Source organism: Lolium rigidum, chromosome 7 (genome assembly GCF_022539505.1).
Source record: "Lolium rigidum isolate FL_2022 chromosome 7, APGP_CSIRO_Lrig_0.1, whole genome shotgun sequence".
NCBI lineage: Eukaryota > Viridiplantae > Streptophyta > Magnoliopsida > Poales > Poaceae > Lolium > Lolium rigidum.
The window spans coordinates 116735870-116806785 of NC_061514.1; the positions used below are offsets into that span (position 1 = coordinate 116735870).

General features: G+C 45.5%; 4 protein-coding genes across 7 annotated transcripts; 2 read left to right on the forward strand and 2 right to left on the reverse strand.

Moving 5' to 3' along the window:
- The first annotated feature begins 15785 nt into the window (after positions 1–15785).
- On the forward strand, positions 15786–20154 carry LOC124671880 (probable leucine-rich repeat receptor-like protein kinase At5g49770). The gene is made up of 12 exons (XM_047208201.1): positions 15786–15845; positions 15933–15986; positions 16213–16292; positions 16374–16510; positions 17161–17422; positions 17528–17756; positions 17857–18007; positions 18143–18310; positions 18748–19293; positions 19403–19464; positions 19551–19746; positions 20125–20154. The coding sequence occupies exons 4-12, from the start codon at positions 16409–16411 to the stop codon at positions 20152–20154; spliced, it is 1746 nt and encodes a 581-aa protein (XP_047064157.1). The 5' UTR covers positions 15786–15845; positions 15933–15986; positions 16213–16292; positions 16374–16408.
- Positions 20155–22375: 2221 nt separating this feature from the next.
- Positions 22376–34320, forward strand: LOC124669455 (coatomer subunit beta'-3-like). Its single transcript, XM_047206069.1, has 5 exons — positions 22376–22811; positions 22912–23055; positions 23150–23298; positions 23603–23671; positions 34016–34320. Exons 1-5 carry the CDS (start codon positions 22533–22535, stop codon positions 34095–34097), a joined length of 723 nt encoding a protein of 240 aa, XP_047062025.1. The 5' UTR covers positions 22376–22532; the 3' UTR covers positions 34098–34320.
- Positions 34321–36382: 2062 nt separating this feature from the next.
- On the reverse strand, positions 36383–43789 carry LOC124678212. 4 transcript variants are annotated; one of them, XR_006994373.1, is made up of 5 exons: positions 43436–43789; positions 43286–43348; positions 42150–42203; positions 39507–39586; positions 36383–36595 (listed from the first exon to the last, which is right to left on the reverse strand). XR_006994373.1 is itself a non-coding variant. In XM_047214131.1 (5 exons), the coding sequence occupies exons 1-4, from the start codon at positions 43776–43778 to the stop codon at positions 39524–39526; spliced, it is 324 nt and encodes a 107-aa protein (XP_047070087.1). In that variant the 5' UTR covers positions 43779–43789; the 3' UTR covers positions 36383–36595; positions 39507–39523. The 4 variants fall into 4 exon arrangements, 2 of the variants coding, with proteins under 2 accessions (XP_047070087.1, XP_047070086.1); XM_047214131.1 differs by having other exon boundaries at positions 43635–43789; XM_047214130.1 differs by having other exon boundaries at positions 42123–42203; positions 43635–43789.
- An 8799-nt stretch (positions 43790–52588) lies between these two features.
- Positions 52589–58350, reverse strand: LOC124674638 (kinesin-like protein KIN-14F). Its single transcript, XM_047210680.1, has 16 exons — positions 58198–58350; positions 57940–58083; positions 57075–57410; positions 56869–56937; positions 56502–56693; positions 56150–56231; positions 55989–56078; positions 55732–55911; positions 55137–55243; positions 54743–54921; positions 54443–54607; positions 54033–54286; positions 53784–53947; positions 53512–53691; positions 52812–53386; positions 52589–52736 (listed from the first exon to the last, which is right to left on the reverse strand). Exons 1-16 carry the CDS (start codon positions 58321–58323, stop codon positions 52589–52591), a joined length of 2991 nt encoding a protein of 996 aa, XP_047066636.1. The 5' UTR covers positions 58324–58350.
- Positions 58351–70916: the final 12566 nt, after the last annotated feature.

Below are 70916 nucleotides of genomic sequence, written 5' to 3' on the forward strand. Positions count from 1 at the left end.
TCATGGAGAGGCCTCGTATTTACAAGAAAGTGAGTGGGAGCTCCGTAGCATTCCCGATATTATATGTAGATGACATATTATTGATTGGGAATGATATAGAACTTTTAAGCAAGTGTAAAAGGTTATTTGAATAACAGTTTTTCAATGAAAGACCTTGGTGAAGCATCATATATATTAGGCATCAAGATTTATAGAGATAGATCAAGACGCCTAATAGGGCTATCACAGAGTACATACTCGGACAAGATTCTAAAGAAGTTTAGAATGGACGAAAGTAAGAAAGGGTTTTTACCTATGTTACTAGGCAAGGTCTTGAGTAAGACTCAAGGACCGACTACGTGCAGAAGAAAGAGAAAGGATGAATCAGATCCCCTATGCTTCGGCGATAGGCTCTATTATGTATGCCATGCTATGTACAAGACCGGATATAGCGCATGCTGTTAGTTTGACTAGCATATATCAAAGTGATCCAGGAATGGAACACTGGACAGCGGTCAAGAATATCCTGAAGTACTTGAAAAGAACTAAGGATATGTTTCTTTGTTATGCGAGGTGACCAAGAGCTCGTTGTAACAAGTTACACCGATGCAAGTTGGAACACCGATCCCGATGACTCTAAGTCACAATCCGGGTACGTGTTTATATTGAATGGTGCTGCAAGTAAGCCGGGCAAGCTCAAAGCGAAGGCACGGTGGCGAAGTCTTCAACGGAATCGAGTACATAGCGGCTTCGTAGGCTTCATCGGAAGCGGTATGGATGAAGAGGTTCATTGTAGAGCTCGGTGTGGTTCCTAGTGCATTGGACCCATTAATCATTTACTCGTGATAACATGGGTGCCATCGCCAATGCACAAGAGCCAAGGTCACACAAGAGGCTGAAGCATATCAAGCTGCGTTACCACTCGATTCGCGAGTACATCGAAGATGGAGAAGTAAAGATTTGCAAAGTACACACTGATCTGAATGTAGTAGATCCGTTGACTAAAGCTCTCCCTAGGGAAAAGCATGACCAACACCAGAATGCCATGGGTGTTAGGTACATTACAATGTAATCTAGATTATTGACTCTAGTGCAAGTGGGAGACTGAAGGAGATATGCCCTAGAGGCAATAATAAAATGGTTATTATTTATATCTTTATGTTTATGATAAATGTTTATATGTCATGCTATAATTGTATTAACCGAAACATTAGTACATGTGTGATATGTAGACAAACAAGAAGTCCCTAGTATGCCTCTTAAACTAGCTTGTTGATTAATGGATGATTAGTTTCATAATCATGAACATTGGATGTTATTAATAACAAGGTTATGTCATTGTATGAATGATATAATGGACACACCCAATTAAGCGTAGCATAAGATCTCGTCATTAAGTCATTTGCTATAAGCTTTCGATACATAGTTACCTAGTCCTTATGACCATGAGATCATGTAAATCACTAATACCGAAAAGGTACTTTGATTACACCAAACACCACTGCGTAAATGGGTGGCTATAAAGGTGGGATTAAGTATCCGGAAAGTATGAGTTGAGGCATATGGATCAACAGTGGGATTTGTCCATCCCGATGACGGATAGATATACTCGGGCCCTCTCGGTGGAATGTCGTCTAATGTCTTGCAAGCATATGAATAAGTTCATAAGAGACCACATACCACGGTACGAGTAAAGAGTACTTGTCGGAGACGAGGTTGAACAAGGTATAGAGTGATACCGAAGATCAAACCTCGGACAAGTAAAATATCGCGAGACAAAGGGACTTGGTATCGTATGTGAATGGTTCATTCGATCACTAAAGTCATCGTTGAATATGTGGGAGCCATTATGGATCTCCAGATCCCGCTATTGGTTATTGGTCGGAGTAAGTACTCAACCATGTCCGCATAGTTCACGAACCGTAGGGTGACACACTTAAAGTTGGATGTTGAAATGGTAGTTCTTGAATATGGAATGGAGTTGGAATATTTGTTCGAAGTCCCGGATGTGATCCCGGACATCACGAGGAGTTCCGGAATGGTCCGGAGAATAAGATTCATATATAGGATGTCATTTTATGTGAATAAAATGTCGCGGAAGGTTCTATGGAAGGTTCTAGAAGGTTCTAGAAAAGTCCGGAAGAAACCACCAAGGAAGGTGGAGTCCACATGGGACTCCACCTCCATGGCCGGCCAACCCTAGTGGGGGAGGAGTCCCAAGTGGACTCCCCTTAGGGGGCCGGCCACCCCCCACATGGGAGGTGGAACTCCCACCTTGGTGGGAGTCCTAGCTTGGCTAGGTTTCCCCCCTCCTATGGAAGGTTTTTGGTTCGGGTCTTATTCGAAGACTTGGACACCATCTCTTGGGGTTCCACCTATATAATGAGGGCCAAGGGGAGGGGGCCGGCCACCTCAAACACCACCAAGGTGGCCGCACCCCTATAGTGGCCGGCGCCCCTCTCCCCAAACCCTAGCCGCCCCGCTCCTCCACTTCCCGCACGCTTAGCGAAGCTCCGCCGGACTTCTCCACCACCACCGACACCACGCCGTCGTGCTGTCGGATTCAAGAGGAGCTACTACTTCCGCTGCCCGCCGGAACGGGGAGGTGGACGTCGTCTTCATCAACAACCGAACGTGTGACCGAGTACGGAGGTGCCGCCCGTTCGTGGCGCCGGAACCGATCGTGATCAAGATCTTCTACGCGCTTTTGCAAGCGGCAAGTGAACGTCTACCGCAGCAACAAGAGCCTCATCTTGTAGGCTTTGGAATCTCTTCAAGGGTGAGACTCGATACCCCCTCGTTGCTACCGTCTTCTAGATTGCATCTTGGCTTGGATTGCGTGTTCGCGGTAGGAAATTTTTTGTTTTCTATGCAACGTTATCCTACAGAAACTGGCGCCGCGCACTATAAAAGGATACAACACGCTGCAAAGTGATTTTAGCGCGCCGTTAATATGGGCCCTCTATGGAAGATGCTCTAAGTTGTCTGGAAAGGCTGGTGAGCATCGTGGTTAATGGAATCCCACCTACTTATAGAATTTGCAAGCTTCTTTTGTTACGGAGAGAGGATTTGGTGACTAGGTGTATACGTGAGCACCCTCTAGATGCCGCACGATCTGCATTGAGATCCGGGTCTCATCAATTCGGTCTGTTGCCTTGACGTTGTCTTATGCATCGCTAATCGTACTTGGCGTGGGCTGCGGGTCCCGCGTTTCAATGATTGGTAACATGGGATTGCTAAAAATGTGATTTAGGTGTGTTGTTAGTGCTGATGTGGTTTGCTAACCCAACAATAATGGTAACAGGGCATTGCTAAATGTGACACGTGTCAGCCAATGGATGCGTGCTCACGTATACACCCGGTCACCAGGCTTCTTTTGTTACGTATAGTTCGCTTCTTAATCTTCAAAATTCCTTATGTTGGATAATTAAACATAATTTTTATGATTAATTTTAGAATATTGAACATGACGATAACAACTAATAACATGTGAAACTCGAATATATTAGATGCATTAAATAACAGAAACAATATGAATGCATGTGGTATAACAACTATCGATCGCTAAACAGATCGGGATATGTCTCACGTACCGATCTGGTGGAGGTGTAGCAGTCGTCGTCGTAGTGGTAACGTTGTTGATGATAATGTTGGTGAAGACGGGTCAAAGTAGACAGCATTGAAAACAATGATAGGCCGGAAGCACCGCTCGATTTGAACGGAAGACGACCCATGGTGAATAGTTTGAGTGGTCGTGCAAAGCACTTCCCCAAAACCTAATTCGCCCGCGCCGCGGCGCGTCATGACGTGTCGAGACGGGCGAGGAGGAACGTACGTGTACCACTCTTCTTTTTTACTTACTTACCAGTGATAGAACAACCCATCTTATAAGGTGGTCTAGCTTTCTTCCAATTTTGAGACTAAACTTAGCTCTCACTTCTCTTACCTTGTGAGCTGCCATCAACTTAGGCTCAAACTCATATGGACTGTCACGTGGGTTTTGAGATTTTAGAAAAACCTAAAATACTACATGGACCAAACATTTAGCCCATTATTTTAACAATTTGTATGCACCAAGTTCATGTAATGCAGCTTTCCTAGGCAGTAGAAGAGCGTTTCCAGCGTGCAATCACCAGAGGTAGGCCGCAACTCCAGTTCACCACAATTTGATCATAACGTATGCATTCATTTAGGTACATTTCATTGAACAGGTTGTATCTAAACATCTGTTTAATGCTCAAGATACAATCTTAAGGTACATGCACTGGGAGTGCCCTTGAATCAAGTTAGCGTATCCAGCAATTTCTTGTGACCTATAATTCTCTAAATTCAGAAGTCTGGCTTTTCGTGCTATGGTAAGCCGTCGTCACCAAACCACTCTAAGGTACAACGTCCAGCTCACAGATGTTTTATTCTTTTTTTGGCTTAGAGCTTATTAATTGCAGATCTATGGAACAATTAACTATTAGGCCTAGAAAGAGTAGACTAACAACAAGTGGACAGGCAGGCTGCATTTACTTTGCTAATTAAAGGGACTAAAGACCATGCAAAGTCTTGAAAGATGGGAATGCTTAGCTCTTCACAAAATTTTAGACGTGATTTCTCATGGGACAGCACGATGACCAATTTATAATAACACTTGATTCTCTGCAGCTCTATTCAGAGCAATTTTAATAGTGTAGCCAGTTGCTGGCTATAGGCCAAGTGCCATGTCATCTGTAGCCAACTTAGAGACAACATATACAATAGTGAGCTATAAAAATGTACTACTACTTTATCAATGTATGGCCACCTTTCACTCTCATAAAATGCCTAGAAGCACGTGCTAGAGCTGACTGTTGAATAAGAGCTCACTCTCCTTCTCTCTCCTCCTCTCTCTCCTCCAACTAAGCAATAGTAATATACTATTTTAATCCTTATAGCCAGCTGATTAGGACTTATTGTACTTGCTCTCAGTCGGGATGAACGCCTTCCTTCACATGCATATATGCATCTGCCAATCGACTCAAAGTCTTTCTAAGAGCATGTACAATAAGTCCTAGTCAGCTGACTATAAGCATTAAAATAATATATTGTTGCTTAGTTGGAGGAGAGAGATGAGGAGAGAGAAGAGGAGTGGGCTCTTATGCAAGAGCCAGCTCTAGCACGTGCTCCTAGGCACTATGTGAGAGTGAATGGTGGGCCATACACATATAAAGTAGTACAATTTTATAGCTCACTATTGTACATATTGACTCTACAATGACTATAGATGACATGACACTTGACTTATAGCCAACAGTTGGCTCTACTCCCTGGCAGTTGACGAACAAGCTGCTTCCATCTGTAGGCTTAACTGGATGTACATGCTTGGGCTCCGGTATACAGATCCATGTGACTGCGAGGCCAGCATCTGTCCAAGTGTGCTCCATCTGTTTCTCTCCCTTCCCAAGTTCCGATCATGATTCAAGCCATATTCTCTTGAGCACCAGCACCGGCACGGCAAAGACTTCACCTCTCCAGGTTCGTACCACTACTTCTGCAACATTTTGCTTCCTAATTGTGAGTTCTTGCTATGATCCTGCTGCTTATAACATCCAATTCGATTCCATTATACTGTGCCATCATCTCACGCTGTTGCTGATCTGCAAGCACTAATTACTCCTTCACCCTGTTATACAATTTAGATCACTGTTTCATGATAAGCTAATTAATTCTTGTGTTTGGTGGTTGCTGCTCCTCTGGCTTTAGCCTTGCTTTGTAGGAGCTTTGCTGGTGGTAGAGGACAAGTCAACGAAGACAACAAGTTGCTGGTAACGTAAATAGAATGCACTCGATTCCTATAAGAAGATTAGCATATGAGAACGCTTTAATTTGCTTTTGCAGCAGATTTGTTTGTGTACCAGAGGGCCGGTAGCAAGAATAGCAGGTTACAGAACACAAAAATGGAACCAGCAGACATAACGTTTCAGCAATTGCAAGCAATTACAGCTGGTTTCTCAGAGGCGCGGAAACTCGGTGAGGGCGCATATGGAAAGGTTTATAAGGTAAGGATTCACATTCTTTTCGCATACCAGCAACCTTGACGTTGTGAGTTGTGATGCACCATATTCCGTTGTAGTAAAAATACGGGATATCAAATCAAATATACTTAGTACTTGCGTTTTTTTCTAGTTGCTAGCTATTATCTGTGGCGATACGACTAATAGTACTGATAATATTGGGCATCTTAAACAGGGAGAAGATAAAAATGGAAATGAGTTTGCGGTCAAGTTGCTTAATTTTGTCGGGTCAGGACTTGACGATAAGCAATTCCAGAATGAATTTGATAACCTCAGGAGACTCAATCATCCAAATGTAGTTAAGTTACATAGCTATTGCTATGAAACACAACATCAGCATATGCAGTACAATGGAAAAACAATTTTTGTTGAAGTGATAAGCAGAGCACTGTGCTTGGAGTATGTACAATGCGGGACTCTCCAGAAGCATCTTTCTGGTATTAAAGTTCTCCACTTTGACTATTTGAGTATGAAATTTACCCATGAAAAGACTATTTACTGTTGATAATAATTTCATCTTCGAACACTCGGTTTGTTTTTTCTGCAGATGAATCTGATGGACTGGACTGGCACAAACGTTACGATATTATAAAAGGCACCTGCGAGGGTCTAAAATACCTTCACGAGGGATTCAAAGAACCTATTTATCATCTGGATCTAAAGCCTGACAACATATTACTAGATAACAAAATGATCCCAAAGCTTGCAGATTTTGGATTGTCCAAAGTCTTCGGTGAAACCAAAACCCTGGTGACACAACGTCCTGTAGGAACACCGTAAGTTATCTACTTCATAAACATCCTTCTGTAACTAACGGAAGTACTAATTATTTATTATTTTGTCATTTGTTGATCCTTTGCAGCGGTTATCTGCCACCGGAATATATCGACAAAAATATTATCTCAAAAATGTTTGACATATTCAGCTTGGGAGTTGTAATGATCAAGATAATCGCAGGACCTAGTGGCCGCATGAACAGTGCTGAAATGCCACACGAAGATTTTATTGATCTTGTAAGAAATGATATTTCGATCTCTTTATCAAGATAAATGCTCTATTTTTGGGCATTTACTATGCTATATGCTAAACTTGAATAGCATGATTTGACCTTATACATTCTGATCTGCAGGTACAGAAAAACTGGAGGAAGAGGTTGCAGGGAACATGGAGCGGTTCAGCACTAGAAGCATACTGCCAACAAGTAAAGAGATGCACTGAAATAGCATTGAACTGCCTGGAGTTTGACAGGCAGAGAAGGCCGAATATAATTGCTATCACCCATGAGCTAAGTGAGATGGAAAGTGATACTAAGGAGGTAACTAAAATCATCATTGTCATACATGTTTTTCCGGTTGCTTGTCAAATAAGTGCAAGTTTATTTTCCAGTGACATACTGTATATATACACATAAAGGGTCAAATTTCCTATTAGTAAAACAGTTAGACAAATAATGAAGTCCCTTTATAGTCCCTCCGTTCCTTCTTATAAGGTGTTTGAAAAGTCATTAACTATTACCAAGTTTCTAGAAAAAACTATCAACTTTGCAGAGGCAGCGTGTAATTATTATCTTCTTGATATTAATATATACTCTTTATCGAAAAAAGAAAAAACTATCAACTTTCAAACACTAAATCTTAACTGTTACTCCCACGAGCGCCCGTAGCAGGAAAAACTGAGAAAAACCTGAAAAAACGGCAACCAGCGAACGAAACTTCACACGATCCCGCGAGCGTTGCCTCTTGGTGTTAGCGAGGTGGTAATATTCCAATCGATCAGCGTCTGTGGGCTGACACACATCACGCAACAAAAATTGGCCCAAATCTCAATCGGAAGGTCCACGTATACTACATAGCTGACCGTGTCCGATGCCAAAGAGACCACACGTTCCGGTCTGTATAAAGGTTGGCCCATGCCATTGCTCGTAATACTCTCCCGATCAGAAAAAGATCAACAAGCTTCTCTCAAAAAAAAAAAAAAAAGATCAACAAGCACGTGGTTTGACAATAAGACGAGATGTAGACGTCGCTCTCCAAGCACGACAGGTCGGGGGTCGTTCGGTCAGCGGCATTCAAAATTTGTTTGAAAACTATTTATAATTGAAATTTATTTAGATTTGAAGTTTGTTCAATTTTGAAATTTGAACAAACGGTGCCCGAACCGGTCGAGCAAAGCCCAGGAGGACACGAATCGTAAGTCTAGTTCGCCAGGGCCATCGTGCCTTTCAATGGAGACCGGTGGGAGCTCGGCGCCAGCGTTGCACATCGAGGGAGCTCGGCGGGACGGACGCGAGTGAACTAGGTGGATTTGAAAATTGTTCGAATTCAATTCTCTTAAATTTGTTGACCTTCAAAATTTGTTCGGATTTTAAAAATATTTATAATTGCAATTTGTTTAGATTTCAAGTTTGCTCACTTTTGAAATTTGAACAAACGATGCCCGAGCTGGTCAAGCAGAGCCCCGGAGGACATGAATTATTGGTCTGGTTCGCCAGGGTCGTCGGGCGTGTGGACGAAGATCGTGGGGACCTCGGGGCCAGTGTTGCCACGTCGACGGAGCTCAGCGGGATGGACGCGAGTGAACTGGGAGGATTTGAAAATCATTCAAATTTGATTCTTTTTAAGTTTGTTAGCATTCAAAATTTGTTCTGATATGAAAACTATTCGTAATTAAAATTTGTTCAGATTTGAAGTTTGTTCAATTTTAAAATTTAAACAAATATACAAACTGAAAATAAGAAACAAAAAATGCAACATCAGGTGAGCTCGAGGTTTGCCCAGCCAGGTGAGCTCGAGGTGTGCCCATAAAGTATAAACTTATAGTCAATATTTTGATATACCCATAGCAACGCACGGATTTTGTGCTAGTATATAAAATATGAGAATATATTTCATATGAATCTAATGATATCTACTTAGCATAGTTTGCCTTTTCAAAAATCCAACTGAAGCTCTTTTCTCAGTATATTGCAGGGCAGATCAGCAATGGTCTAGGGACATGGACCGGGTCACTGACTGTCCGCCCGCTCCAGCTTCGGTTTCCATTGCAGACAAAAGCTAGCGAGAAGTGGTTTCGGAGCGAAGGGTTGGCGGAGGACCTCCTGCCATACAAGCCTAGGAGCTCGTGCCCTCTGCACCTAACCAACGATACCAATCACCATGTTGCCTTTAGGATCCACACGAAGAGCCCGGCGGATTGCTTCATGGGGCCGCTCTGGGGCGTCGTGCCTCCAGGATCCAAGTACACTCGTGCTCTGACAATTACCAAGCCACCGGCGAGCATGTACCAGTACTTGACACTTGAGAGCATCACAATGGATGGTGAGGACCTCAAAAGGTTGTTCGACCGGGCTTCTGAAAATTACACAGCTGGGGACTGTGGTTCGGTCTTCCAGAGAGCCAAAGAGAAGGGCCGCGAGGTGCATCAGGTCAAATTGTTGGCTCTTCACGAACAACCAGGAGCAGGGGAGGTTAGTGCTCATGTACCAATTCAAAACATTAATATTTTCCAATCTGCAGTGGGGTGCAGCACGTTGCTTATCATAGTTACTCACAATATGTGAAATGACTGATCAATTTGCTCTTGTCGATTTTTCGCTTCCTTACTATCTATGGTGGTCGGAATTGGACATGGAAACGACACATGATGCAGGCCACAAAAACGTGTTCTGTGGTATGCAACTGAGCTTTGTCTTGATTTTACTTTTATGGTCTATATCATGCTTTTATGAGATTATCTTTTCCCTTATTTACACTAACTTCGTTTGTTGCCTTGTGACAGCTCGAGCCAATAATGTCGGTGCGCTCTTTCGATTTGCATCCAACTGAGCCTTGGTGAGCAGTTTATTTTTCTTCCGCGAAGAGTTTTGCCAAGGAGTTCGTTTTATAATACATTTATTCTTCAATGGAGCAGGATTTTGGCAACTAGAGGAAAACAATTGTCTGAGATGTTTTACCTTTGGAACTACGAGAAGCAGGCAAGTGATTGCTTGGTTTTATTAATTAGTACTCCTTCCAATTTAAGATTCATTATACATATTCATAGCAGCGATCATGTTTTTTTTAAATAGACATAGACGTCAGAAAATGGATTATTTTTTCTGTAAAGAAGGATAAACCTCGATCTCTGCATCAGTTTATCATACTACCATATGTTTATTACTATTAAACTATGTCAAGAATTGATGCTGAAAAAATATCAGCTTACATAAAGAAAAAGAAAAATGACCTGTTGCTATAAAGTCTTCTTTTCCGGAATCTACCAAGACCTATCGCAGATGACAGACCACCGATAAAAGTAGTAGCAAGAGGCCTAAGTATGCTACTCTAAGACAAAGCCGTCAAGAAGGGATAATCATGTCAGTCGGTGATGACACGTCCAACACAAAGGCAAACCTAGGATCATAATCCCAAAAGCAGCAGCTTCGAGCCAACACCTTCAACAAACCCACACATATGCATGTCGACAATGCCTGTTCTTGTTGGAGGCAAGATAACGGGTTTGCATACTTGTTGTCAAAATTCTCACTTACAACAACCTCTACCGGCTTACTGCGTCTCGCTAACCGGATCTCGGCGTTGAGGGATTCCAAGGCCCGCTCATGCCGCTGGCGTAAGCACCGAAAACAGGTTGAGAACCTCACCACATCCGGCCACTGCCACTCACCTCCAATCTCTGTTTCCAGGAGAGGGGGGGGGGGGTCAGTGGACGAAGGATCGACGCCAGAACCTCGTATGTATGTGAGATCAAATGTCCATGATCATACAAAAATATACAGGTTACTTCAGCAGCATGTTTTTCATTTGGCGTACTAGACCTGCCTCATGTGTGTGAGATCAAATGTCCAAGCGATTCTAGAGCCTCCTCCCCAAGGAGGGCCTGTACCTTGCCGCTGCCGGAAAGGCTACCAGATAGTAGATGGCAGCGGTGGGGCACTTTACCCCACCAATGTTCACCCATCTCCTACATTGTGACCCACACCTCACTCCATAGACCCTCTCCACCGCCTCTAGCCTCCTCTCACACGATCACCCGTAGGCGAGTTGTCGCAAATGATGTTACCTGGTTCCAGCCTCTCTAGTACACGCCCAACCACACCATAGTCCCCTGTGGCTCGCGCCCTGGTGGTGGCTTGACCCATGATTTTTTTAAGAAACAAGGATATTAAATCCTGATAGATACTGTTGGCATCATATGGAAATATGGAATCTAGTACTCCAGTAATAGCCCCATGATTGTTTGTGTTAAGTCGTAAGAAAAAATCTTGTGAATGAGCATCACATATCATTTCTGCACTTCATCGAGAGCAGAGAGATAATGTGTGTATAAATGAGGAAAAACTTGGGTGATTTTGCAGGGATGTAAAGGAGCTCCGATTGGAGAACCAAAAGAAATAACGACACCTGGGCCACAATACCTCGCAAAAGCTACCGTGGCTAAATTTGTAGCCCCCAAGGGTTGGTTTGTGGTGGGTGATACTCTTGGGAGGATCTTCGTTTACACTTACGATCCAATGAAGGAAGTTCGTCGTTTGCATACCCCAGAAACATGTGACATAACATGTTTCGCTATTCATGCAACCAAGCCCTACGTCCTAGCAGGGTCCTCCAGTGGCAGAATTTTTCTATGGGACTATGAAAACGACTTGATGTCATTGAGTGTATATCCTCCTTATCACAGTGGGCATTCCAAGATCAGTGCAATGAGAGAGTTTCTTCCTGACGATTTAAGCAAATTGAGAGAGCTTTCGTCGACGGAAAGAATGTTTGCTCGTAGTGCTGCGGTGTTAAAGCAGGAAGGACATTCGGCGGCTGTAATTGCTGCTTCTGCTAAGAGATTAAGGGAACAGGATGCTCTTTATGAGTTATCACAAAGAAGACCTTCGATGGACTCTAAAGATGGACATGTCGTGTTTCATTCGAACGACACCAATACTTTTGCTAGTGTTACCTCGGAGGGTGCAGTACAGGTTGGTGTTTCTGTTTCCAAACATGGCATTCTGCTAAACAAAGTTGCACCCGATCATATATGAGTACCTTTCTCCTAAAATATGTATGCGATTGGGTGGTTGCAGACTTGGAATCTCCATACAGCTGAATGCAATACCAAATTACTTGGGGACTCAAAGAAGCTCACATGCATTGACTATTTTACCCATGGTGATGAGCAGTACTTGATCACTTGTTCTGGTCGCCATGGCGGCAGAGTTGCCGAGGTATGGCTTCTTCATTAAAGAATAGGCAAGCACTGGATTATAGTAGGTGCATAATATGATGCAATTTATTCTCCTTGTTGATTCAGATCTGGGATTTCCGAAGCGAGAGTTTTTTCCTCACACTTGAAGGTCATACATCGTATGTTGATGTAGTAAGCATGCATCCCAGTCTTCCAATACTAATTACAGGCTCGTCAGACGGGACAGTTCGTCTGTGGAACTCCACTACCTTCCGGTAAGTACCCACGCCCTTTTGGGCTTATGCACTCTCGGAAATGAAAATAACTTGTTCAAGGTCAAGTCAGTAGCCGTTGGCTTTAGCTAGATTTTTTTTTTTTTTTTTTTTTTTTTTTTTTTGCGAAAGACTTTAGCTAGATTATTGGACACAACAGGGTGGATGGACAAGAGGAATTGATTTCAATTGAATTGGCGGGTTTAGGCTATAAGATAAGAGACTTGGTATTTTTGGAATTTGCTTTGAGTCAGCCGGCTAGTTTCTGTAGACATCCTCGGTCGGATTTTGGTTCAACATGTATGCTTGTGTATCTTTCCTTTTAGCTTTTCCGTTGTAATGCTCTTGCCTACCTGGCTGTCCCAAGGACTTGCTTGTGTAATCTAGAGCCTGCCCCCTTAAATTGGAGAGAAAACTGATAAGCATGACATGCTGAGATGCGGTCCTCCAGTTTATTACGCATAAAAGTCGTGTGTTCAATAATTAATAGATATAATTTAGTACACTATGTCCTACTACCTCCATTCCAAAGCTTAAGGATTATATTATTTAAAAAAAAGTTAAATTATATTAAGTTTGACTAAGTTTTTACCAAAAAACATTAACATGCAAAATACAAATTCAATATCATTAGATAGATAATCAAATATATTTTCATATGGTATCTACAAAATATCATATTTGTTGATAGATTCTTCTAAAAGTTTGATCAAACTTTACATGGTTTGACTTTAAAAAAAAAAGCCTTAACCTTCGGGATGGAGGTAGTATGAGGTAAAGCATATCCCAGATTTCAAGGTGTTAACAATGTGCTTGATATTCTTCCAGGCTTGAGAACACACTTAACTTTGGTCTTGGAAGAATTCATGATGTAGCATGTTTGAAGGGCTCAAGAAGGTATCGATGAAAAACACCCCCCTTTCCTTATCACATTTCGAGTACAAATGAACATAGACAAGACTGTTATCATATATCAGTTGCAGTAAATGTTTAATTCCTCAAGTTTTCCATTTACTTCAGCTAGTTGTTTCCAACAGTAGGCTCAGATATTTTTTGGAATTAGTTTACAAAAGGCATGGTCATCGAATCTGACAAGGTCACAATTGTTGGCCTATTGCTCTCCATTGCCAAATGTGTAATGCACGATGTGTTAATCTTCTTGTAGGATTGCGATCGGATGTGACAATGGAATAGCGCTGACGGAAATTGAAGAAGACGAGCCTGTTGCTAGCATGGGAAAGCAGTGAAAAGGAATTGTGAGGGACTGAATAAAATTCGAACCTTTCATGTCAATCCAACTAGAGACTGAACAATATGACGGTTTTTGAAATGTAAGACAGCAGCTAATTGGGCCATTTGTTTTTTAAGACTTGTGATACACTATACTTACAGCACTTGCCCTGTCTTTTTTAAGATCTTTTAGGCCTCTCGCATTGCTAGTATAATAGCTGGTATCATGCAGTGCCATACAAGCAAAATGATGGTAATTTTTTTCGACAAAGAGCAAAATGATGGTATGGCATTGCAATTTAAGGAGGATAAAGAGTGAATAGTAGTATCATATTATGGTATCATTGCGTCTGCTACCTGTAAATTCAATGAAAATCATATTACACAAGTGGATCACCATATATACGTGTTACCAAAAGACAATCTTATGGTACTATACATTGTGAATGTATTATCGCATAATAGTATCATAAAGCATTATACTTGCTCTATGATTTTTGCATCGCTACTGACCTAGGTGTGTGGTAGTTACTTCCTTAAAGCTTGTGAATCCTCATAGTGCAAGGCAGGAGTTCTACTGAAGAAATGTTATGTGACTCGAAGTCATACTGCAACGACAACGGGACAGTCTCCCTCTCGGCAGCCATATATCTCCTCTTGTGGTGACCTTCAACCCTGTAATCGTGTTGCCCTTCTCTTCCTTCCCCTCTTCGTCTATAATCAAAGTTCTCAAATAGTGCCATCAATTCATATTAACTATACCTGGTAAACATGATAAAACTGGGCAGGGAAGCTATCAAGACCCTATGAATTTCTGTGTTCAGTTTGAATAAATGGCCCTCAACACTTTCCTCTTGGTCAAAGGAGAAGTGAAGAGGATATACCATCTTAAAACAATAAAGATTATTATTCCCGTGTGGCCCAAATCCTTGTAATATTTTGTGTTTTATACTCTTAATTGAGGTGGAACTTCTTCCCTGATGATACTCCATCGTGGTCAAGTTGGTAAATTTGCTAAACAGAATACCATTATATCCTTTTCCCACCTAAATTCTTTTTAAGTCTCGGTTCAGAGACATTGCTAAATTTTGTGATCCTTAGGATCATGAACAAAATAGTTTCAGGAAAACACTCATTCATGCACGGCAAAAGGTGAAGATAAGTTTAATTTCCTAGTGGAGAGGGAGTTGGACCTTCTTTATAAATTATAAGGGTTATTTTTCTACCATTTATTAAGAGCTTGAAAAGAATAGTGGTTCACACACGCTCCTCCCCCACTATGCACCCCATGTCATGTACGAATCTTAATGAACATGTTAATTATAACAGTTGTTGCTGATTCCTTCGGGTTGTGGGGCTTAAGGAGGTGAAGGTTTTATTTATTCTCTTACACGCCCAACACATACACTACATAGTTTTGCGCCACCTTAACTTCTTCTCCATCTCGCTTCTTAGTGTGCATCATGAATTGAAATCGTAGGCTTCTTGAACCACGCCTCTTGAGATCTTGTAGGTGAGAGGCAATAAGGTTTTTGTGGAACGCGCTTGTGTAACTGCTCGCAACTCCATCGACCACTTCATCGGTGTTACCGTGATTGACGACATGACTACTCGGACCGACCACAACAACCAAGACCACTGCAAAGTCTGTTCTGTATAATCTTATCCCTATTGTTAGGGACAATTCTTTTTTTGTACTAGCAATTGAGATAGATAGTGCGTGTTTAGTGATTCTTCTAAGTTGCATATCTACTTTTCTTAGTACTGCTCATGTGTTTAATTAATCTGGCTTGATTGTTTGTCATATATACCTAGTTTATTTCCAAATTAAATATATATAAAAAAAATGCTCATATATACCTACGATTTTAGTTTTCTTGGCCTAATGGAAAGGATAGAACAACAGTTAAACAAAGGGACGGGAGTCGGGAGCGTTGTCTTAGAAAAATGGACTGCTCAAGTCTTCTGAAAAGAGAAAAATTAATGGAAAGGACAGGCTGGGACTGAGCCATCACTCATAATATAATGCTGGATTCCACTTCGATCAACTCTGCATTCAATCAAGGGACACCTTAAGACTCACACACGGCAGCTAGCATTGACCAAGTTGCTTGTCATCTCTCTATCCTCAACTGGATCGTCTCTGGCTCAGGTAAGTAGTTTGATGTTGCTGCGTGATCTAGATCTATCCACTATTGTTTGCATTGATCTCGGTGAATCTCTCTCATGTCTCTTCAAGGACTTGCTACAGCTCTTCAGTGTGTACAAGCACGGCAGGCCTTGAGCCCTTCAGGTTGGTATTTCCCGCTCCTACGACATCTATTTACTTTAAGATCCCGCCCTTCAGGTTGGCATTTCGCACTCCTACGACATCTATTTAATTTAAGATCCCGCCGGGAGCTTATTGCATTCATCCTCCAATAATGACTGCCATCCCATCATCCCTCCAAATTCTAACAAGATAATGTAGCTGTGTTAATATCTTCTTGTGTGGTTGCTGCTCTGTTCTACTCTGGCAGCATATGGTTCTAGTCTCTAGGCGCTTTAGAAGGTCAACGAGTGGCCAAGGACTGTAAAGAGCAGAACAAGCAGCTACTAGGTAATGTACAACTCTACAGTTAGTATTCTCCTGTAAAAATAATTTAGAATGATAATATTCATTAATTTTCTTATGCATCAGGTTCTTACACTTAGCAAGGATAACAAGTTACAATAATGGAACCAGAACATGTAACGTTTCAGCAATTAGAAGAAATTACAGATGGTTTCTCCGAGGCACGGAAACTTGGTCAAGGCTCGTATGGAAAGGTTTACAGGGTAAGATTAAAATGTGTCATGCAATACAACCATAGTTTGTTGTGAATAAATGTGACTGATGCACTACGCTGTTTGTCAAACAAATGGACAATATGCCTGCATTACATTATTTTCCCATGCATGAAACCTTGCGGATGCAACAACTGGGAGTGATGTTTTAGCACATGGGAGCATATGCTCCCTTTATTTTTAAATGCATGTTACATATATTTTGAAATTTTAAAAAATTGAACCGACAAATTCGCACGTACATCTTCACATGCTACGCGCTTACAAAATCGTTTCATGAAAAACCAACTCCGTCTGCGGTTTGTATAAAAAGGACAAAATTCAATGCTTAAAATAAGTCTTTTTAGATGATAAAATTTCTCTTTTTTACACAGACCACAAAACATACTGGTTCCTCGCGAAACTTGACGAACTCACATATATTATGGAGATGTACATGAAGAATTTTTCGTCAAATTTTTTTGAAATTTAGAAATATAATTTTTGGGTAGATGGAGCATATGCACCCGGGAGCCGAATTGAATTTGTTTTAGTTTTGCATGATATTTCGTAGTAATATACATGGATGCTCCCTTTTTCCTACTTGTCAAATGTTCTTGGTAATAATGACACAACATGAACTAACAATGGATCTTGAACAGGGAGATTATAAAAATGGAGGACAGGTTGCTGTAAAGTTGCTTACTAATATGGGGCCGAAATTTGACAATATGCAATTCCAGGATGAGTTTGATAATCTTAGAAGGCTCAATCACCCCAATATTGTGAAGCTATATAGCTACTGCTTTGAAACGCAACATAAGCATATCCAGTATAACGGAGAAAGTATTTTTGCTGAAACAATTAACACAGCGTTATGCATGGAGTATATGCAGCACGGGAGCCTTGAGAAGTACATTTCTGGTATTACAGTGCTTCTCTTCTGATCTTCCATAATATGATTTACTTATGTGAAGATGAGCAGCTGTTGATATCTGCATTTCATGCATACTACGTTAAATTCTGCAGGTGAATCTGATGGACTTGACTGGCGTACACGTTATAGTATTATTGTGGGTGCCTCTGAGGGTTTAAAATATCTTCACGAGGGATTGGACAAACCCATATATCATTTGGACATAAAACCTGACAACATATTGCTAGACAAGAACATGTTACCCAAACTTGCAGATTTTGGTTTATCCAAGGTCTTCAATGAAGAACAAACCCTGGTCTCAGAGTGCCCTATTGGAACGCCGTAAGATAAAAGCCTCTCGCAAAACAAAAAAAACTCTAATCAATAAAATGTGCTTATACTGAATACCTTCTGTATTTATTGCATCACTTATGCTATGCAGTGGGTACCTGCCACCGGAATTCATAGAGCACAATGTTATCTCAAAAATGTTTGACATATTTAGCCTGGGTGTTGTAATGATCAAGATAATCGCGGGGCCCAGTGGACGCACCAAGAGTGCAGAAATGCCTCGCGACAATTTTATTGATCAAGTAAGAAATGTCCCATCTTATTTCTCTCTATCAAGATCAATGGTTAATGATCTAAAAGAAAATGATCGATGGTCAATTGTTATGCCTCATCTTCCGTCTGTATAGTATTCCCGCTTTACACTTTCGGATCCCCAGGTTCATAGGAACTGGAAAAGGAGGTTGCTTACAACTTGGAGCGGTTCTACACTAGAAACATGTTGCCAGCAAGTAAAGAGATGCACTGAGATAGCATTGGACTGCATGAAGACTGATAGGCACAGCAGGCCTACTATCGGGACTATCACCGACGAGCTGATCAAGATGGTAAGTGAGACAAAGGTGTAATTTTTTATTTCTGCATCGTCTTTTGTGCAACTAAAGAGGTCCTACTTGTATTTGCATGTACATGTCAACAAGTCTATCTCTTTCATTTTATATTTTCTAATTTAATCATAATGGCATAGAATTGAATTTTCAATTGCACACATAACCTGATAACCATGTGCATGATCCGGTGCCTGCAGTCCAAATGTCCAACACTAGTACAGAGTAACTCATACTTCGCTGCCCTTTCCACTCCGGACTCCCTTCTTACATTACCCGTGTTAAGGAGTATTAGTATTGGTTCTCTATAGTGCATCTGACTTGAGGTACAAGAATAGTAAATCAACACAAATACGGAGACCAATACTAATACTCAACAAACCGTAGCTGATCTGGAACCAACATGAGTTTTCTGGTTATGATTTCATTGCTTGCAGATGAGCTACGGCCCAGGGAGCGGGTTCCTGAGCATCTACAAGCACCTACTTCGGTTTCCCAAGCAGATAAGCTGTGACCCAGGGGCACAGAGCGGGTTCCTAAGCGTCGACCCACTCCCACTCGAGTCTCCATTGCAGGGCTTAATGCCATGCAATTCTAGGATCGCATGCCCTCTGCACCTAACCAATAGCACCAACGACCACGTGGCCTTTATCATCCACACGGCAGATTGCTTCATGGGACCGCTCTGGGGTGTTGTGCCCCCAAATTCTAAGTACACTCGTGTTCTGACAATGAGCAAGCCGCTGGCGAGCATGTACGAACTTCTCTTGACACTCGAGAGCAGCAAAATGGATGGTGAGGACATCAGAAGCCTCGTCGGTCGAGTCTCCGCTGGATACCGTGAACCGGACTGCTGTTCTGTCTTTGAGAGAGCCAGAGAGAAGGGCCGTGAGGTGCATCAGGTGAAGGTGACAGCTCGTTATGAACAACCAGGAGCAGGGGAGGTGACGACGCAGCAGCTAACACTGGAACCCAGAGTCATGGTATTGGATAGGAAAATTTTCTTGCCTATATTATTCTCATCTATAGTGCCTTTCATAGGTGGCTTTTGTCCCTTGTGTTTGCACCAACTCTGTCCCGTGTTTGTGATAGGTTCAACCGGAAAAAACTAAAATGCCAGCGCATTCTTTCGATTTTCATCCAACAGAACCTTGGTGAGTTTGTTTGTACTGTGGGATACAGGTGATAAATTGAGTGTGCTCAGCTATTTCTATAATATATTCCTTCTTGCATGCAACAGGATTTTGGCGGTGGGAATATCTCCCCAGTTGTCGTACGAAACACCAAAGGATTTGCCGCAATCATCCTCCAAAACAAAACGAGGAGTACCATTAAAGCAGTTTGTTCACGTCTGGAACTACGAGACGCAGGCAAGCAGTCTCTTTCATAATCTCACTAGTGGCTTGATTACTCTTCCTAAGATCTTGCAAGAATATGTTATTCATCTACCCCTTTTGTCTACTTTTGTGGCTAATTTTGAACAGCAGATTATAAAATAAGCACAACCCATCACAGTTCAGCAACAATAAACAGCACACGCATGAGTGTTTGGGCAACGGGTGTCTTAGACCAGCCACACTGTGGTATCGATTGATTCAATGGGAAAAGTTGATTTGTTCAAATCGATGTTAAAATCCTGCAGTGTACTGAACCGGCCCATACAGAAAGATGAGCCCAACTTTTACTCTTCCCTTTGTGTTCAAACGGTTGAGCTTCTGCTTGCTGAAAAGAAAAACTTTAGTTTAACGGCTATAAGTCGAACCACTATCGTGAATCGCTTCTCTGCTCTGATGCAAGTATTTGATGCTCTGCAGTGTAGTGAATCAGTTCAGAAGGGCCTTTGAACCGTTTTTTGGCAACGGCGCTGGTATTATATGGCATTAAAAAGAAGTCAGAGGTTAAAACCCGTATTTAAAAAAAATCATAGAATAGTTATCAGAGTTGGTCGAAGCATACCATGCAATGGCAGAGCTTGAGGAAGATTGCTGAGGGGGGCAATCACAGTTGAGGGGACAAAGAACACAAATTATACAAAAAAAAACTCTGAGTAATATGTGAAATCTAAGTCTATATATTAAAGATATTATACACGACTTTTCTAGAGTAGGGGGTCCATAGCTCACTTGGCCCTAAGGAAGCTTCGCCACTGCTATCATAGTCGGTTATCCCGACACACTAAAGGAGAAGTGATAACTCATGGTTCTCACAAATAACTTTTCATGATACGGATAATAACTTGCTCTATAAAGAAATTAACGGTGATATGGGCATGGCTATACCTTTCTGGAGGACAACATGATATGGAGTGGCTCCATTCTTTTCAGGCCCGAACATGGTTTTCCCCATGAGCTATCTTTTTAAATGAAACTAGCCCAATTAGATGCAGAGATCAGGATATATTCCCTTTTTCTGAAAAAAATGAGAGGGTCATTTAGCCCAAGTTTCTGGATCGTGCTCATATGTACCATATTTTCAATATCTTCTTTCAACTAGTTTTTTTTAGCACAACCAGGGGGGTACCTAGCCGGCGATAGGAAGTTGTGCCAGGTCGGTCGGCATGGCGGGGAACACAGTGGAGTGAGGTGATGTGGTGGGTTGTCGACAGCGGTGGTGGACACATCGCCGACGATGGGAAGTTGTGCCAGGTCAGTCGGCGTGGCGGGGAACACCCTGGAGTGAGGTGATGTGGTGGGTTGTCCCCAGCGGTAGTGGTGGCAGTGGCGGCAAGTTGCAAGGCATGCATGGGTACTGTGACTTGGACAGACAGACTACAACCACTACGGGTTTAGTGAGCTCCGAAAGTCTTGCACCCACTTCGGTCGATGCCAGCTCTGGCATTCTCGGACATCGCCCCCCTCCTTGGAGGCGTTGCCCCTTCACCTGCGTCGTCGTTGGCTGGAGCGGGTGTCAGCGGCCATCGACGATTTCCCCCTTGGGGACGTCGTCCTTCGTCAGTTGGTGTTGGCTTGTGTTACTTTGTAGCTTCTTTGCGGGCTAGGTGTGTGAGCGGCCATGGGGCCAGTGTGGAAGTCAGAGCAGCAGCTCAGTAATTCACCTGCGTGACGTAGGTGTCGCTCGCTTGGGTGGCAGAGTCAGCGGCTTGGCTGGTGCACGGCCTTGGGACGGGTGGAGAAGTCGGAGTTGCGGTGGATATACTCATTGGGTCGCCCAGCATGGAGAGATGTATTTTTTCCTTGAGTGGTTACTCGGGGTTTATATCGAACACGACATGAATATAGTGAACTATCTATTTTGTAAAAAAACCAAATAAATCTAAAATGCCACTTGTTGTCCCCAACAATACCGAATAAGGGCTAATATGGGCTCCCTTGTCACCGCCTCACTGGTGTAGAGATGCCAGGGGCAAGCAGAACCTTGTTCCAAGTCCAACAAAAACATGAGAGCCCACCAGAGGCCTTTTCGTCTTTTCAGAACCGAGCAAAAAAGACCTTGCCTTGCTCCCGATGAGCAAGGTAGTTATCCTCCACCCCTCTTCTTAGATCAACAATAAAAGCTCAAGCGAATACGCGGACTCTACATCATTCATACTCCATTTGAGCATGGAGGTGAGTGACATTGGGGCCCTCACCATCCCCAAGCAGTTGACATGACGTTAGTAAACCTCCATAAAGCCAAGCCCAAAACCCTTTGCTGCATGTGAGACCAGTGATGACCGCAAGTACAGGGATCACCGTAGTACTTTTCGTGGAAGAACTTCTAGGTATTTTATCAAACCTAAGGTGTTAAGGTTTGTCGTTCTCTCTTACCAGGACTAGAGGTGTTGCGGTCTCTTTACGCGTTTGCATCCAAATAATAGTTTCAAAATTAGTCTACCTTTTTTTTTCCCTTTTGAAGGCCTTACACGACCAATATATGCTGTTTATTTGTTTATAACATATCACTCATATATTAAGTGCTAAAGCTGTAATAACTCTAATTAGAACTTGAAAATTGATTTTGTACTTATTTTTCTTTGTTCTTATTACATGAGTAACCCGAAGTATTTTTTTTGTATGTATGGACTAATTAACATGCAACCTTAATATATCCACAGGGAGTTGCATCCATTGAGATTGAAAAACCATCAAAGTATTTTTATTATGGATTTCAACCAGAGCACAACTATAAAAGGAATACAAAAGGATGGCGAGTCACTGCGGCAAAATTTGTACTAGCACCAGAAAAATGTTTTCTGGTGGGTGATAGTTTGGGGAAAATTCACATGTACAAGTATGAACCTAGTTTGGGGAAAGTCTCGTATAGTTGTGAGCTTTCTTCTCCTTACGGAACCCATGAAAATACTAAGGTCACATGTTTCGCTATTCATGCAACTAAACCATACGTGCTGTCAGCATTCTCTAGAGGCGATATTTTTCTGTGGCACTATGGAAACAGTTGGGAGCAGAAGAAAAGGTTTTACATGGGCGGGGGAGCTGAGCACATCATGTTTCACCCAAATAACACCATCGCTTTCGCTGCTACATCGGGAGACGAACTAGAGGTTCGTGTTTTTTTGGCCATGCATTTTGACAAACAATATTGTAGACGATCGTGTTAATATGTTCATTCCGCTAAACCATGTAAATGCTTGGAGATTGCAGATTTTTGACCTGAATTATCGTCAATCAGTAGGCCCATTGAAATGGCGTTCTCCATACAGTGTGATTTGTATGGACTACTTCAGTCATGGTGATGAGCAATACTTGATCACTTGTGCTGCTCGCCGTGGAGATAAAACTGCCGAGGTAAGGGCATCTTCATTCGTTCATTCAAGCTCTTGACCCTCGGGAGCTATACCAAATACAAATTCATGCAATGCGTTTCTCCTTGTTGAGCCAGATTTGGGATTTCAAGAGCAAGACCTTTTTTCTAACACTTGAAGGACATACATCAGATGTTGACACAGTATGTGCCCATCCCAGTCTTCCATTACTAATTACAGGCTCGTCAGATGGAACAGTCCGTATTTGGGACTCCACTACCTTCAGGTATGTCCGAATATGTTTGGATCTATCACTAGACTAAATATGCATAGCACGCTCTGAAGTACAGAAAAAATATGTACAATACTCTTTGGACCACACAGACAGTTTATAACATGGAATTAATTTGCTTGTCACTAGGCTTAATTAACATCAACTAATCATATTATAGGGTAGATAAGCAAAACAGCATGAAAGCTATATATGGTTCTTTTCTCACAGTTTTCAGCCACAACCTTCTAGGTGCTCTGGCATTTAAGGTAAACTATCCTGTGAAGAAGTGTTAATAGTGGGCTTCACATTCTTCCAGGCTGGTGAGCACATTGAATTTTGGGCTCGGAAAAGTTCTGGCTGTACGATGTGTGCGGGATTCAAGAAGGTATAGATGAAAATGTTTCCTGTTTTGTTTAATACGAATATTACTTACATTGGCATTTGTACAGAGCTGGGTAGTGTTGCTTTATCGAGAAACCTAGAGAGAATAGCTAAAATAACACTAGTAAAAAAACCCGAAGTGCCAAAATACCACTAGTTAAAACCAAAGAGCCAAAATACCACTCAATTTCAGTTTTTTCATGCCAAAATACCACTAGTGACTAACTAAGAATAATATTCTCAAAGAAAGACGCAAATGCCCTTACCTCTTCACATGTCAATACTCTTCACTCAGCACCATTTGAGCATCATTTAGCAGCATTTGGGAGCATTCCAGCACTTACCTATTGAACAACAAATGAGCAACATTTCAGCAGCATTTTGGCAGCAATTCAGAAACATTTTGACAGCATTTTGGCAATATTTCAGCAGCATTTCAGCACAAAAATACAAACAACATAAGAGATGACAGTGTTGCAATATATCACCACAACAGATAGATGTTCAGCAGCAATACATAATGGTTTTAGATCACCAAAATACCAACATAGTAGTTCATACCACAACACTGGAAGACGTAGGCAAAACATCATGGTTCTCACACCTACATGCACTAAAATGGTCGAAGATGGCCAGCGGCAGCAATTTTGCTCCTTGTGGATGCACTGGGAGGTGTTGAAGCATGTGCAATAGTTACAGCCCCCTGACTTGTCATTGGACTTGTAGTACGAGCAGACATATGAGTATGCTGTTTAGTTGGTATCCTAGGAGAAGTGGCTGCCATGCTTGCTTCAACCTTACATTTTTTTCCTAGAAGGCAATGCACAAAGTTAGTATGCAAGGGATATAGTAGCAAGTGAAAGGAAACTGAGACCCACAAAATAATTACCACAGAGGAGTTACATCTCGAGCAACATCACTTTCAATCTCAGGCTCCTTGCATGTCTTCAGAAGATGGCCTAATTGTCCACATCTTTTGCATTTATGTTTTCTGTCGGTTCCACTATCACTGTAATTCTTTATCCTCCTAGTTCTTGTACGTCCAGCTCTCCTCCTGAGTTTGGGAGGAATCATATCAGTGCCAGGCTCCTTCTGGAGGAGTAATTCTTTATCCTCCTACTTCTGCCATTAGAGCCTCGTGCGTCTCTTCTTCATATGTCCATGCTAGTATGTCACTTTTGAACTCTTTCTTAAAGTTAAGCATAGATGCCTATGCATCATGCATTCTCTATGTTCACAATTCGGGTACACTTCAGAAATGGCGTTCTGCAATCCCTTGCATGAATTGGTATGGATTGCAAGCCCCGGTGGGTCTCCAATGGCCAATTTCAGTTGATGCATGAACCACACCCAGTTATCTGTATTTTGCTTCTAAAGAATGCCGAATGCCAGAGGAAACATCCAACTATGTCCATCAACACCAATTGCAGCAGCCCATTGTCCCATGTATTTCCAACCAAGAAAAGTTGCATCAACAGTGAAACAGAACACACAACACATTCTAGCATCCATACTTTGCACACAACATTCAAATGTTATAAAAAACAGGGGGAAAATTCATTACTGTGGTGGGAAATTCCCTCATGCTTGGCATGTCGATGGAGGCAGAGTCGGAGCACCAGAGGGCGTGGCCTTCGTCTTGCTTTCTTTGCAGCACAGGGAGGCTGCAGAGGGAGGCTGAGTTGCGGGCAGAGGCGAGCAGGAGGAATGGATAAGAATGAGGGGCCGGCGAGCAGGGAGAGGCGGATGCTCGGTCCTAGCGGCAGCGGGGCACGGCGGAGTGGCGCCGGGGCATGGGGGAGGGCGGCGAGGCTGAGGGGCTAGGCGGCTTGCAACGGCGGATAGGGGAGTGGGGCGCCGGTGCGGCCATTGTTCCTCTTCGTAGAAGGAGAATGAGATGGGTTAGAGCATCTTAGCCGCGTCCCGCAAAGATTTTTGGGCGCCGAACATTTTTTTTCGTTTTCAGTCGTCGCCGTGTCTCCATTTGTTCACAGCCTGTTTGGTTCGGAGGATTTAATATTAGGGAATGGGAATTAGACTAGCCACAATGAGAGTATCATAGGTAGTATCATACATGTTATGTAGGAAAAAAATCTGATGTGGCACATCAATTAATGAGGAGAGAGGTGGGAGTAGTATCATAGGTAGATACGGTATCATAGCACGTAAAACTAGAAATTTAAGTGATAAACACATCATGTACACATATTTGCATTGAGATTCTACAAAACATTAAATATGATAGAACTATGATACTAATTCATGATACTATGTATTGTAGGTGTTGTATCATAAACTAGTATCATATGCATGATACTAGTCTATGATACTTCCCATTGTGACTAGTCTTAGATCGATAGGGACTAAAACTCTCTTGTATGGTTGAGGGGAATGGGAGTTAATTGGGGAAGGGGCAAGGGAATTAAGGGACCCAACTCCCACGTTTCTCATCCCTGGGAAGAGCAGGTAATTAGTCGAGGGAATGGGATTGGCAAAAGGAAAACGCTCTATCTGTTCGTTCTTCACATCCTATGATCGGCAGCTTTTTATTTGTGGGCTTAAACAGACAAAGCGCTATCTAATTCCCACTACAATTCTCGTCCCGGACCAAACAAAGGAATGAGAATACAAATCCAATTCCCTTGTCTAAACTCCGGGCAACTTCGGTCCATTTAATTCCTATTCCCTTTTCCTAGTATTACCAAACAGGCTGCGGGTGTCCTGGGCTCGTCCTGTTCCATAGGGGACGCTTCGAAGGCGTCGAATAGAGCGAGAAGCGAGGCAGGAAGTGGCAGGCTCATTGACACACGAACGAAATCCAACCGTGGCCTACCTAGCGACGATGCAGTTGCCGGGAAGGGGAACCGTTGCAGTGGCAACCACGTCGATCTACACGCGAACCACGTGAACTCCACGGAAGAGAAACCACAACCCTCTTCGATATTTGCGCCGCCATTCATCCCCGCTCAATAAGACTTCTATGTCTGTGCATTCTTATCTCCAACCGGCCGGCGCCCTTCATCCGTCCTCTCCCTCTCTGAACATGAGCACTTCATGAGACACCGATAGTGAGGGGAAGCCGCCGGGATGGCGTCATTGGTGGGATAGAGCCGCGATGCCTAGCAATTGTAGTTCCCCGCCGACAGACGGCCACAAGGAGGAGTGGGAGGCCGACGATGGCCATGAGGAGGAGGTGGAGGCCGTGCCGACGACGGACATGAGGAGGAGGAGGAAGAGGATGGAGATGGCAGGTGAAAACGGCGGCAAACGGAGGAGACGGCTGAGGTAAAGAAGGAGGCAATGGCCCGAGCGAAGGCAAAGGTATCGGCGGAGTCGCAGCCGGCGAGCACCGACGACAACGAATACACCAAGGACTACTCGTCGGAGGGGGACACAAGCTCGTCGGACGCGTCGATTGCCACTACCTCATCGGAAAAGGTGACGAGCAGGAAGCACTTCCCGTGAGAACGACGAGGCATTGCCATCAAAGAAGAAGTATTTAAAAATTAGTTCATATTTTTTCGAAGTTTTTATGTGTTAATTTGTTACAATATGTTGCACTACTTTGAAAATCTCGATTGTACCTACAAATTCCTTCTCTCTATTGAAGTAAAAATGCAAAAAAATAATAAGCTATTTTAATGTATTGGGGCGCGTTTCCGGGACGCGGTTGGGGAGCAACGTCCACCAAACGCGGCATGAAGAATATGCGTCCCCCAAACGCTCGATCCGGCGCCGTTTGGGGACACATTGGGAACGCGACTGGAGATGCTCTTAGCCCATCTCCACTCGGCTACCCCATATGTCCTTCCGACGTAAGCGTTTTTTTTCTCATGTGGAAAGCCGCCGGCGCGGTCACGGAAATGGGGCCGGTTGGCTCTCGGCCGTAGCCTCATACAATCGAAAAAATAAATAATATTTTATTTCATGTCACACTTTTAAAACTAGTAGTACTCCTATCTAGCCCTATACTACATGTCTTCGAAGTCGTCGTACTCACCGCCGCCGCCATCGTCCTCGTCATCATCGTCGCTTGGCCGAAACCTACGGCGGCGGTTGTAGTTGTGCGAGCTTGCGGCGACCGGTGGCCGCAGCCAGCTGTAGCCTTGGCCGTGATCGCCACGGCACACATGGTAGGCCTGCTCCTCCTTCTCCCACCAGGACCAGGCATAGTCCACCGGCGCCGACGGATTGGGTTTGAGGGAGGCACATATGGTGGTACGCTGGCCGGGATACTCCTCCAGGTCACCGCGCGTCTGTAATGTTGCTCAGCCATGGCCTACTCCGAAGGCACCTACCACTCCGGCCGCGGCCGCACAAGCCGAAGATGCCCATGTGGGGGCGAATGCTCCCGTATGGCAGCGCCACCGCGCCCGTTGCCGCCATTCGGCTGGAAGTGGGGGTATCACACGCGGGGTTAATCACCCGCCATAATGTGGTCCATCATGCTCTCCAAAGTCTGGCAACACCACCATAGCAGCCGATCGGCCTCGTTGTTGTTCACAGGAGGTGGCCCATCCCCCTCTTACCTGGCGAGCTCGCTCTCGCGCTGGTTGGCGAAGAAGGCGTCCCAAGTTGTGTTGTTGTGGGGATCCTAGTGGGGATCCATCCGTTGCACGGGCGTGAGCTCGCCGTAGTAGCGGTGGGTGATGCCCGGACGCCAAGCCGCACCTTGTAGGCCGGGAGAGACCGGCACGCCTCCGGCGCTCATCCTACATCGGGGGGTACCGGTAGTCCGGTGGGAGGGGTAGTTGGGGACGCGCCTACATATAGCGACAAAAGGCGGAAAGCGATGGAAATGGCGGGAAGGAAATGCGTGAACGGGGTGGTGGCGTGCATTTTCGCCGGTGCATGGCCGTCGACGGTACGCGTGCATTTTCAGGAGACGAGGCGGTCCATCTCGCTGCTAGGGCTAGCCTGCCTCATTTTCCAAACCGTTCGGTGTCCGGCGCCCACGATATCCCACAGTGGGTTGGGTTCAGTTAGGGACGCCCGATTACTAATCGTGCCCGGCCAAACGAAATGCTGGTACAGGAGCTAATAGAATCACAAACTGCGGCACTAACGAAATGCATCTCACGATTTTTCAAAATGCAGGCACTAACTAAAGGAGCGTGCTGATAATACTTCGGAGGCTAGGAGCTCTCTAGCCTCCGGCTTCTCTGGCTGACACGTGTCTACTTTTTAGCTAAAATTTAGATTTTGCTTCATCGCAACAAAAAACTCCCCGCTTTTGCTTCATTGAAGTAAAAAACGATTCACTTAGAAATAGAAAGGGAAAGACCTATCCTCCGAGTTTGCTTCGTTGCAGCAAAAAAACCTTCCGCTTTGCTTCGTTGAAGCAAAAAACGATTCATTTAGAAATAGAAAAGAAAAGACCTGTCCTCCTACTTTGCTTCATCGCAGCAAAACAAAAGCCCTGCTTTTACTTCATTACAACCACCTAGCATATGCAGCATCCCGACCTCCTCGTCGTTGGAGAAGCTAGTTCCCTCTTGAAGCAGCCATGACCGCACTTTGTAGCAGCCACAGTCGGCCTTTGCAGCTCCGTTGAGCAGCATTTGCAACAGCGCCGCCCTTCGCTTGCAGCTCCGTCGAGCAGCCTTTGCAGCACCGCTGCCCTCCGATCGTAGCTCCAGCGAGCAGCCTTTGCAGCAGCGCCACCCTCTCGCAGCTCCGACGAGCAGCCTTTGCAGCTTCGGCAGAGGCCTTCGCAGCACCGGCACCCTTCGCTCGCAGCTTCGGCGCCCTTTGCAGCTTCGGCAGAGGCCTTCGCAGCATCGGTGCCCTTCGCTCGCAACTCCGGCGAGTAGCCTTTGCAGCACCACCGCCCTTCGATCGCAGCTCCGGCGAGCAGCGTTTGCAGCAGCGCCGCCCTCTCGCAGCTCCGGCGAGCAGCCTTTGCAGCTCCGGCAGAGGCCTTGGCATCACCGCCGCCCTTCGCTCGCAGCTCCGGCGCCCTTCGCTTGCAGCTCCGGCGAGCAGACTTTGCAGCTTCGGCGAGAGGTCTTCGCAGCCAGGGCTAGCCTGCCTCATTTTCCAAACCGTCCGGCGCCTACGATATCCCACAGTGGGTTGGGTTCAGTCAGGGACGCCGGATTACTAATCGTGCCCGGCCAAACGAAATGCTGGTACAGGAGCTAATAGAATCACAAACTGCGGCACTAACGAAATGCATCTCACGATTTTTTCAAAATGCAGGCACTAACTAAAGGAGCATGCTGATAATCCTTCGGAGGCTAGGAGCTCTCTAGCCTCTGGCTTCCCTGGCTGACACGTGTCTACTTTTTAGTTAAAATTTAGATTTTGCTTCATCGCAACAAAAAACTCCCCGCTTTTGCTTCATTGAAGTAAAAAAATGATTCACTTAGAAATAGAAAGGGAAAGGAGGTGGCGTTTTGGCTCATAGGAGCAAATGCTCCTATTATACAAAATAATTAAAAAATAATTTTAAAAATGTCAAAAAATTCTGACATAAATTTTTTGTTGTACATCGTGACATTCTATGTTAGTGCACAAGCTTTCATGGAGAAACAACATTTTATGTGCCGTGTACAAAAAAGACAAAAAAATGTCTTGTACGTAGTTGTATTATAGCATCAAAATTTGTCTTTTTTACTGGAGCCACAAATTTTTATAGTTCTTTTTGAAAACTTGTGTACGAACATAAAATGTGTAGATGTACATGAAATTTTTTAGTTTAGAATTTTTTGACACTTCAAAATGTTGATTCACACAATGGGAGCAAATGCTCCTATGAGCCAAAGTGAATATCCCAAAGGGAAAGACCTGTGCTCCGAGTTTGCTTCGTCGCATAAAAAAACCTTCTGCTTTACTTCGTTGAAGCAAAAAACGATTCATTTAGAAATAGAAAAGAAAAGACCTGTCCTCCTACTTTGCTTCATCGCAGCAAAACAAAAGCCCCGCTTTTTCTTCATTACAACCACCTAGCATATGCAGCATCCCGACCTCCTCGTCGTTGGAGAAGCTAGTTCCCTCTTGAAGCAGCCATGACTGCACTTTGTAGCAGCCACAGTCAGCCTTTGCAGCTCCGTTGAGCAGCGTTTGCAACAGCGCCGCCCTTCGCTTGCAGCTCCGTCGAGCAGCCTTTGCAGCACCGCTGCCCTCCGATCGTAGCTCCAGCGAGCAGCGTTTGCAGCAGCGCCACCCTCTCGCAGCTCCGGCGAGCAGCCTTTGCAGCTTCGGCAGAGGCCTTCGCAGCACCGGCACCCTTCGCTCGCAGCTTCGGCGCCCTTTGCAGCTTCGGCAGAGGCCTTCGCAGCATCGGTGCCCTTCGCTCGCAACTCCGGCGAGCAGCCTTTGCAGCACCACCGCCCTTCGATCGCAGCTCCGACGAGCAGCGTTTGCAGCAGCGCCACCCTCTCGCAGCTCCGGCGAGCAGCCTTTGCAGCTCCGGCAGAGGCCTTGGCATCACCGCCGCCCTTCTTTCGTAGCTCCGGTGCCCTTCGCTTGCAGCTCCGGCGAGCAGACTTTGCAGCTTCGGCGAGAGGTCTTCGCAGCACCGCTGCCGTTCGTTCGCAGCTCCAGCGAGCAGCGTTTGCAGCTCCGTCGAGCAGCATTTGCAGCACCGCCTCCCTTCGCTCGTAGCTCCGACGAGCAGCCTTTGTAGCAACGCGACAACCACTGCATGTACTTGCAGCGACGCCGGGCCCGGATGGGAAGCGAGCAACGCTCGAGGGCAGTGCAGGTCGAGGAGAGCATAACCGCGTCGGGGGAGAGCACCGGTGGGCAGCGACCGATGCTGTTCCGGCAGCAGACCTTGCGTAGGTCACGGAAACGGCCATGGCGGCGCGGAAAAACAGGCGAGGGCGGCGCGCAGGACCCAACCATAGCGGCTCCCAAGACCGACGTTGGGGAGAACACCGGCGATTCTCCTTGCAGCAGCTACGCTTAAGGGCGCCATCGGCGTTGCCTAGAAGCACCAGCCGTTGCGCGTGGCAGCACCCACCATCAGCAGTCGCAGCACCCAGAGCCTCGATCTCCAGGGACGGCGGGGCGTGGAGGGAGCTGGGCTTACGGGCCTCCGCAGCGGCATCCATCTCCTACACCGGCGGGCGTCCGGCGTTGCGCCGCGGCCTCCATCTGCACCGACCCGGAACTGCCGCTGCAGTCACCAGAAAAAACACCGCCCCCACTCCTCGAGCAAGCAGCCCAGGTCGCGTCCTCACCGGCCAGGCCGCGCCGTGGCTCCTCCTCCCGCTCCCAGCGTCCCAAGCACCAGCCTCGGGGCTGTTGATTTGGAGGCAATCATGGCGCTATGGCAATGGAGAAACCAATGCGAGAGGATAAGGCACTGAAGTTGGTGGGGCCCAGAAAAAAAGCATCTGGCCTCGTGGGAACGTGAGATGGAGGCGGACGCATGCTACGAACCCGGAGGCCGGAGGAAATACAGCATTTTCCCTAACTAAATGTATCTAACAAAACACCACCAACCAAATGCATCTAAAATGTGCAGTCAACTGAATACAAGTCCAACAGAATCTTAGGAAAATCATAAGAAAAATGACAACCCACAGGGACAAAGGAGAAACGGTGACGATGGGTAGTAGGTAGCCATAATTAATGGAGAGATGGTGGTCTTGTGTGGTGGGCTCTACCAAGAAATAAATATAACCAATATACAATAAGAATATAAATATTATAGAATTTCCGCTCTGTTTCGATGAATAAAGTGCACATGCTTTCAAGATAAACTTTGACTAAAAAAACTGAGTAAGAAAATTTTGATTATATTATGCATAATTAGTATCGTTGGATTCGTATTGAAAGATACTTCCAAATAAAGATAATTTTATAACAACAATTTTTATATATTTATAGTAATTTTTTATCAAAGAAAAAATACACAACATAACACCTTATACATTGAAACAGAGGGAGTATACAACTATATGCAGTGATCCTGGGACATATGCTAGCTACACCATGGGTGAGGGTAGCACCCGGGAGGTGTAGTGCATTTTTTTCCCCAAAAGTGAGTGCTATTTTGCCTCTTTAGCTCACTTGTGGTATTTGGCACTTTCAGTTTTAATTAGTGGTATTTTGGCTATTTCTTAAAAACATAACCTCAAAGATGAAAAGAAACTAGTCCGGAAAATGAATTACTCCTATATCAACTTCAGAAAATGTTTGGTGGTAAATTTTCTAGAGTATTTTTCTATTTGGGAAAATAACTTTCCTAAACCTTATTGCAAAATTTAAATGCAAAACAAAAGAAAAAAGAGAGAGAAAGAAAAGCTCGGAACGAGGAGTTTGGAACAAACAACACGCTAGTAGTGCCTCAAAAGGACTAAAAGTAGCATCAAATTTTCTTTGCTGGAAGTCTGGTTGTATGCACTGATAGATGCACAATTTTTTTTTTTTGACAATCAGTACCTTATATATTCATAATAGCAAATAGTACACGCTAGATATACATGTGCTGTCTTCAGTGGTATAAAATAATGTCTAAAAGAAACGAGTAAATTTTGGAGGTCTTCAAACTATTTCTTCTTCCATTACATGATCTTGTGCTTTCCTGAAGGCGGTCGAAGAAAAATACCAAACCACTAACATGCACATACCAACGGAGGTTCTCTCATAAATTTATTTTAAGCCGCAATACCAAGACCACGTGCAAGTGCAGCCATTAAAGAAGTCATCAGTCAACATCGGCAAGAGTATCAACACCAGTATACTAGAGAAAAGTAACCGAATAGGCTGGTCGACGTCGCCGGGGAGCTGTCGCCGGGGAGCTGAGAGTGCGAATTGCTATTGTCGAGTATGTAGCAGACAAGACAAAAATTGTGAGGATAATGCTAGTGGTTTCAGCAACCATATGAAAAGATCTAAAACCGATATGGTGAAGAAAGCTCTAAAGGTCCATACCTAGAGAATTTCAATCTTCTAACACCGCCGTTAATGTCGGGAAAGAGATCTACTCGTTGAACAAAGAGCCGAAGATCACTTATTATGGACGATGCCATCTCCGTTAAGGAGGAGGTCAGAAAGAGGACTGCGCTAAAATCCTAACCTAATCTCTTGAAAACATTACTTTTATTAAAAGCTTCATGCATGGATCGGTTCTTGCCCCTCACGACGCTGACCAGAGGAGGGAAAACCAATATACGGAGGAGGAGGCGGCACTAGATTTTGTACGACGTCGGCGCTAGGTTTCACGAAATGGAAACATGATAGATGCGCATACTTGGGGTATCTAGCTCTTTCTTCGTTTGTTGTTTCAGCAATGTGTTCGGCGGATGTTAATAAACAGCACAAATTCCTTTTGTTTTACCATTCTCCCCAATTGTCAAGCATGAACAATGCATTGTATTTTAATTTACTGTAGGATTGCGATCTGCTGTGAAGATGGACTGGTCGTGACAGAAATCGATGGGGAAGAGCCTTTCGCTAGCATTGGAAGACAGTGAAAAGGCTACATACACAGCATGGTGAAATTGAAACCATTCATGTATTGTCAATGTCTACTGTAGTGAATCTAAAAAAGGCCTCTGAAGAACCAAGCAATGTGCGAGGAGGTGCGGCCAAAACAAATGTTGAAGCGACCGATCGCTGGAGCGATTTCTTTTGTCTTGCTTCTGTTCGCCAGCCAAACTCTGAGACAGATCCCCGCTCCCCGCTGTACCTGTTGTACTAGATAGGAACGCGCGGCTTGCCGCGCGCTTGCCCGCCTACGGCGAGCAAGCAGAAAATGAAGACACGTTGTGACAGAACAAAATAAGAAAGAACAATTGTTAAAATCAAAAGGTGGCATCCAATTCTATATCATGTTTAGATATGCAAACGGTGGAATCAAACTGCAGAGTGGCAGGGAGAGGGCAGGAAGAGGTCGACTTGGAGTTAGCAAGGGAGAGGCCACCGCTCGCAGCCGTTCCCCTCCCGGCCAAGGAGGGGGCACCGCCCACCACTATTCCATTACAGGCAAGTGAGAGGCCATCACCCGCCGCCGGAGAGGCGACCGCCTTCCGATGTTCCCCTGCCGGCCAGGGAGAGGCCACATCCCGTCGCCATTCCTCTACCACCGCGGTCAGTATTGATGGGCTTTATTTGTAATGCATGTCAATGGGCGACATGACAACTGTTTTTTCCTTCTCACAATATTCTATTATCAAGAGAAAGTGAGGCGAGTAAGCATGAATGAAGACACCTTGTGAAAGAACAAAATTAGAGGGAACAATGTTGTAATATAGTAGAAGGGGCATACATAAGCATAGTAAAGTGATCGGGCGGTCCGCGACGATGCAAATCTCCCAAATATGCGTCTGGTACCACCTCCAGCGGGGCGACGCAAAGTGATCGGGCCGTCCGCGACGATGCAAATCTCCCAAATATGCGCCTCGGATGCGTCTCTGCGGACGTTGGGTGGACGTGCAAAGTGTCCGCTCGCGTCTGGCGGACGTTGCGTCTGGGCCGCCTGGCAGTGACCCAGCGTCGATGCGTCTTCTCACGGCGCCAGTATTGGCACCGAGGGGCCGCGTAAATGGTGATGCCTCGCGTGCTGCGCGTCCGTCGCCTACCTTTGCGCACGAAGTAATGGCCACGCGTGCCGCGGCCGTCGCCCTGCCTCCGCCCTATATAAACAAGGGTGCGAGCATCTCATCTCCTACCCACTAAACCCTAGTCGCCACACAACCTCCACCGTGGAATAACGTCTGCCGCTTCAACAACGTCGGTCGTCGTGCTTAGTGGCACGACAGCGGCGTCGACACCACACTGCAGTAGTATGGACCCGCCGTGTGTCCCACTTTACTTCCCGCAGGCGGAGTGCATGGCGCCGGAGGCGCCACCTCTGCAGAGCGCGCCGGCAAGGACGACGGCGTCCAGGAGCTCGTGCACCGAATCTTCAGCAGCCGGCGACCGCCCGCGCTCGGCCTGCGTCAAGGAGGAGGACGTCGCGGCCTAGCCACCACTTCCATCGGCGAAGAAGCAATGGTGGGAGAAGGAGGTGGAGGCACAGGTAGCCCTCAGTGGCGGCGACGACCTAGAGGCGTTCCTCGGCCAGAACTTCATCGCCGGCCGCTCCGTCGATAAGGACTACCGGAGATGACAATGGACCCGCGGCAGGCGGCGGTGTGGTCTGCCGAGGACCACGACACCAACTTCGTCGACCTCGCCGGACCTTTCGAGCCGCCGGTGCCAAAGGAGGAGGAGGACGACGACAACTGGTCTTTCAAGACATCCAGCGACAACCTCGACTTCAACACCTTCGACGCACGTTGCCGCTAGTTTTTTTAGTTTTTAATTTAAATTCGAGTAACTTATGTATAAGTTTCGTTTGAATTTCGTATGAATATCATTTGCAATACGTCATTATAAGTTCGAATTTTTATTTGTCGTATGGAGGTGCCATTATAAGTTTGAATTTTTATTTGTCGTATGGAGGTGCCGGTGTGGGAACAATATCCCCAAACAGAGGATGGTCGCGGCCCATATGGCAGTGCCGGCGCCTATTCGGGGGCCGCGAGTGGAGATGCTGTAAGCAATAAGGAAGCGGTGGGTGCGGACGCAAACACGTGCAAACCTATTGGCTAATCCAAGCTAAGCCTCACATGTATCAACGACACCCTGCCGCAGCACTGATTAGGCAAAGGTAGCAGGCTCACATAACATAAAACGACAGTGGGAAGACAATTATAGCAATCGCAGATGAGCAGCCCCAGACATATAATAGGCTTATACAGAAACACGACAGAAGCACAGAGCGAAAACGCAATTTACATATAGTAGGTTGCATAAGAACTAACCAGTACAACAGTAAACTGTTCGGTAATACAAGCAAGTTATAGTGATAAACAAACATAAGTACTTGAATAAAAGGCACATGAGAACATCTAGATATTATGGACAGGTAGCTGATACTGCAATTCACTTCAAGCCGGACGAGGTGATAGCCTCATCAAACATGCACCTGTAATCACGAAAAGAGAGTAAACATGAATAGAACCCTTCAACCATCCAGTAATCAAGGAAGAAGTGTACAACTATATCAACCGATCCTGATCTTGACATCCATCTCTGCAAGGGCACAGTCTAATGGTAGCATGCGAATGCAAATCGCAAGAAACCAAACAGAGGAAAAGACCATGAGGACATCGCCAAGGAGCAGCTGTTCAAGATCGTAGCAATCACTTGGGATTCCATGCACTGGTTCTGCGAGCCGGAGCTACAAGCAGCTGGCCGTTCGACCAAGCTCCTTGACAACAAGACGTGTCCCATTACACAGACCATTTGCCTGACTCAAGTTTCTTAGAAGCATTATAGGAACACCAGGCTTCAAAACAAGCTTATGCTGTGGAAAATTGATCAGAGCAATAGCATTCAAAACTTCAGGTGGACAAAACAAATCAACCTCATTGACAGCATCAGAACCATTGGCTATCGAATCACAACTTAAATACCCTCGAGGAGGCTGAGGTACCAAGCCCAACACAAAATCATTCACTTCCAAGGCAAAATCGTTAGTCGGTGCTAGTATGGCTCGCTCACGAAGGTATTCCATTCGATGGTAATTAGCAAGGAAATCAACATACGTGGATGAAACTATGGCAGCAATCTTGTTATCATCGGTACGAATCAGCAGGTCCTCTGGTATCTGTATCCAAGTCAACTCACTATCGCCTTCCCTCCTAGTCATCGGTAATTTTCCATCACCAAGATCCAGAACCCACTTACTAAAAACCTCTATGCTTTCCTTCAGGGAAGAGTCTGCATCAGGGACAGACAAGCGCATGTTTATAGACAAAACCAAGGGTACAACAGATTTCCACAGGGGAGACTGTGTTATGGCAGCATCGATAATCTGTGGCCTAGACCCTCCCTCAATCACCGGAAGTATCTGTCTAAGATCACCTCCCAGAACAACAACCTTACCACCAAACGGGACATCAGCAAGCAAAGGGTCATCACCTGACAAGACATCTCGCAACGTCCTGTCCAGTGCTTCAAAACATTTTCTACTTGTCATTAGAGCCTCATCCCATATTATAAGACAGGTTTCTTTAAGTAGATCTGCTAGGTTAGTGCCCCTTTTTATATCACAGAAACTATTACTATCAACATGGAGCGGTATCTTAAAGCGTGAATGAGCAGTTCGTCCACCAGCAAGCAACAAGGCCGCAACACCAGAAGATGCAACAGTAAGCACAATTTTTCCCTGGCCCCGAAGATAAGCAATAATAGCATTCCACAGAAAAGTTTTTCCTGCACCACCAAAACCAGAAACAAAATAAAACCCAGGTTTCTCTGCTAAGACAGTGTCAACAATAGTTTTATACGCAACACGTTGATCAGCATTTAGCTTCAGAAGAAGAGTAAAGATAAGCAATAATAGCATTCCACAGAAAAGTTTTTCCTGCACGACCAAAACCAGAAACAAAATAAAACCCAGGTTTCTCTGCTAAGACAGTGTCAACAATAGTTTTATACGCAACACGTTGATCAGCATTTAGCTTCAGAAGAAGAGTAGCTGCTACTGCAGAAAGCTTTTCGGCATCGTAAGACATTTCCTCACGTATTAACCTATTGTCATAATTATTGGGGTGCAAAGACGTTTTTCCAGGCAAATTAAAATTAGCAATCGAAGACCCATACTTAACAAATAGGCTAGACAACTCATCAAGTAGTAGATCCTTAAGCTCAGCCTCAGGAACCATGTAATCCATTTTCCGCAAAGCGATCCTAATACGGTATTGTATGTCATCGGCAAGATGAACCCAGTATTTGGAAAAGAAATCCTTTTCGTTCTTCACACTACAATGTATAAGCATCGTTACAAACAAATGTCGTAACCTATGGCCAAAACCCCAGACCACAGCCTCATCAAACGCTCGATACCACTCAAGGTCATCACCTAACAGTCCCTGAGCAACACACGCCTCCTTAAAACTACCATACACAGTCCCTTGAAACGTGCGAACATCAGCGAAACTTCTAGCACCCTTAACAATCATAAGCAACATTCGCAAGTAGTAAAGCTCACCAGCGTTTGGACCAACATAATACACACGGCCTATTTTCTTGCCTCCACCCCTTGGATGCCAACTTCGACTTTCACCATCCCAAGTGAACTTGGTGGGATAGTCACAATAAGTCAGGCACCGACCTTCCTCGTAATCTCGGTTTGCCACAAACCACTCAGTCAGTGTTGTTTTTTTTAGGAAATCTGAAGCAGCAAGCCTAGAAAGATTAGTGGATGCACTGAAACTAATCCAATTTTTATTCTGAAGGTGCACAACTAAGCGCTCAACAGCCGAGGTCTTGCCATGCAAAGTATAACCATAGATTCGCCAAAAAGCATCTTGCTCACAAATGTACCGAGCTAGCAAATATTCGTTCACTTCATCTACCAGAGGAGGATCACTACCATCAGCAACTGAACAGTTAGCTTTTGCCCTTTGCAAGTAAACATTCGAAAAATCTGGACCTTTGGTCACATATTTGAATAAATACTTCATGACCTGTGTCTTATTACACCACTCAACATTAAGATGGGCCTGGTATTTTTTTAGCATTGCCATGTTATACGGGACTACCCATCTATTATCAAGATAATGCCCATTCTTATAGACAGTACGACCATCACGACACCGTCTATATAAAGCAAACCCATGCTCGTCTATAACAGTCTCTTCCCGAAACTCCTTTGGAAAATGCTTAGAACAAGTATTTTCTTTCATACACACACACTTATCATTTAGTTCACCACAAGGACCATGCATCATGAACTCAGACACAAGCACATAACCTAGAGGATCAAGAATAGGATCTGGTATCTCAGCACATATAAAACCGTTAATCGTGTCAATTGTTTCAGCACTAACCTCTCGTTTGTCTCCTTTTAACCAGATGAGGATGTGAGCATGCGGCAGCCCTCTCTTCTGAAACTCGACTGTATGAAGAACTGTAAAGAACAACAGGTTAGTACAGAGAAACAAAAAAATATCAAGAGAGCAAAAGGCAGGGTAAAAAATCATGCGCAAGAGCAGGTGAAAGAAGAATATAAACAATAGCAACCCTGGCCTAGAATACAGAAGGACAAGCGAAAGAGGAACAACAATTCAACAGCAGGACGAACAGTACCAGCATGGATAGGTCCGTAAACAAGGCCTGCTTTAACATCAGCTAAATGCTCCTCTAGCTTCATGTTATATACCCTTACAATAATATCAGCCCTATCATGAGGTTTCTGGCCAGGCTCCAGCAGCAACACCTCTGCAATCTCAGGCCATTTTGGGTTGCAGGTAAAGGTCTCAAACAAAGTAGGCGCACCATAGACCCGGCAAATCGCAAGGCCATCCTGAAAGTGTTCCATGAAATACCGTTTACCTCCGGTATGGCTAGAAGGCAAAATAGTTTTTTTACCTACGGCCGCCCCACTGCTGTTACCCGCATCAACCGAATCCGTAATACCTTCTAAACTTTCGGATCTAAAATCATCCTGATGCTTAAGTATGTACCAAAGCCGATTTTCATCAATGCATGCCCGGGCATCAACAACAGCTTGGGAAGAAAGAAGGGCATAGCATAAATATGGATTCGGTTGGTCCGGGCGATAATGACAGAGGTAACAATAGTAGTCCTGCATAGTCATTGTAACCCGAGTTCTATCACCGGCATCTCTATAAGGAATATCAAGCTGGAAACCCCTCTCAGCGTACGGAAATAAAAGCGGATACTGCAAAGACATGAAAGCTGGATGCAAAAACGAAACCTGCTGCAACCTATCCGCAGTATCATGTATAACAATATCTCGGCATGATGACTCAGGAGTAAAATCACCAACAACCAAAGCAGCTAACTCATTCGTTGAAGGCAGGCTAAACTGCGGACCATCGCCTTTTTTAGGAGCAATAAGTCTAATAGAAACCTTCTCTACCTCTTTTCCTTTAAGACGCTCTCTCGCCTGGCCGAAATTGCTGAACCAAAGGATTGTGTTCATTAAGCATATCTATTAAAGCAGCAACCACATCTTTGTCTAGACCACTATCGGAACTGTCATCCGGATGTAAGGCATGAATTCAATTGTCCACTTCATTTGATGTGTCATAAATATACAACTCAGCATACTTAGGAGAGTCGTATTTAGGTGGCACGGAATCATCTTTGGCAGGCAGAAGAGACCCCAAGCGATGATGCGTTTGACCAGAGATCTTAAAATAATCAGGACCCTTCTTCGATTTTAGCGACCGATCTACATTAGCACCCATGGATGTAAAAGCAAACAAACAGTTGTACTGTCGAATTTTCCTCAGGAAAAGCTTGGAAGCACGATCGCCATCAAAATTTAACAAACGACTCAATAAAGGCGGGGGCTCTTTGAACGGGTCTATGAAAACTTTTCCACCTTTACAACAGAGGTTGTAAACAATGCTATTTTCTTTCCAGGAAGAAGCACTTGGAATGCTCTCCTGAAACTAAAAAACAGCCTTGCAGTGCGGGCACCGGTATTCAGGAGAGCCATGGTATGATCTACCTGCATAGTTCGCTGAGGCGAAGAAAAAGGTAAGATCCCTGCGAACATAAAACGCAAGGAAAACCACGACAACAGCACAACCTACCTTTCAGAGACTCGGCAAATTCGGCAGGAAATCCTGTCCAATCAGTCGGGAGGGGGCCTGTCACTACATGCTCTATGTACATCGCAAAAAATAGGACACAACAAACATCAACATGGTACAGAGAACCAAACAACGAAGCAGACAAATATTACAGCGGGATGGCACCTCGGAATTTATGACGCTGAAGATCAATGGTCTTCCTACGGATCCTACGGTTTCTGGCCTGAATAGAGGGATCCACATTTGGGTGAAAACCATCCCCTATCCAACCAAACACATGAAACAACATAAGAAATCTCACTGGGAGACACAGGAGGGAGGGGGGAGGCAGAAGACAAGAAAGAAAAGGAGCCCTACTCTTTCTCTTATACTTAGACCAATCTACAGGAGCAGACGGTCCAGGATCGCAAGGCACAGGACCAGTAGGCACAGGAGGATCCTGTGTCCTAGACAACGGTCGGGGACGTCGAGCCCGAGCAGGACGAGGAACAGCAGTTCCAGGGACAGCAGGCAGACGCGTAGCCCGTGGCCTAGATGGCCGAGGATTACGAGGCCGAGGATCACGAGGCATCCTGTACAGCAGTCATGAACATACAAAATACCCTACAGAACCAGGGCAAAGAGGTAATATGAAAATGAAAGCAGCATCACCCATGAAACCAACAACAATAATGCAAGGATTTAACTCACAGAACGGAAAAATAACACTTATTCGACCACAGAGCCTGCTTATTGCAACATGAGCACATGCGATATTAAGAAATGCTAACAATACACAAGCCTATCCGGACACAAACCAACACTTGCACGAGGTAGAACCAACCAATCGAACGGCAAGGTAAAGCGAACTGTACCCACTAAAGGCAGAGCTAACTATACCTGAGTAAGCCGAGGCGCAGAGCATACCACGAGCGCACAAATCCTCAGAGGAAGCCAACCCAGCACCAACACCAGCACCAGCTAGAGCACATCAATAGAAGCGATGGATCATATTAGGAGCAGCAAAACATATCTAAAAAATGCATCGACGTTTGTGGTGTATTTACAAGAGGCACAACACCTAGATACAGAACCAACAATTCAGCAATACAACAGGCACAACAGCTAGATCTACAGAATTTAAGCCAACAATAGCAATAAAAGTAAAGGATCGGATTGGGAGCACCAAAAGGGATCCAAAAAATGCACTGATGTTTCTGCTATATTTACAACAGGCGCATTTTCCATTTTCCAATCGATCATGAATTGATCGTGTTTTGGCAAGTCTTGTTTGATACTACTGAAACTGGAAAGCAAGGATAATGTTAAGCTCGTCAGCATTCTTGCTAACTTCTCTCCCTGTCAGATGTGTTTCTGTATTTTTTTACATTTCGTGGTTTGGTCCTCTGTACTGTCAAATTATCGTTTGTTTGGTGAGTTCATGTAAAATCCATGTTTGTTGAGCGTGGTCAACTGGCCATGCTTAGTGATGCAAAGTAGTAAATTAAATTGGTTCTCTGTTAAGGCCTTTTGTTTACACGAAAACTGAAAAGAAGTTAAATTATATAGAGAAGTAATTGAAAGATGTTGGCATTTCACATTGCGCTGAATCACACTGTTACACATAAACATCTCTCCAAAAAATTGAATAGTTCATAGGAGACCGAAATACACATATCAGTGACCATGTTTAAGTCTTCTTTTCTTATCTAGAGATCACTGAGAAAAAAACCAGACCGAAAAATGATATGATGAAACAAAATATGCAATCAATCATGCAGTTATATCTGTCAGGGAAGCAAATTAAGTTATCAAATGCCAGTTTAAAACCTAACTATGATATCTAAACCCTAAACAACCTAGATCTACAGCATCTAGCATAAGCTAGATCGAAATTAACCACCTGAAAGGCACCAAACATACATAGCAGGGATCCATACTCAGCAAGACGAATAGTAAGTCCCATGAGTTGAGCAGCAGGACAGATCTAGCATTTAAATCTAAGAAGAACTAACATGAGAACAAGAACAACAGTAGGTCTACCATGGGAAAGTAATATTCACCTTGTAGAAAGCACGGGACGACGCCAGTACCTTCCAAGAACAATCAATCGGTGCTGAAGATCCCTGCAAGAACAAGAACGAACAAGCAAGAGATTAGCTGGTGCCCAGACTCAGCAGCCTGCCGACGAGAGCAGCCTACAGCCCGCTCACCTCAACCAGCAGCGGCACGAACGAAGGCCATGGCTATCGCAAGGTCAACCGAGACGAGATCTGGAGAGGAAGAGAAGAAGAACAAGAAGAGGAGGCGCGCGGCGGGAGTGGGTGGGGGAAAAGCAAGGAGAGAGGCAGCGTCGGATAAGAAGGAGCCCCCAGGGGCACCGGAAACACGTCGCCGGCTGTAGAACCGTACCCGACGACGAAGCAGGGGGCAGCACGTCGGGCACCACGCGCGCCAGAGGACGCGAAATCCCGAGGCTAGCCCCAACCGAAGAGAAGATTGACAGCGCGGGGCATGTCCGCTCTCTCTCCGCGGAGGAGGAGGGGGGCCCTCCATCGCCGGCGAGCCCATCCCGGCCTGTACCCGTCGAGGAAGGAGACTCCGCCACGTCCGCCACGCACCGCTTGCGTCCGGCTCTCCCGCAGCAACTGGAGAAGGAAATGACGAAAGTGCCCCCGGCGGGCGTGCGTAATTACAGGCGGAGCCACCGCGAAGCGGTGCGCAAAGACGTCGACGGGCGCAAACGTACACCCAGCAGCTGACAGCCGGGCCCCGGAAAAAGCAGGCCCTACTTGTCAGCGCGTGGGCGGGCAGGGCACGGCCGGTGAAAAGGATTCGCGAGGTTTGGACGGTTCGGACCACATGAGCAGTACCCAGAGACCGGTCCGACGGCCAGGATGGCTCGATCGGAAGGTTGGACGGCTCACAACGCGCCACGTCCACAGAAACGGACGGCCCAGATTCAGGTGGCCTGGATTGAGGCCCTTAGGTGCCCAAATGTTTAAAAGAGATTCATCATGACACCTGAAACTCGACGGAACGGGCACCTTGTGTGGATTTTTTTTACAGATCAATTTGCGCAGGTTTTTTGCGCAGGTTTTTTTTTGTTGTTAAAAGCAGCAGCGCTGCATTCTTTTTTTTTCAATTCTTTTAATTAAGAGAAGACAACATGTTACATGCTAAAGGTTTTAGCCGTACAAAAGAAACGGGGACTACATCTCGCCAATTTAGCATGCCCCTTTGAGACCAGCGCGCGCCCAAATTTTGAACTCGCTGCTGATCTTTTTTTGAAGTAAGAATCACGTATATTAGCAAACAGACTGTCTCATTAAAAATCTTTCAGTCCTCTTAGGTACCCTGGTAAGGAATAGAGTGCGTAAGAAACCTGCTGCAACAACATTACAAAGCGTTCTTACAATCGTTTTGGAGAGCAGCCAACACATCCGTTGGGACAGATCCACTAAGAGAGCCTCTAGAGCGACCTCTCCCTAGCTGCGCTAAGCTATGAGAAATACCATTACACTCCCGAGCAACCTTTCTAACAGAGATATGATCAAAAGCCCGCAACAGCCCCTTAGCCTCCAGGATGATACTCCAGAAATGCAATATGTTTCGCTCATCACTTGTCAGCGCTTGCACCACACGCAAACAGACACTCTCTAGCACTGCCCTTTCACAATAATGTAGTTGAATGGTTTTAAGGCCCTCCAGGCATGCCAGAGCTTCCGCCTCTTCAGGGCTGGAACAGCTAGGAATATGGAGCCAGGATGATTGAATCACCTGACCATGGTAGTCACGGATTAACACTCCCAGACCAGCTGATTTTGCCCCTTCATCCCAATCAGCATCGACGTTCACCTTGAGCTCACCCGTCTGCGGCGGAGACCACCGAGAGATGGCAGGGGTTTTGGGCGCATGTGAAGCCACATGCGATATAGGTAGAGGGGTTTTACCCTTTGGATCCGGAGCTGGACCAGTGCAATCTCGATAGGACTCAAGATAACTACGGAGGTATGAGATCGATGCTGCAATAGACGCCTTCCCGTCACCATGTATCACATTATTTCGATGGTGCCAAACACGCCATAGAAGGAAAATGACTTGATCCCTCTGTGTTGCCCGGGAATGAAGAAGGAGATTCAGAATCCACTCCTTACCAGATAAGCCAAACTCTTCCTCCGGCGGCAAGTCCCAATGTGCCCTCGTGCCCTCTCTCAGCGCATGAGCAAGCGTACAAGTAACCAGGGCATGATGAACACTCTCAGCTCCGCAGCCGCATATAGTGCAGGTAGGCAGCACTGTCGATATACGTCGATGGACCGCCACTTTGACAGCTAAAGTTTCTGTAGCAGCCTTCCACGCGAAAACTCTCAGTTTTGGAGGTACTCTTGCTTTCCACACCAAGTCCCAAATTCTTATGTCCCCATTAGGATTAGAGCTTGATTGTCCCGGGCTCATAGCAGCAAGGCCAGGCTCTAAACCGAGACGGTATGCTGAGCAAACCGTAAACATGCCATTCTTCTCAGGGATCCAAGCCACAAAATCCTCGCACGGTGTTGACGGAAGCTTGATAGATAAAATAATATCAGCGTCATGGGCATAGCATATTTCCCTTATCATCCACTCATCCCATGAACGCGTGTCCTGGTTGATCAATTCAGAAACCCATCGCCTCCTATTAGTGCGCCGCTTCACAGCCACCCTTGGGTCATCAACCCGTGGCAGCCAATTGTGTCTAAAAATACGCACACTAGAACCAGTGCCAATTCTCCAAACAACACCTTTTTTAGCAGCTCTAGACCATAAATAATACCTTGCCATGTGGTTGAAGAATTTTGAATAAAAGCCGTATCAAGGAGATTGCCTGACGGATAATAGCGAGCCTTAAGTAGCCGCGCACACAGGCTATCAGGAAATTGTATAAGTCTCCATGCTTGGCGTGCCAGAAGAGCTTGATTGAAAACTTTAAATCTTGAAAGCCAACTCCCCCTTGGTATTTTGGGCGCGCCAGTCTGTCCCAAGCTATCCAATGCATTCTTCTTCTATTCTCCTCGTCACCCCACCAGAAGTCCCAGACAATTTTAGTGAGATCTTCCAACGGACCAACCGGGAATTTAAAGATTCCCATTGCATATGTGGGGAGGGATTGGAGGACCGACTTGATCAGATCTCCTTAGCAGCACATGACATATATTTCTCAGCCCAATCTGTAGCTTTCTTCTTAAAATGCTCCTTTAGCGGCTGAAACTTGCCCCCCTTTAGACACCCCTCCGGGATAGGGAGCCCCAGGTATTTCTCTTCAAAACATGTAGTCTCATATTTAAGAATTCCTTTTATACTGGCTTGCACATCCGCAGAACATTTCTCTCCAAAAAGAATGGAGCACTTACTGAGACTAACCAATTGTCCAGTGCATCTTTCATAGTCATCAAGGATACTTTTAACCACCATAGCCTGCTCAACCGACCCCTCAAAAAACATGAGGCAATCATCAGCGAAGAGAAGGTGCGAGATACCAGGTGCTCTTCTACATATAACCAGGTCCTTTAAAGCTCCCTCCTCGATTTTCCTCCTAATTAGACAAGAGAGGCCATCAGCAACAAAGAGAAACAAATATGGTGACAAGGGATCACCTTGGCGAAGCCCGCGTGATGGAGTAAAGGAGTCCAATAGCTGCCCATTAAAGCGAACAGAGTAGCGAACAGTGGTAACACAAGCCATAACCCACTGAACCCATTTGTGATGAAAGCCCAATTTCGCAAGAACTCCTTCCAAGAATCTCCAGTCAACACGGTCATAAGCCTTAGCCGTATCCAACTTGTACGCACAAAATTTCGACCTTGCAGCAGACCCCTATTGAATTGAATGTAAACACTCAAAGGCAACCAGAGCATTATTAGTAATTAACCTCCCTGGGATAAACACACTCTGAGTAGGCGAGCCTGCAGAATAGGACGTAGTCTGTTTACCATGCATTTAGACACCACCTTATAGATCACATTACAAAGACTGATGGGCCTAAAGTCCTTCAACGACTCCGGATCACTCTTCTTTGGGATAAGAATAATAGCCGTGTCATTTACCCCCTCTGGCATAATGCCATTCTTATAGAAGCTGCTAGTGTCACATCATGGCGCATAAACTCCCAGTTCCTTTGCATAAACCTCGCTGGAAAACCATCTGGTCTCGGGGCCTTCAACGGCCCAATTTGGAAAAGAGCATCAGCAATCTCCTTTTCTGTAAACGGAGCACACAACTTCTCATTCATGGCCTCATCAACACACTCATGGAGCATATCACTAATGATAGCAGGGTCTAAATTCTCCTCCCTTGTAAACATCCCCTCAAAGAAATCTCGAGACATGTTATCCATCTCAGCCGAGTCCATAGTCCAAGTGCCATCACTCCGTTTTAGTTTCCTCACTTTGTTCTTTTTATGGCGCCATGATGCCTTTCTATGAATTTTTTTGTGGTACGGTCTCCCTCTCGTAGCCAGGCCACGCGAGATCGCTGCATCCAGAGGATTTCTTCTCGATATAAAAATTAATCCATCTCCCTTAGCAGCACTTGTTTTTCCTCCAAGCTTGCCATATCAGATTTCTGTTGAAGTTCGTCTAGTCTATCTCGCCTCCACTGCATCTCCTTTGGAACCGATTTAAAATGAATATTCTTCCAAGCGTAGAGGCTACTCATCATATCCCGGAGTGCGTCCTGGATAGAACCCAGGTCGCTGCACGGTACTCGCCGTGACCATGCCTCTTCCACCGCAGCAGGGAGTGAAGGTTCACGCTCCCACGCGATCTCATATCGGCGAATGAACGAGCCCGACCGGCAGCCACTGGCCTGTTCCGCCTCCAGTAACAAAGGACAATGATCTGATCGCGACGATGACAAATGTCGGAGGCGAAACTGCGGGAAAAAGGTCGACCAAGCAGGTGTGGCCACCACTCTATCAAGACGGACCCGGACATTGCGGTCCCCCTTGTGTTTGTTGTCGAAGGTCCAGCGAGATCCCGTGAAGCCAATGTCATGGAGATCACAAAACGATAGAGCATCTATGAAATTTTCCATCAGTCTCTCTGGCCTTCTTGTCAAGGAGAAGTGTTCCTCTTGATCTTTGGCGTGGCCTTACTTCTCCATATTGCCTCCCCGAGCTAGGACCTCTCGCTCCCATGCATGAGCATGCTATATGTGGACTTAGCGCTATACCTCCCTGAGCTGGACCATGGCCAGGAGAAGACATTAGGGGCGTTCCCGTCGCGCTGAATGGTGTTAACCGCGAGCCACAACGCGATCACTTCTCTAGCCCCCTGGTCGCCAAAGTTCCAGGGATATCCAACAGCCACCGATTCTCCACAAGGGCTTGGGCCACCGTCCTTGAGTTTTTGGCCCTAGTGCTGACAGTTAGCGACAAACCAGGGGCAAAGTCCTCAGCAGCACGCCCATCGATCCATCTATCTCGCCAAAAAAGGACTTTGCTGCCCTCGCCAACAGAGATGCCGACAAGGCTGTCGAACACCTGACGGGCCTCACTATCCTTATCCATCGGCAGGCCATGCCACGGTCGGTTCTCCTCTGTTCTCCTAAGCCATTCCCACCGGACACGAAGTGCCAACCCCTGAGTTCTGAGGCACTTGACCCAGACCGCCATACTCGAAGGGCTTGCAGACTCGGTTCCACGCCACCAAGCATTGGCCACCAGTGGCCCTATCTTTGGCGGCCTAGAAGAAACCTCGCAGGCTCCTATCGATCTCCTCTAGCAACCAAATTGGCGCTTCCGCCACCATAAGGTGATGAATGGGACGGGCCGCCATCACTGCCCTGACTATCGTCAGCCTCCCGGGTTTGGCGATAAACCCCTTATGCCAGGCAGGGACTATGCGTACGGCCCATGCCATTGGGCTTTCGTCAACGGCCTGAGCGCCAGCTGAAGCCCCAAGTACCTAATGGGGAAGTCCTTGATGGGGCATTGTAACAACTCCTCAATCAGCTCCTTGTGCTGCTCTCCGCCTCTAATCAAGGTTGCGGAGGTTTTGCGTTAGTTCACATGTAGCCCAGAAGCCTGTCCAAATAGCTGCAGTAGCTCTCGAATGGCCACCAAATCAGTGACCGTGGGTTTGGTAAAGATTACCACATCGTCAGCGTGAATGGACATGCGTTGTATGTTGGTGCAGTTTTCGATCGGCGAAAGCAACCCAGCCTCCGTAGCTCTGCAGACAAGGATCGTGACCACCTCCATAGCCATCACGAAGAGTTGGGGAGATAGCGGGTCACCCTGCCTCAAGCCCCTGGGCGTGGGCGATTGATACGTATCCGACGTATCGATAATTTCTTATGTTCTATGCCATATTATTGATGATACCTACATGTTTTATGCACACTTTATGTCATATTCGTGCATTTTCTGGAACTAACCTATTAACAAGATGCCGAAGTGCCGCTTGCTTTTCTACGCTGTTTTTGGTTTCGAAATCCTAGTAAGGAAATATTCTCGGAATTGGACGAAATCAAAGCCCAGGGGCCTATTTTCTCACGAAGCTTCCGGAAGTCCGAAGGAGAGACGAAGAGGGGCCACGGAGGGGCCACACTATAGGCGGCGCGGCCCCCTTGGCCGCGCGGCCCCGTGGTGTGGGGCCCCGTGCCGCCTCTTGACCTGCCCTTCCGCCTATAAAAAGTCTCCGTGACGAAACCCCCGAGCACCGAGAGCCACGATACGGAAAACCTTGCGAGACGCCGCCGCCGCCGATCCCATCTCGGGGGATCCAGGAGATCGCCTCCGGCACCCCGCCGGAGAGGGGATTCATCTCCCGGAGGACTCTACACCGCCATGGTCGCCTCCGGAGTGATGAGTGAGTAGTTCACCCCTGGACTATGGGTCCATAGCAGTAGCTAGATGGTTGTCTTCTCCTCATTGTGCTTCATTGTTGGATCTTGTGAGCTGCCTAACATGATCAAGATCATCTATCCGTAATTCTATATGTTGTGTTTGTCGGGATCCGATGGATAGAGAATACCATGTCATGTTAATTATCAAGTTATTACATATGTGTTGTTTATGATCTTGCATGCTCTCCGTTTCTAGTAGAGGCTCCGGCCAAGTTTTTACTTTTAACTCCAAGAGGTAGTACTTATGCTCGATAGTGGGTTCATGCCTGCATTGACACACAGGACGAGTGATGTAAAGTTCTAAGGTTGTGTTGTGCTTGTTGCCACTAGGGATAAAACATTGGCGCTATGTCCGAGGATGTAGTTGTTGATTACATTACGCACCATACTTAATGCAATTGTACTGTTGTTAGCAACTTAATACTGGAGGGGTTCGGATGATAACCCTGAAGGTGGACTTTTTAGGCATAGATGCGGTTGGATGGCGGTCTATGTACTTTGTCGTAATGCCCAATTAAATCTCACTATACTTATCATGTCATGTATGTGCATTGTTATGCCCTCTCTATTTGTCAATTGCCCGACTGTAATTTGTTCACCCAACATGCTTTTATCTTATGGGAGAGACACCTCTAGTGAACTGTGGACCCCGGTCCATTCTTTAATACTTGAAATACAAATCTGTCTGTAATACTTGTTTCATTGTTTTCTCTGCAAACAATCATCTTGCACACAATACGGTTAATCCTTTGTTACAGCAAGCCGGTGAGATTGACAACCTCACTCGTTTCGTTGGGGCAAAGTACTTTGGTTGTGTTGTGCAGGTTCCACGTTGGCGCCGGAATCTCCGGTGTTGCGCCGCACTACATCCCGCCGCCATCAACCTTCAACGTGCTTCTTGGCTCCTCCTGGTTCGATAAACCTTGGTTTCTTTCTGAGGGAAAACTTGCTGCTGTGCGCATCATACCTTCCTCTTGGGGTTGCCCAACGAACGTGTGAAATACACGCCATCAGCGATTGTCTCCCCTGGGATTCTGTTGACAAGAACCTTGGTGCTGGCGGTTCTCAAGGAAACCGCGATCCAAGCAAGCCAAATCTCTAGGAACCCCATCTGCCGCAGAACTTTGATAAGAAACGAGCAGGATAGCGAGTCAAAAGCGCGCGAGATGTCGAGTTTCAGGAGCGTGCCCACCTCCTTCCTACCATTGATCTTCCTCGCCATCTGTCGAACAAGCAGGAAGTTGTCATGCAGGTTGCGCCCTTTAATGAATGCTGACTGATTGGCGCTGACGAGAATCTCCATCTTAGGGCGCAGCCGATTCTCCATAAGCTTGGAGAAGAGTTTCCCGAAGATATGAACTAGGCTAATAGGGCGATAGTCCCCAACGTCCTCCGCATCTGCATGCTTGGGGATCAGAATGATGAGGGCAGGGTTAAGTCTGCCAAAATTCCGCCCATCTCCAACGTACAGCTTCAGCACCGCCGCCATAACTTCGTGCTTGATCACCGGCCATGCACGCTGGTAGAAGCCGCCCACAAAACCATCGGGCCCAGGTGCGCGGTCAGGCGGCAACTCTTTGATTATACTCCACACCTCTTCCTCTGAGAAAATATACTTCAAGATTATACTAGAACTTGGGATAGGTTTCACTTCACCAACTTCTAAATGGATTCTAAACCTAGGGTTTAGGATATCACTTAATTAAACCTCTTATCACAGAAGATTCAAATCGTTAGCACTCAACACTCTCAAACTTCTAGGGTCATCGTCTGAAATCCAGCGCAAACCGTCAACGCCACCATATATACTACCGATCGCACTCGAGCCGCACAACCTGGCAGCGCAGCACAACCTTACCCAACTGCACAGGACCTTCATCATGTTTTATGTTTATTTTTTAATAAAGGTTATATTAATATCGCGAAGAAACCAATTGCATTTAGTCTCTGCAATAACAACATAGCCTAATGGTAGCACGGAACACATAGTCAAAAAAAGACGAACCAGTTTCAGTTTCCGGTTGCCACTGCACAACCTGACAGCGCAGAACAACCTTACCCAACTGCACATGACCTTCATCATGTTTTATATATTTTTTTTTTCAATAAAGGCTATATTAATATCGCGAAGAAATCAATTGCATTTAGTCTCTGCAACAACAACATAATTTAATGGTAGCACGGATACACGTAGTCGAAAAATAAAGAACCAGTTTCAGTTTTCGGTTGCCACTATATGAAAATATGATAGCAAACCGCCAGTCCGCCACAATGTACAAAGAACGCGAGATCTGTCGAGGACGAATCAACGAAAAAACAAATGAACGAACTTGACCAACGTGATCGATCCTCATGTTCCTTCTACGGTTCTACCGTAGAAGCATGCAGATCGGACCAGATGACACAAAGTATGTGGCATCACACACACGACGCCATCGCAACAATCAAAGAATGGAAGTACCCAAATCCAGCCACAAGATTCACACGGGCGCGAATTTCCCGCGCGGCAGGGAGACGCTGCGGCGCGTCTCCGGCAAGGGGACGTTGGTCCTCTCGGCGTGCGGCGGCCTGTTCCGGCGATGCTTCCCTTCGGTCACGGCCTCCATCTCCCGGACCGATGCCCTGACAACACCCAAACAGAACGCCTCTTGTGAGTGAACGCGTTGCCAAGTGATGCAGAGGTACATGAGGAGTTGTTCGTACCTGAGATCAATGGTCTGGGACTGCCTCGTCGCCGGCTGCGGCAGGAGCTTCTTCGCCTTCCGGCTGGAATGGAAGGTCGGCTCGCTGTTGCCGAACTCGTTTTCCATGTCAGACCAGTTCTTCCTGACCCTGGCTTCCGACCTCACCTTAGCGCCTGACGTTTGCTGCTCCTCCTCTTTCCGTGCACTGTCAAGCCTGCTCTTCGTCATGCTTTCTCGAACAGGTGGTTTTGCGCTCCTGTTCTCCTCCGAGTCTCGGAATTTCCGTAGGCTCTGCTCGGTCAGAATGGACGCGGGTGTTCTCCTAGCGCTGCTGCTGCCATGCGGCGCTTTTGCAGGCGGTTCGACGACCTTTGATGTGGGTGTGCACTCGATGATTCTTTCGGTCTTCTCCACGGTTTTCGCGGTGCTGGATCTCTCAGAAGAGAATGAACTCCGTACCGGAGGAGACGGAGTCTTGAACTTGCGTGAACTGAAGTATAGTTCCCTGCTGATGACAGGTGACTTGTCGTCCAGTTCTCGCACTGACAGCGGAGAGCGAAACCTTCTCTGCTTTCCTGATGACGAGCTTCTGATCTGCAACACAGAACAAGTCTTATATTTAGGCCATTTCTGTGAGCAAGGCACTCTGTGTTTGAACAAAATTTGAAAACAAAGGGAAAAAATGCATGAGATTTCAGGGTGGTTTTACAGTTAAGTACCTCGCTTGTGCAAGTGTCAACACTGGAGTCCTGCCTAGCTTCAGGCTTGAAGCGCAAGCCGGTGGTGAGAGGTGATCTCGCTCTTGCATTTCTTTTATCAGAGGTTATACTGTTTGTGACATCTCTTAGCTGTGCTGCTTCACGTTCCTTCTCATCCAATGCCGATTTCAGTTTACCAATCTGACAAAGACAGTTGCGTATCATGAGTGATGAAAGCAAAGCACCAATGCCTGCTGACGTTTCAGAATTCAACATCACAATATCACACATACCTCTTCCTTCAGGTCCTTGACCTGGGCGCCTTCCTTATTGACACGAGCTGCGCCAAGTTCTATGGTGGCTACACGCTCGGCGAACTTGAGAGTGCTAATTGTTTCGCCAAAAGAATCCGCTTCAGGATTCACATGCACAAACATCAACGTCTTTGCCTGACCACCTATATTGCAAGAAAAAACAAATAATTAGCATTGTCCGCATTCTGGACGAAGCAAGTTTTAAATGTTATAAGAGATTATGTGTACCTAAAGCATCTTGCAGCACTTGTGTTAGCTTGCTGTTTCGGTATGGAACGTGTGAACTCTTTTGGGCAAGTGCAGCTATGACATCACCAAGCGCGGATAACGATTTGTTTATGTGTTTGGCTTCAGTCAGCCTTTCACCGGCGGCCTCAGATTTGTCCACCCTCTCGCTTCCCGCAAGATCCACCAGATGAAGGCATCCTTTTAGAGTTGACCCCGAAATGATCTCTTTCCCTTGCACATGAACTGTCAACACACTGAAGAAGAGCAACAAAATTACAGCATGCAGTGATTATGCCTATGTAGTCATAGGTGATTCAAGAGAGAATCTCCAGATATTTTAGTGTGAGGACATTGTACTAAAGATATAACCATGGTATGAGATAAAATCCCATGAATTAATTTTGGAGTACCTGTGTGAGCGGCTACTTCGTTCGTTAAGAGCGGTTGATCCTACCGCCCGATTTCTGTGGCCAAGTTTCATCAGATCCAAGACATCCTGTGCGCACTTTACTGGCACTAAATTGGCATCAGGGATGTTGAGCCCATTTACATGAGAATTGTTACGAATCTCTAATGTGTTAATAGTTAAGAAACAATCCAGTAGAAAAACTTAGTGAAGCGAAGTTGGAAGGTGAAGCAAGGGAAGTAAGCGTAACACAATATATTCGATATATGAAATAAGTTTCTTTGGGGCAATCATGAAAGGATATCGTTTAGTTGAACCATCGGTCATCAGTAGATCTCTCACTTGTTCATTGTAAATTTCAATCATCTGAACTCTCACATCATATGCCGTGGTATCTGATCTGTTTTGAGAAATATCAAACAGATCATTTAGCGACCGGTAGTTCACACCCAAGGTTCCCTCTGCTGTTATATCCGGGCCGCTCTGAGTAAAACATGCACACAAAAGGTACAATTAGAAAGCAAACATAAATCATGTAATGCAGGAAAAGAAAACTTCCAGTATTTAAAATCTTTATCTTTTTGTTTATAATGTTTCATTGGAAAACATTCTGTTATAGTACTGTGTTTATTGATTTAAACATGTTCTTCAGAAGCAAAGGTTTGAAATTCAAGGTAAAATTAAATGTGAAGAATTACCATAGTATAAGTTTTTCCAGATCCTGTTTGACCATATGCAAATATGCACACATTATAGCCATCCATCACGGATCTTATAAGTGGTTGCGTATCAGCATAAACATCAGCTGTTACAAATAAAATGCAAGTGAGTAGATTTGTAGAATTAAGAGTTGAAATCAAAGTAAGAAATTTAGCATAACTTCCGAGTGAATCAACAGACAATGTTTCTACTGTGCATTTTTTTTCGATAAAGGGAATATATTAATATCGCGCCGATACCAATTATCAGCAAATAATTTTATCTTTCTAATAACTGTATAACTAAGCAAATTAGCATAACTTTTTGGTGAATCATCTGTTCTTTATACTCCATCTGACAAAAGTTGTCTTAGATTTGTCAAAATTTGGATATATCTAGACACTATTTAGTATGTAGATACATCGAAATTTAGTCAAATCTCAGACAAGTTTCATGAGACGGAGGGAGTAGAAAAAATTAAGCAATCTAGCATAACTTTCTGGTTAACCATCAGTTCTTTTTTCAGAAAGGTACCGGAGGGAATTGATTTACAGTACACAAGGAACAAAAACTGAGAGAAGTTTAATTACGTACATTGTGAAACATTAGGTCCAAATATTTTGTTGAATGAGAATATCTTTCGTCCATCCTTTCCTTGCTTTTCAGGGTTCATAATCATGATCTCCCCATTTTCTCCAATATGATCAACAGTAGATCGTTGATCAGGTTGCGTCTTCGGGAAAGGTTTCACTCTACAGTACACCCGAATGCTACCTAAGAAGCATACTGAAGCTGTCAGTAACAATATATCTTACTACTAACAAAATGAACTGAATCCATCTGTGGTTCACCTTTCAGATCTTGGACTTGATTGTACAGCTTACGATTTTCCTCCAGTAACTTGTGGTAAGCATTATGGTTCTGAGCCTCAAAATAGCTTTCTGCAATATGGCGATAATGTTTAGAGATCAAAGAACACGATGACAGACAAAATTCCAGAACCATCACTCACCTAGCCTCGTTAAGTCTTCCTCCCATTTAGCTCGAGTAGATTCAACTTGAGATTTCATGTCATTAAAGGACAGCTTTAACTTCTGAATATTTCGATTTCAAAAGAAAATCATGATCAGCATAATGCAAGAACATTCAAAACATAAATGAGTGAATATATTAATCTAGAGAATGACATTTGTTGTTAGGAGTACACAATTTTTTGGGTAACTTTACTGTTAGCTTTCCTTACAAATGGGACCATGGCAAGGAAAAGCTGGAGTTAAAGGATGAAATTTGGTATTTGTTTCACTCATTATAAACTGACAGCTAACAAAGTAAAGCAGCACAACCGATTGCAGAACGCTTGCTACCTCAAGCTCTTCTTGTTGGTGTTCAAGTCCTCCACCACCATCCTGGCGTTTGCGGCTATCACAGGGCAATTGCTGTGGAGAGAATAAGGACAGAGTAGTCTCATTCAACGATTTTGAAATAGCTTCGATCAACTCCAGCTTAGAGCATACTCCACTTTCATCTTTCATCATCTTCCTTAAAAGTGATCTGACCTGTTAGATACGATATGTTTTAAAAGTAGGGTTTCAGCCATGTGCATACTGCAAACTTCTTTGGCGGGACAATTGTCAAATTTTGGCAAATGCAACCTATTGCCTACTGAGTGGTGGACATAAGTTACAGAATCATAACAAAAGAATGTCGAGGAGTACAAATATGATGCCGCACCTGATTCCGATGGGACACTAGCAGAATGGTAAATTCTTTCGATGCTTGCTCAAGTATTGTTTCAAGTACCTGAAAAATGCACCACCATAAGGAAGTCAGCCCAACGGTTATTTTGTTCAAAGTTCAGCATTGTTTGGGAAAGCATCAATTAAACTAGTACTGCTAATAGGGTCAACAATATATAAGAATAAGCAGAACTTACCTACCATATCATCTAAAGGTAACTCATCAGCTTCACTCCATTCCAGAAGGAATGCGCGCACAACTCGAAGAACAAACTGCTGGAAAAGTGAATGCTGAGTTTCTTCGACTCTAGTTTCCTCGAGGGAGACCTCGGAGAGGAGATGCACGAATTCCAGCATCTGTTGATTCTGGTCAGCTGAGCCTCCAAACCTGGATGAGTGTGAAGGCAACCTCTTGCTCGAGGGCGCAATCTTAACAATAGCCCCATAGCGCCATATACCGATTCCGCCTGAGAGCTTCCACTCGTGATATGCTTTGAGACAAAGTATGCAGTCCACAACTTTCATTGATGAACCACCCTGTCAATGTTGGAGGCAGAGTTCATATGCCACATCTTCAAACTATGAAGTTAAATTCCAAACTACTAGCAGTGACATATACTTTGTGTTAGAAAACTCTATAGCTTGGATGAAGATATTTTGGATGGAATACTGTTGGAGGTCCCAGTATAAGAAATAGGAACCCTTGAACCAGAACCACAAGGACTTGAAACATGGCTGTGGGGTTGTACATCTACTGTTAGCTTAAGTTTATTGGGTTGAAGATGTTTGCCCCATTTCAGTCTCACTAAGATACTCTAAAAATGCATTGTATTTCTTTGGTCTGAGTAAACTTGAAATGATTTCCAATAGAATAGCCACATCAATTCGTAATGAAAACTTTAATTCTTTGGTCTTGCAAATATGAAACAAATAATTTAGTAGTATAGTAAATCTTCTTAGGCTATACAGTTGAGCAAATCAAGACTTGTCTTAACAGGGACAAGCTAGAACAGCAGGGGAATACTTGGAACAATGATAATGCAGTCATGCTATGTCAACCCCGTACCTTCTCAATGTCGGAAGCTTCAAACGTCAGCAGATTCATCTCACAAACCGCAACGAGGAAGTTCCTCATGTTCTCGAAGTACTGGATGGCGGACTGCGCCGCCCCATCGGCCGACTGCACCGCGTCAACGGGGTTCTCCACGACCTGCCGAAACAAACAACAACAACAAGCAGTGAGATTCCACGCAACACATTGAGCATCTGAAGTCCCCCATTTCATTTGCCTCCCAGAACCCAATCGGCTATGGTGCGTCCGTACCTTGGGGACGGTGCCTGGGTTGACGCGGTTGAGGACCTTGCAGAGGATGAGGCCGTTGCGCAGCGCCGTGCCGAACTCCTCCTCGGACGGCCTCTCCGGGAGCGCCTCCACCGCCGCCGGCGCCATCTGCCGCAGCCATCGCGCCGCCTCGCACCTCCGCGTGGCTGCGTATCGGCAAACCAGATGAGATTCAGGGAGGTGGCAATCTGTGACGATTACAGAGGAACTCGCCTTGCGATTCGTGCAGACGAACACGGTCGAGGAAATACGGAATCCGGTAATTTTGAAAGTGTTGAGTGATTGTGCTCTAATCAACTGGTACTTAGATCCAATTAAACCAACTAATGTCGCATGCACTAAATGCTGTAGTAGAGTTATATTAATCGCAAGCCTGAGTACTAATTACGAACAATTAGTACAGTAACATTAATCTCCCAGCGGCCAGCGCCATGGTACACTGATCCCACTAGTTCCTGGGTGTGCTTCCGTGTGCGAATGCCGCGAGTGAACCCAATTAATCAGCGTCGTCAGAGGGCACTCGACCCAGTCCTCGCCGCCGCTGTAGCTCAACTCGGCGCCATTCAAACGCCGACCAAGTCAGCAACGCAACGGCGCACGCGAAACAAGGAAGCCCTCCAGACGCGCGCGGAAGAGAGAGGAGAAGTAACTCACCGGCTTCCTCGGCCTTGCGCAGCGCCATCCCCTCGTCCTCCGCCGCCGCGCCACCGAGCAGCCTCATCTCGTCCGCCGCGTCGCTCGCCAACCTCCCGAACTCGCTGGAAGGCGGACACGCAGATCGCAGACGAAGTGGAGCTCGAACTGTATGTATCCCAACGGTAGGCAGGAGAGGACGGGAGTGTTTGAAAAGCTCCGACCCCGAGGCAGTGGGAGTATCAGTATGGGCAGAGGGTGTGGGCTTTAACAGAAACTTTCCAAAGGTCGCCGGTCTCGTAGCGATATTTTGAACTCACGTCCGGCCCGAAAATGCTCATTTGGTACCACCTCCAGTGGGGCGATGTATAGTGACTGGCCGTCCACGACGACGCAAACATAATCCAAATATGCGCTACGTTTGCGTCTCCGCGGATGCTGCACGGACGCAGCGGTCGTTCGCCCGGCAACTCGCACGGGACTAATTCGTCTTCCGCGGTATTACTTACGGGCGGCGCGCTGCAGTCTTTCCAGGGCCGCGTTAATGGCGCTCCTCGGCTTCCGCGAGTGTGCGCAGCTGGGCGGCGTCGTAGTGGCAGGACATTGAAGGCGATATGGCTTCCGAGCCTCTTAAAGGGACACTGTCGGCGCCCATTTCCCCGACCACACTATTGCCAGAGCCAATACAATCCACCCCACCGACACCATGGGGAAGAAATGCTTGCCCTTCCGCAAGACCAAGAACGACCACGAGGCTAGCGGCTCGCGGTCCGGCAAGAAGCCATGGATCGGTCGGTACGTCCGCATCGACTTCACGCGCCGCCTTTCGGAGGAAAACAGGCCGGTGCCATGGCCCGACGCAAACCTACCTAGAGGAGGCTGGTACCTCAACTCCAGGCGCGTGCCAGTACCTCCAGTGTCGCGCGAGGGCCGAGAGCGTCGGGACGAGGTGCGCCGCCGCCGAGCCATCTTGCCGCCAGATCTCCAACAAGATCTGGCGTACGCGCTCAAGTCCTACAACTGGATCTCCTTCGGAATGTGGGAGTTCGACGCGCGCCGCCGCGCTGGCTACCTCGGGGACGTCGAGTTCTTCGACCGCGAGATCGTCGCGGAAGAAGAGGAGAACAACCAAGAGGACGCGGACGATGACGCGGATGAGGACGAGGACAAGGACGAACAGGTGGAGCGGGCAGAATACGACCACGATGACGGCGGGCCGGCGTGGGATTCGGAGACCCAGCCGCCCAACATTACCGAGGAGGAGGCCATTGCCATGGCACTGACCAACAGCGAGCGCGACGAGCTCAACGAGCTCGCTTTGTGGGACGGGCTCGCAATCCAGCTCCACGAGTCCGCGCTGCTGCAGGGTAGACCCGCGACTCCTCCGGCCACGCCGACGCGTTCCAGCGACCGCGCTCCGGCTGCTGCTCCGGCCTGGGATCCCTGCCCACCTTCACTACAACCTCATGTGCAGGCGACGGCCTGGCCGCAGTTGCCGTAGCCTGCCCTACCTCCTCCACCGTCGGCGTACCAGTTTCCATGACCGACGCCGGAGTTCATCGACCTCGTTAGTGACGACGACCAGTAGATAGTACCTAGTTTTTTATGGTCTTTTTATGTTTTTTTATTAATGTAAACTATGACTTTATAAATGAGAAAAAAAATATACGTCACCACAGAAAATGCATGCGGACTATTTCAACAATTTCAGACGCCGTTTGAATGTCCGAAATGCGTCGCTGGAGATGCCCTCACGAAGGTGGTCGAGCGAACGAGTGTGCCCGTGGCCCGAGCTGCCACGCTGAAAGATAGGAGGGTCCGCAATGGAGCTCCCAACAGCGAACAACGACGCCGGCCAACGGATCTGATGCCCAATGCTCGGGTGGCATCGGGATTCGGCGGCCGTGGGGTTCGCTGTTGGGGACGCCCCATGTGTCATGTACTCATGTGTGGGCGGTGCGGTCCGCCTGCAGTGCAGCTCGCTGGTGGAGTATTTATTTTCTCGGAGCCCCCCTCCAGAGATTCAAAACACCATTCTAACTTCTTGTTTCTGTCTGATTTCGACCGACGGATTCAAAGTTCAAACGGTCGATCCGGTCACATGAGATCCAACACCCTGCACAGCTGCGTCAGTGCTACTAGTACTGCGTGGCTTTAATATTGTAGACGGGAATGGATTATGGCGTGTGGGGCCGCGCGTGTGCTGGGAGGTAGTAGATCTCCTTCGCTCCACGCCACTTGTATATTGGGGGTTTATTTTGGGGTAAATACTACCTATCGCAGGCCGATGGGAAACAATTGATCGGACCTATCGGACGCCGTACATCTTGCCTCCATCAAACAGTCCACAATGCAGCTCAAAAAAAGAAAAAAAAAACAGTCCACAATGGATTTGATGATCGGACCTTTGATGATTCCCCATTAACTACGCACGCCAGCCTCGTCCAGATCGGCTCCCAAATTGATCCGCCGCCTCTCAGGTTTGCCGGCCGCCGCGCGCCCGCTGCTCTCCCACGCCGCCGCACGACCATGTTGCCCCGCCTCGTGCGCTTCGGCTCCCCAACGGCGCTGCGCCGGTGCGCCCTCCCATCCGAGGCCAAATCTTGCGCCTCCATCGGGTCCGAGGTCTTGCGCGGACAAGCATTAGGGTCTACGGGCTACCACGCGCGGGGAATCGTCGACGAGGATTACCGACCGCCGGTGGCCGACACAAGAGATGTAGGAGGCGGCTCGGCCCGGCCTTCAAGGCTACACTCCGGTCAAAGCATCGGGCCGTAGGCTGCTTCGACGGTTCGAGTCAATGTCTCGATCCCTCATCGACTACACGATTAGGAAGAAGGTAATTCCGATTTCCTAAGGCTTAAATGTCTCATATTTTCTGCGTTTTTGAAGATCAAATCCATGTATTCCTTTATATATGTATTTGTGTCAATGCTTCTGCTTCCACGCTGTTCAAGTTGATTGCTTGACTTTGTTGCTTCTAAATAACCATGCTTCATATTTAAATTAGTCATGCTAAAAATTTAAGTTACTCATGCTTCTTGTCTGCGTTGAGTTTGTATGACGTCAAGTATGCTTGATGCTTCCAAGTTTTCATACGTACTCACTAATCAGTCAACTGAAATTATAAAAATTACTTGTGCTTACTCACCGGGTAGAGTATGCATCATCTCTACTATATGCTTACATACTTTTCGAGCTCTTATGTTTTACCTATGTACAGCTGAGCGTCCCCCGTGGGATTGGAAGCCCAGAACCCCCACCTCCCCTATTGTCTGATCAACCCGCACACTCCTCATCCCCACTCCCAAACATATCGAGAGAGAAAAATTCCCCATCCCCGTCCCGGACACTCGTATATATATACCATCAACCCATCGACCGCCGCTTCATCACGCAGCACCGGCAGACCGCCGACGAGTGCTTCGCCGCCCTTGCTGCCACCTCCGTGTTTCGTCTGCAACACCACCACCCTTGCCTAGTAGCAACTCTAACTACGGCTAGCAGCTTGCGGCACGGCGTCCAATCACCGGCAAAACCGTTCTTCGGGTGGCGATAGCACCGCCACCGGTTGCCGGCAACACCACGGCTTGCTTCTTGCGGCACCGGCGCCCAATCACCGGAAGTAGTGCGGCTGGGCGCCGGTAGCACCGCTGGCCATGGTTGGTAGCAAATCTGCCTACGACCACTGCCATGGTTCGCATTGCCACCGATGCTCGTAGCATCGCTACCGGCGACTAGAAGCACCACCCACGTGTTGTGGTAGCACCATGTCTCAAGATGAGCAGCACCACGCCTTGCTGCTTGCGGCACCGGTGCCCAATCGCCGACAGCATTTCAGTTGGGCGCCGGTAGCACCATTGGCCATGTTTGGTAGCAAATCTGCCTACGGCCGGTATCACCCCTTGCATGGTTCGCATCGCCACCTGATGCTCATAGCATCACCACCTGCGACCGGCAGCACCACCCACGTGTTGTGGTAGCACCATGTCTCAAGACGAGCAGCACCGCGCCTTGCTGCTTGCAACACCGGCGCCCAATCGCCGGCAGCACTGCAGCTGGGCGCTGGTAGCACCGTTTGCCATGGTAGCAAATCTGCATACGGCCGGCAGCACCCCCGCCATGGTTCGCAGCACCACCTGATGCTCGTAGCATCTCCACCTGCGTGTTGTGGTAGCACCATGTCTCAAGACCAGCAGCACCGTGCCTAAGCGCTGGTAGCATCGACATACTCGGCCGCCCTTCCCTTGAAGCCCCGTAGCATCATCGTCGTGTTGTGGTAGTACCGTGCCTCAACCTCATCAGCACCGCTTCTCAGCATTTGTAGCATCGACCTCCTCCACATCCCCCAGATGAAGAATCGTTTTCCTATGTAAATCATATATATGTTTGTGCTTAGACCATGAACACACTATGTTCATATGCATGAATATAATGCTTCTAAATATCAATGCTTCCTATCGATATCACTTTACGCTCATATTTTGCCGCATTTCAAGTTCGAACGATGCTTTAATCATTTGGTAATATTGTAATTTAACTGTTGACTCTAGGCTTACTATTCTGTTTTTACATACACTTGTCTCATGTTTCTTGCATTTTTCGCCACATGTTGCCAGCAAGATATGAGTTTTCTTGAGGTAGCATGAAATTGATGTATTGAAATAGTCATGCTTGTTATGTAGCATACTTCTGTTTCAATCCTGAAAAGTTTGCAGCAATAGAGCCATTATTCTGCCATTTTGTAGTTGTATTGTCAAAAGAATTGTATTTAAACAATGCCTTCGTTCTTCCTTCATTTCATTCTCATATATATATTACCCAGGATGCATGTCCACAGCTTTCAGATAACATTTTATTTTAATTGCACAACTGGCTTGCCTAACTAGCTTTTGAAATGAAATAATAATGCATGTAGATTTATTTGTTTCCTGCAGTGTTCGTCTCTATGAAAGAGTACAAGCCACAATGGAGATCCATGTTCACCGACGTGGTCTATGGAAGCTCGAAGTTTTGAATTTTGAAGCAAGCTGAACCAGTACAAGAAACAAGCGGTTGAAGCATATGCCCGTTTAAAGATACAAATTTTACACCCCGAAAATATTGTAACTTCGGAGAGTTCATCTATTTGCCGCAACTTGTATGCAGTGTCGTCTTAAAATAAGTTGTGCATCTGATAAAGAATGTGTATTACTGTAGGAATTGAAAAATATACAAGGTACCTGCAGCATGATCATAGATGTATTAGTAAGAGGATTAAGTGCTTGCATCTTGTTAATATATGCTATGCAGAAAAGGTTATGTATCAGTGAGTACCAGGGAGCATATTTGTTAGGGCACCGCTAGGCGTCGGACGCCGAAAACATTCTGTGACTTTGAAAACATTCTGAATGAAAGATTGGAGCATATAAATGGCTGTGACTTCAGTGACTTAAGGTAGCAAGATTATGTGACATTAGAAAAATATTTCTTCAAATACGAATTCGTGGTTGGAAGCAAATGGTTATACGAAATAGTTTATTTTGTTTCCTAAAACTCTGGAATTAGTTTCCTTTAAATTATATGTACGGGCATCAGTAGACAAAGATTTACATCTCAAAAATAAATAAATAGTAGAACAGGATTATGGAAGAAAAAGGTTCACGATCTGCTCGATCCATTGCTTCCTGGCAGGTGAAAGATCACTTTTCTCTTGTAATCAGAAATTTGGTGATTACGGAAGCACATACTAAATTTTGATTTGCTGCCTTGGTTAAGGATGCAGATTTCTAGAAGCACGCTGGTGGACTGGATCTGCATGCTGTACGTGCGATACGAGAGCAGTTAATTCGGGGCCGCTCTTAGCGACGTTAACTACGCAAATAAACGCGGGGTTGGTTTTCTTAGTTTTCAGATCGCACGGCGTGTGTGCTTCCAATCCAACGACCTCCGACAGGTCCGATCGGAAGCCAATATCGGCGTCCGACGCCTAGCGGTGGTCCCTTGGATCTTAAAACTTCTAGTAGTATTTGAATCGCATGATTTCACAAGCGTACGAATTGAAAAAAATAAAGAGTAGGATACGAATGTATGTGTAATCTCATAGGATTGTAAAATCAGGAGGTGGCGTTTTGATACAAAATAATTAAAAAACAATTTTAAATATGTTAAAAAAATCTGACATAATTTTTTTGTTGTACATCGTGACATTCTATGTTAGTGCACAAATTTTCATGGAGAAACAACATTTTATGTAGCGTGTACAAAAAAGATAAAAAAATGTCCTGTACGTAGTCGTGTTATAGCATCAAAATTTGTCTTTTTTAGTGGAGCCACAAATTTGTATAGTTTTTTTTTGTAAAACTTGTGTACGAACATAAAATGTGTAGATGTACATGCAAGTTTTTAGTTTAGAATTTGACACTTCGAAATGTAGATTCACACAATGGAAGCAAATGCTCCTATGAGCCAAAGTGAATATCCCTGTAAAATCATAGGAATCTATTATGTTAGGTGTTTGATTTCTAGGAACACAAAAACACATGAATCCTTAAAATCATGATTAAAATAAATGTGATGGTAAGATTAGGCCATTATCATACAACTTGTGACCTTTGCCTTGTTTTTTTGTGCGCAGGAGTGTAAAAAGGAACTTTGCGTGGATTGTAGAATTCCTTTGATTTCCCTATGAAACCTAAACCAAATGAAATATTACTAAATTTTTTCCTATGCTCCATTCTTTTGAATCAAATGGATGAATAGTGTCACCAGAAGAAAATTTCATATTTCTATGGTTTTCCTACAACATTCCTATGAGTCAAGCATGCCATTACTTGATAAAAACTAAAAAAAACACATACATAGGAACAAGGTACGAATAGCGGTGGTGGAAGACGGTTCAAAATTTTTTTACGAGGAAGGCAAAGACACGTACTTAGGGCGTGGGAGAGGGGCAGTTGCCTCCCGCAAGACGCATTTGGCTTAAATTTGTCTAATATGAATGTGCAAACTTTAATTCAATTTGGCACTATAGTCCAGGAGCTAAATTTAGTCAGCCTGAAATGGTTGTGTATTTCACCAACTATTGTATTTCAGGCCAGCACATATATTTAAGTCAGTAATCTTTAGTGTGAAATCGGAAAACTCATGTAGCTCATTCATGGCAATAGGTGGGACGAAAGTTCGCTCCCACACTGTTAGTTTGGTGAGAGTTGGGCGATAGAAACTCAATTTGCAACTTGGGATACACATAGCTTTTTCTAAAACAGTAAATCAAAAAGGTGTTTCAAAGTTTTGAAATATTCCGAAAACAAATTTGGTTGTAGGTAAGTATGTGCCTTACATGTGAAAGTGCATGGTGCCCCCATATGAGGTTTGATAATTAATGATAATTCCTATGGACTAATGTTTGCATTGAGTTGTATTTATAGAATTTGTCCATAGGCAATGCTTGAACCAGATGTTGGCTTCAAGGTTGCAATAACAAGCAAATGAAGAAGATCAAGTTTCAAGTATGCCTTGAATGCGAAGATGAAGTGCGCCCTCAAGTGTATCTTCAAGACATCAACATAAGGACGAAAGAAGAAATGGTGTGCATGTGTGCAAGTTCAAGATGAAGCCATCTCGAAGAGATCATATGCTTGAAGCTTGTCATTCTTATGGTGATCATGGATACGTGAAGATGTGCCGAAGAAGAAGCTCTCCCATAGTGGTGTATGGGGGAGCAATCCACAACACTTCATCAAGCAAGCACAATCAAGAAAGACGTTCCATCTTGTTGCGATCAAGACCGTTATCATCTAGCTCAAGTGGAACGCACAAGGTTAAGGTTTGCTCTTGATAGGGTTTCTTTCTTACCGGTCTCATGGTGTAGTTGGAGACCGTTTTGTAGTTTAGTTGCCGTACTATGAAGAGGCCTTTCGAGTGAGTAACTCGATCGGATCCTCCGGAGAGAGCTCAAACCTTTGCATCCTTGCATCATATTTCTTGGTTGTTATTTGTATATTTTCCATGTGATGTTTTAGAGCTTGTGCTTATTCACATGACAAGCTCCAATTCATCGAAAACGGTTTCCGCATGAATCACTTGTTGCGTTTTCGATATTGGAGTTTTTCTTGCCGTGTTGAGAGGTCTCACTCTAAAAATCATACAAAAATCTCCCCCACTTGTTTTTGTGGGGTAGCTCTTGTCGTTCTCTTTCCAACAAAATTGGTTTCGTGTCATTCGGACTTTCCAAACTCAAGTTGTTGCAGTTTTGGTTTCACCAGTTTTTGGAGTTTCCAGACCGGAGACTCCGGCCTCCTCCAAGGTCGGAGACTCCGGTGAAGTCTCGGGACCACCAAACTCAAGGTTTTGGCCCATGTGCCTCACGCTTAGAATGGGGGTCTGGGAACTTGGCCGTGGACTTGGCCGGAGACTCCGGGGTTTGGGTAAAACACCGGAGACTCTGGTGTGTTTACACCGGAGACTACGAACCCAAATTCCTGTGACCGTTACTTTGAGAACCTTGCCCTAGTTCTTGATTCCTCCCATGATTCTTGCATATTCTTGAGGGAAAAGAAAGAGGAGATCTAGATCTACATTTCCGTCAATTAAATCTCTCTCTTTGTGAGGGGAACCCTCTTGCTCTAGATCTTGGAGAATTTGGTGTTCTTTTACTTTGTTCTTCCTCCCTTATCCCCCCAATAGCTTTTGTAGCTTTGTTGTAATTTGGAAGTGAAGGACTTTCCATTGCATTTGGTGCATCGATTTGAGTTCTCCACGGTGATACATGGACGTGAAAAGTTCGTGAGTATATTACTTCGGGAACTTATTCCCCGAGCTTGTTCCTCTTGGGTCTTTGGACCCTAGACGGCTTAGTGGTATGTGTGGTGTTCTTGGGGACTCCAATTTAGTTGTGGAGATTCTTCAAGGGGAAGACCTTTGTGACGATTTATTGGGAGCCTCCAATTAAGTTGTGGAGATAGCTCCAAGCTTTGTGCCGGTTCGGTGACCACCCTAAGGTTCCATAGTGGATCGAGGTCTTCCCCTTTAGTGGGAAGGATCGAGGAGAATACGGTGAGGCCTTCGTGGCGTTTGGAGTGATTTGTCCTCCACACCGCTCCAACGGAGATTAGTACTCGCAAGAGTGTGAACTTCGGGATACATCATTGTCTCTGCGTCACCTCGGTTATTCCTATACCCGAGCTCTTTACTTATGCACTTCACTTTGTGATAGCTTTCGTTATTGAAGTTATATATCTTGCTATCACATAGTTGCATGTATTGCTTAGCATAAGTTATTGGTGCACATAGGTGAACCCTAGTTGTATAGGTTTTGTGCTTGACAAATTAAACGATAGTTTTATTCCACATTTGTTAAGCCATATTCGTAAAAGTTTTAAACCGGCTATTCACCCCCCTCTAGGCGGCATCCTTGTCATTTCAACATGCACGCTTGAAAGGGGTGAAGTTGCGACTAGAAGGGAGGGAGGGTTGAATAGGAGCTACATGATTTTTAGTTTTTCACTTTTTATGTTGGTTGCGGAAACGTAAAGTTGAAAGCTTGTGAATGGATGATCCTATATGCAATGCAAACAAGAGAAAAGGAAACACAAGAAGCAGATCAAGGGTAAGGGGATGTGGTACAACCAGGGTAATGAGCGGAGACGAGGCGCGATATGTCTCCCGTAGTTCCCTCCACAAAAGTAGGCACGTCTACGTTGAGGAGGCGTGGAACCACAAAGGTGCCAACCGCCACAAAGGCGTCAACTTGTTCCTCGTGAGAACACAACAAAGGTGTACTCACTTTCTCCACTAAGAAAGGCCGGTCGAGGTGACTAATCTCCACACAAGGTTTGGGCATACTCCACAAAGGACGAAGGCTCCCAACAACATCATGAACTAGTCACAACAAGATCTAGCTTCAAGATGCTCTCAACAACAAGGATCCCCACAAAGGAGATCTAGGGTTTTCAACTCCGCAAAGGAAAAATAAAGGGATCACAAAATTTCTTGGGTACATAGGTAGATCTAGCCCTCCTCCTTCGATTCCAAAAGTTTGGGGGAATTTGGTTGGCTAGGGATGGAGATCCACGCGATTGAAGCTCAAGAACTATGGAGGAGAGATAGTGTTCTTCATCTTGGCAGATCTGATCTGAGGAGGAAGAAGGCTCCCCCTTTTATAGCTTGTACGGGCCATTGGAGCCATTAAAGCGTTGGGGGGGGGGGGGTATTATCCGCTCTTGGCGATGAAGAGGCTAGGGCGGATAATCCAGCCACCCCTTGATATTGGGGAATTTCCGGGGGAGGATGGAAACTCCATCCGCACTGGTTTTTGCGAGCTTGCGAAAGCACGACATTGGGGTTGCAGGTATTTTTCGTCCATGGGGTGGATGGAAAATACTCCGCCTCACCCCTTTTTTGGCGAGCTTGCCATCTCTCTATGGTCGGGCCAGATGAAAATCACGTTCAGGGGCGGATGGTAATTGCATCCGTCCTATCTCTAGCAGCATCCATTGTAGGCATTTTTTATATAAGGGCCAGATGATCCGGCCCACTGAAAAATCCATGCATTTTCTTCAATCCTCTTCTCTCATACGCTTCTCTTCAACAAGTCCTCTTCCACCAATATGAAAGATCAAATATCCAATTAAAGAAACCAAATATTAGACCATATGAAAAGGTGGGTCATCATCCGTAGTGCTAAAATTGATTCCTATACACTCTAGCACATACGGTCAAATTCTTATTCGAGTGTTGTTATCAAACACACAAAACCGTAGGGATAGACCATGCTCTTTCAATGGTTGTAAAATTACAATAAAAAGATCCATTATACTTTGGCCTACACAAAATAATAAATTCTGATGACACTGATTTTGAAAATATGTACTATTCACCATTCTCAGATCTATAGTTTATTTTTTGTTTTTTGACTAGACCACAATATATTGTACTTCCCATTAAAATTTACACACTTGAAGTATATACCCCCGGCCGGCTACATCCAGACTTTTTGTGAAATATCAAAATATGGTTTTAAAAAATTAGAAAAAACAAGCTACTTATGGAACCATCCTCACAAACGTCGGCACTCGAGTTAGACATGCTTATAAGAGAGACTCTTCTATGAGTTTTATAAGTATGACCCTCGGCTCGTCACCATGAGTTAAATGAGCCGAGTCGAGCTAAGACATATGTCTATAGAATAGATCAATGAACTAATTTTCTCTGTGATCAAAATTATTCATAGCATGTTCTACCTAATCCTAAGCGCACCAGTCCAACTAATTAGAAGCATATCATTCATGCGTCAGGTCATACATTTCCTGCACGGGTTAGCAATGGTAATAGCGGTAGCAACTTAGGTCGAGCGATCGCTAGACCCTGTCCTATGGGGTCCTCCGCCAATGCCAGGGAGTGGAGATGGAAACGTCCACCGGTGCGATCAAGCATGCCAAAGTTGAGGGGATGCCGCAACAAGCGACCGCCTCGCGGCGGCTCGTTCCTGCGCTACGATGGGAAGCCTCACCATTGCAGATATATGCATACGTGATACTCGCCTTCACCGAGGCAGAATAGTTCACGAGATCTAGGTGATGCGAATCCATGAACGTAGCAATGGCAGATGGTAGTTTAAAATTTTGGTATGGCGAAGACAAAGACATACACTTAGGACGTGGGAGAGGGCTATTGCCCCCCCTCGCACCAGATGTAATCTATGATACATTTGATTTAAATTTGTCTAAGAAGAATATGCAAATTTTAATTAAATTTTCCACTATAGTCGAGCAACCAAATTTGATTAACGTGAAATGGTTGTGTATTTGACCAATTATTGTATTTTAGATTAGCCCATATATATTTCATTCAATAATATTTAGTATAAATCGGAAAGCTCATATTGCTCATACATGCATAGCAAGGGGCGAGACAAAAAAATTACTCCTACTTTGTTAGTTTGGTGGGAGTTGGATCATAGAAACTCAATTTGGAACGAGGGCTATACATGACTCGTTCTAAAACAATAAATCAAAAAATGGCATTCCAAAGTTCAATTTTTTTTAAAACAGATTTTGTTGCAGGTAAGTACGTATCCTGCAAGCGTG

Bases quoted from the DNA above. Each gene is read 5' to 3' on its own strand.
- LOC124671880 (XM_047208201.1), top strand. From the start codon at position 16,409: ATGGAACCAGAACATGTAACGTTTCAGCAATTAGAAGAAATTACAGAT. The intron at 17,757-17,856 runs GTAAGATAAAAG...TATGCTATGCAG, and splicing joins GAGTGCCCTATTGGAACGCC to TGGGTACCTGCCACCGGAAT. The intron at 19,294-19,402 runs GTATTGGATAGG...TGTTTGTGATAG, and splicing joins CACTGGAACCCAGAGTCATG to GTTCAACCGGAAAAAACTAA.
- LOC124669455 (XM_047206069.1), top strand. From the start codon at position 22,533: ATGTACAAGTATGAACCTAGTTTGGGGAAAGTCTCGTATAGTTGTGAG. The intron at 23,056-23,149 runs GTAAGGGCATCT...TTGTTGAGCCAG, and splicing joins GTGGAGATAAAACTGCCGAG to ATTTGGGATTTCAAGAGCAA. The intron at 23,672-34,015 runs GTATAGATGAAA...AATTTACTGTAG, and splicing joins TGTGTGCGGGATTCAAGAAG to GATTGCGATCTGCTGTGAAG.
- LOC124678212 (XM_047214130.1), bottom strand. From the start codon at position 43,778: ATGGAGGGCCCCCCTCCTCCTCCGCGGAGAGAGAGCGGACATGCCCCG. The intron at 43,349-43,634 runs GTACGGTTCTAC...TTGTTCTTGCAG, and splicing joins GCCCCCTGCTTCGTCGTCGG to GGATCTTCAGCACCGATTGA. The intron at 42,204-43,285 runs GTGAATATTACT...GATGTGCTCTAG, and splicing joins CGTCCCGTGCTTTCTACAAG to CTGGTGCTGGTGTTGGTGCT.
- LOC124674638 (XM_047210680.1), bottom strand. From the start codon at position 58,323: ATGGCGCCGGCGGCGGTGGAGGCGCTCCCGGAGAGGCCGTCCGAGGAG. The intron at 58,084-58,197 runs GTACGGACGCAC...TTGTTTCGGCAG, and splicing joins ACCCAGGCACCGTCCCCAAG to GTCGTGGAGAACCCCGTTGA. The intron at 54,287-54,442 runs GTACTCCAAAAT...GCTCTTCTTCAG, and splicing joins CGAAGTAGCCGCTCACACAG to TGTGTTGACAGTTCATGTGC.